The 60948-nt window shown below is 41.6% G+C and overlaps 1 protein-coding gene across 3 annotated transcripts; it reads right to left on the bottom strand.

Annotated features, from left to right (window-relative positions):
* Positions 1-14466: 14466 nt before the first annotated feature.
* Rbbp6 (RB binding protein 6, ubiquitin ligase) lies at positions 14467-46938 on the bottom strand. 3 transcript variants are annotated; one of them, XM_006980352.4, is made up of 18 exons: positions 46449-46938; positions 41150-41249; positions 38693-38729; positions 34267-34311; positions 32198-32286; positions 31985-32081; positions 31501-31640; positions 29602-29715; positions 28575-28747; positions 27143-27584; positions 25374-25470; positions 25168-25246; positions 25025-25079; positions 21891-21959; positions 19703-20065; positions 19316-19417; positions 16748-18502; positions 14467-16437 (listed from the first exon to the last, which is right to left on the bottom strand). In XM_006980352.4, the coding sequence occupies exons 1-18, from the start codon at positions 46612-46614 to the stop codon at positions 14877-14879; spliced, it is 5484 nt and encodes a 1827-aa protein (XP_006980414.2). In that variant the 5' UTR covers positions 46615-46938; the 3' UTR covers positions 14467-14876. The 3 variants fall into 3 exon arrangements, with proteins under 3 accessions (XP_006980414.2, XP_006980416.2, XP_006980417.2); XM_006980354.4 differs by lacking the exon at positions 29602-29715; XM_006980355.4 differs by lacking the exons at positions 19316-19417; positions 29602-29715.
* Positions 46939-60948: the final 14010 nt, after the last annotated feature.

Here is a 60948-nt window from a genome sequence, read left to right as displayed (position 1 = left end):
ATATGCATACATGCAGGCAAAACACCCATACACATAAAACATTTTTAAAAATAGATAAATCTTTTAAAAATTTAAGAACAAGGTTGGAGAATTTAAACTTCCTAATTTCAAAACACCTCATAAAGATACAGTGGTACTGGTATATAGGTAAATATATGTGAGCATATATACATATTATTTATGTCTATCCATGTGAAACAATGGAATAAAATTGAGAATCCAGACATACATCTTTAATTCAATTATTAGGCAGTTTTGGATAAGGTGCCAAGCTTCATCAGGGCAAATATTAATTCTTCAGTAGGTGATTCAGGGACATGAAACATCCCCCAAGCAAAAAAAAAAAAATTGAACAGGCCTGGAGAGATGGCTCAACAGTTAAGAGCACTTGCTTCTCTTCCAGAGGACCTGAGTTCAGTTCCCATCACCCACATGACAACTCACAACTCTATGCAACTCCAGTCCCAGGGGATCAGACACCCTCTTCTGACCTCTGCTGACACCTACACATACATGTAGGCAAAATACCCATACAGATATAATAAATAAATCTAAAACTAAACTTTTAAATTTGATCCCCATTTCATAGCTGTAAAAAAATTAATCCAAAATGCATTATGGACTTGGATGGGCAAGCTAAGTGTTGGGTGTTTTTGTCAGAAAATGTAGAGTAGAACTTCATGATCTTGGCTCAGTCAATGGAGTGTAATGTAAGACACCCAAAGCATAAGTGATCAGAGAGACAATAAACATATTGGACAGATATGTTTATCCAAATTAAAAACTTTTATGTGTTGAAAGATAACACATGGGAAGGCGAGCCAGAGAATGGAGAAAATCTTTGTAAACCAAGTATGTGAAAGGAGGCTTTCATCCTTACTATGCGGATATAGGTCAAATAGCATAAAGTCCAATAAAACTGGGAAGAAGCTTAGCGCAATGCCAAGTGCCTGTGATTCCAGGTACTCAGAGGCTGAAGCAGGAGATTTTGGGTCAAGAGTTCAAACCCAATTGAAACAACCCAGTGAAACTTCACCGAAAAATAAAACAAACAAATAAAACTGAGCATGATGGCTGAGGCAGGAGGATTGCCACATGTAGAAGTCTTTCCCTGTCCCACCAGCCAGCTCCCAAATCACAACACGGAGACTTCTTACTTAATTATGAAAGCTTGGCCGATAGCTTAGGCTTGTTTCTAACTAGCTCTTATAACTTAAATTAACTCATATCTTCTGATCTACATTCTTTTATGTTGCTTGGTTACCTTTATTTTGTAATGCCCATGCTGCTTGCTCTGTGTCCTCTGTGCCTGGCTGGCAACTCTGCCTTCTTCTTCCCAGCATTCTCTCTGTCCCCAAAATCATGCCTAGCTATTGGTCATTTAAATTTTTATTAAACCAATCACAGTGGCATATCTTCACACAATGTAAAGGAATATTCCACAACATCTATAATATCAAGGCTAATCTAGGCTCCGTGGCAAATTTAGACCAACATAGAGTATAAGAAGAAATCCTGTCTCAGAAACAAAACCAAATATACCAATCAAATAAACAATGCCTCCCTCTCAAGAAACCAAAGAGAAAATTACAGAACATTTCCTTCAAATAAGCAATAAGCACGGAAAACATGGTTTTGGTCTTCATTTGTTAGGAAGACACAAATCAAAACTAGGAGATACCACTTCCTCCACTAGGAGGGCTGTGTTTTAGGTGCCTTGTGCCAGCTGAAGAAGCCAGAAGATGAAGAACAAGGTGCTGATGAGAGTGAGATGAATAGAGGTGATTGACAGCCAGAATCTGAATGGTGAAGGGAAGCTGGGAAGAAGCTAAGTAGAGAGGTCATGTGAAGAGGTGGCTTGTAAGCTGGTGTTATTGGGGGAGATTTACAAAGCCCAGAGAAGTGAGCTGAGCTGGCAGAGACCCATGGTCGGGAGATAGATGAGCACATCAGACTGATTTGTAGCAGAATATTTTAAGGTGTGTTACTTTTGTTTAGCTCTGTGAAGCTGTGTTACTGTGCCTGTGTAAAACACCTGATGGTCTAATAAAGAACTAGCCAATAGCAGAGCAGGAGAAAGGATAGGTGGGGCTGGCAGGCAGAGAGAATATATAGAAGGAGAAATCTGGTGGGGGGAATGAAGGTCTAGGAGCCAGAGAAGGAGGAGGACTCCAGGGGCCAGCCACCCAGCTACACGGTGAGCCACGGAGAAAGAGTAAGATTTATAGAATTTAGAAGACGGGAAAAGCCCAGAGGCAAAAGGTAGTTGGAATAAGTTAAGGAAAGCTGGCAAGAAACTAACCAAGCTAAGGCCGGGCATTGATAATTAAGAATAAGCCTCTGTGTATGATTTATGTGGAAGCTGGGTGGTGGACCCTGCCCTCCCCCCCAAAAGAGCAAAAACTCCCAACAACACTGATTGTCTTAGTTAGGGTTCCTGTTGCTGTGAAGACTATGACCACAGCAACTCTATAAAGAAAACATTTAAGTGGGGCTGGCTTACAGTTTCAGAGGTTTAGTCCATTATCATAACAGAGAGACATGGCGGTGTGCAGGCAGACATGGTGCTAGAGAAGGAGCTGAGAGTTCTACATCTTGATCCACAGGCAGCAGAAGCAACTGTGTCACTGGGCATAGCTTGAGCATAGAAGATTCCAAAGCCTGGCCTCCTCCCACAGTAACACACTTCTTCCAACAAGGCCACACCTCCTAATAGTGCCATTCCCAATGGGGACCATTTTCTTTCAAACCACTACGCTGATGGAGCTGAGCATGAAATGTCTGAACTGCTGAGGAAAAGTCTTTAAAAGGAGACAAAGGGGCTGGAGACCTGGCTCCGCCATTAAGAGCACTGGCTGTTCTTGCAGAGGACTGGGTTCAGTTCTCAGTTCCCACACAGTAGCTCCAGTTCCAGGGTATCTGACGCCCTCTTCTGGTGCATCAGGCACCTTGAACTTGGTGCACACATATGTAAAACAAAAGGTAAATATGCCTTTAAAAAAAGACAACAAACATGGGGAAGAAATAAAGATTTGAAGTCAGAGACCAGTTTGGAATTGGCTGACAGAGTGGTAGCCAAATGAGAAAAAGATGACTGATAACCTGGAAGAATGCTGGACCAGACTCTGCGGTCCAGAACTCCCCTGTCCTGCCCTGGTCCTCCATCTGCTGCCGACTGCCTTGGAGGCCAGCCGCTGCAAGCTGACCTCTAAACTGCCCTTGGGTCTCTCCAGTTTGCTTCCTATTCACATTCATTCTAGAGCTCATCTAGGCCTGGAAGGTAGGGACCAATGGAGCCTAGACTGGATTTGGTTGTGTGCCAATAATGCAGAACTGTGTCCTCTGAGGGAATTCTAAGGGAGAATTCCTTGACCATCTTATAGCTGTGCAAAATTGGCATATATATGATCAAAATCATATGCATCATGGGAAGGGGCAGCACAGTGAGAAAAGGCTTACATAACCCAAACTTGTCAATCAAAATAGAGAGCCACCCACCCAAATTACATTCCTTAGCAGCCAGGCCCTCCTTCTCCTAAAACCCCATAACAGAAATTCCAGGCAATAACCTAGGGCCCTTGAGTACTCTATCATTGGTCTGGTCTGTTGTTCTCTTGACAGCATAGCTCATCTACACCATTGCTTTGCTGCGGAATAAGGCCTTCAGGTGACTTTGCAATCTGTGCCCCTCTTTCCCAGAACCTGGGAACATCCAGTCCAGACACTGACCACTAACTGGCAGGGGGTAACTCAACAAGCGAGAAAGAAGATCAGAACGCAGAGGAGCTGGCCTGGCACCAGCTCCGAGGCAAACTCTGGGGAGCTTCAACCAGAGCTGTGGCTTTGGTCTTGGCTGCACAATGGACTCTGTTGGGGAAGGTTGTAAAATGCCAAAGTGTAGAAGATATCCCAGATGTATTATGAAACTGAAAACTCTGGAGGCAGCACCCACCCAGTCTTCAGTATTTTGTAAACTTCTCCAACGATCTCAGTACGAGGTCCCCTTTTGGGCCTCACTGAACAGGACTGTGGACTTGGGGACTCTGCACAGCAGAGCAGGGTTCTGTAGTGAAGTCCAAGTCCACAAATAAAGCCCATTTGGCTCCCCAAATTCCCAGTATGTAGCTTTGTAACTGGTGGAGCAGACTCTGCTGTGAGCAAGAAAAATGCCCGGAAAACCTCCAATGACATGACCCATTGGGCAGCCCTACAACAGAACCCACTTGACCAACCCACAGCCACACACTTCTAATGCTAAGAGCGCTAAGAAAACCTTTTTAAAAACATACCATATCGCTAGGTGGCGGCGGCGGCGGCGGCGGCGGCGGCGGCGGCGGCGGCCCAGCACTCGGGAGGCAGAGGCAGGCGGATCTCTGTGAGTTCGAGGCCAGCCTGGTCTACAGAGTGAGTTCCAGGAAAGGTACAAAGCTACACAGAGAAACCCTGTCTCCGAAAAACAAAGCAAAACAACACAAAAATACCATATCCCCACACGTCCTATCACAGCCATGAAAAAGAACAGGGCAGAAAACTAAGCAGTAGGATCCTATGAAATTATGCTCTGTTGGAAGAATTAAAAGTTGGAAAACGTTGAAGAAACTTCCTAACAGGTGAGGGGGCTCAGTAAGTAAAAGCACCTGCCACCAAACCTGATGTCTGAGTGAGATCCCTGGGACCTACATGGGTGGAACGAGAGAACTGACTCCTGCAAATAGTCCTTTGACCACACATGCATTCTCTCTCTCTCTCTCTCTCTCTCTCTCTCTCTCTCTCTCTCTCTCTCTCTCTCTCTCTCTCTCTCTCTCTCTCTCACACACACACACACACACACACACACTAAATAAACAGATTTTTTTAAAAAGATGAAATTAAGAGAAAAGGATGAGAATATTAAAAGTTCAGTCCAGGAAATTAAAAATATAAGTAATTAGTCCAAGAAAAAATATGCAAAAACAAATGAAAAATATTATCCACAAATCATGTTTTTCTTTTTTCTTTTTTTTTTTTTTTTAGAGTCAAAAGACATGGCTTTCCAGATAGAAAAGGCTCACATGCAAACCGGCAAGGCACTTCTTGAACTTTACAAACCTACTTAGAAGATGGCTTCATGCCGGGCGGTGGTGGCGCCTTTAATCCCAGCACTCGGGAGGCAGAGGTAGGCGGATCTCTGTGAGTTCGAGGCCAGCCTGGGCTACCAAGTGAGTTCCAGGAAAAGGCGCAAAGCTACACAGAGAAACCCTGTCTCGAAAAACCAAAAAAAAAAAAAAAAGAAGAAGAAGAAGATGGCTTCACCTGGAGTGGGAGCAGCTGTGAGCACACCCAAAGGTAGGTGCGAAGGACAGAAGTCAGGAATGTGTTCCTCATAGCAAGCCCCAAACAAACAAAAAAACCGCCAAGACAGCAAAATTCAAAAGAAAGACTCCAAGTCTAAAAACAAAGCAAGAGCAGTGGGGTATGGTGGCCATGCCTTAACCCAGCACTCAGGAGGCAGAGGCAGGCAGAGCTGTGAGAGTTCGAGGCCAGCATGGTTTACAAGGTGAGTTCCAGGACAGCCAGAGCTACATAGTAAGAATTTGTCTTTAAAAAAAAAAAGTGGGGTGGGGGTGGCAAAACCAATGACCTAGTGCTTAGAAGGTAAATGTCATGAAGAATTGAAGACATTAATAGAGTGAACTAACACAGAAGGACAGAGGATGTTCACACATCTCAAAGGCCCCGCTCTCCATCCTCTGCAGAAAGAGCTGATCCGCCGACAGCACCATCATGAAAATGGACCAGTTAATGATGACATTCCACTGGCTCAGCTCTAGCATCGTGAGGATGATGAAATTCCCCTTGGAGATCAAGACATCAGATGCTTTATACAACTCAGAAATGAAAAGTCGGGCAGGAAAAAGTGCTTGCCGCCAAGCCTAATGATGGGAGTTTGATCCCTGAGACCCGCGTGGTGGAAGCTGTCCACAGGTTTCCCTCTCCACCCTAGACCCATGCATGTGCCAGTACACACCACGCACGCACGCGCGCACACACACACACACACACACACACACACACACACACACACACGCACGCACGCACGCCGCACACCACACACAAATAAAATGTAAAAACAAATGAACTTAGAATAAAAAGAAGTGCCACAAACATTCCTGTATAGAAATGGATTAGTTGTTGGGCGTTGGTGGCGCACGCTTTTAATCCCAGCACTTGGGAGGCAGAGGCAGGCGGATCTCTGTGAGTTCGAGGCCCTCCTGGACTACAGCGTGAGTTCCAGGAAAGGCTCAAAGCTACACAGAGAAACCCTGTCTTGGGGGGGCGGGGAATCTATTTTCAATTAAAAAAAAAAAAGCAAAACAAAAATACCTAAAAAAAAAAAAATTTTTTTTTTTTGATGAGAAGGTTCAGGGGGCCAGGGTGAATTCCCAGGAGCTGGTGGGATGGTAGCCTGTGAGGCAGCCTGTTTTTGCTCAACAGGAAGAAAAAGGCTCTAGCAGGAATAACCCAACTGGGAAGAGAAAAGTAAGACAGATGGAACCCTTGGTTCATTTTCATGTGCTGAGAGGAAGCCATATTTCTGGGATCTATTGCAAACCATTTTCTAAAATGAGAGATTTTATTAATTCCAGGAAAAATAAAATTTTATGAGGAACCTTATTATAGCAAATGACGCAGTTTTGAGGTGTTTTTTAAAAAATTTTATTTATTTATTTTTATTTTTATTTTTTTGGTTTTTCAAGACAGTGTTTCTCTGTGTAGTTTTGGTGCCTGTCCTGGATCTCACTCTGTAGACCAGGCTAGCCTCGAACTCACAGAGATCCGCCTGGCTCTGCCTCCCGACCACCAGGCTTGAGGTGTTTTATATTGTCTTGATTATTGTAGTGTTTAGAATGTGTGTGTGGGGAGGGGCGGGACTGCATGAATGCCAGGTCACATGGGAAGGTCAGGTGACAATTCTGTGGAGTCTATTCTGTCCCCTACCTTTATGTGAGTTCCAAGGATTGAATTCAGATCTTCAGGCTTTTGAGGCAAGCTTGATGATGCTAAGCCATCTCACTGGCTCTCAACTTTAGACATTTTACACGTAAACACTGTATAAGCCCATTCTGATTTAAGCTAGTGGTAAAATTTTACTTGAATGGGATTGGGGAGAGGTGCTCCAATGTGTTGGTTTGGGCCTTTGCAAATTCGAATTATGAAGATAGTGCAACTTTGTTTTTTCAAGACAGGGTTTCTCCATGTAACCAGGCCAACCTTGAACTCACAGCGATCTGCCCGTCTCTGCCTCCCAAGTGCTGGAGTTAAAGGCATGCGCCACCACCGCCTGGCCATAATGCATCTTTTACTGGCATTTTTGTTTTGCTGTCAGTGACATTTAAAAATCAAATGGCTTTTTGTACTTCTGTATAGCTTAGACTGTAATTTTAACAAACTGTAGACCGAGGAAACGTTGCTGTTTGGAAGCACCGTCCGCGGCTGCTTCTGCCCTCTAATGGCATAATTCATCTCAGGAGACACGTCTCTCTGTTGAGGAAAGTGCCTTAACGACCAACTTCAGTGTAAAAGATGAAGGACTTCGGGGCACAGCGGTGGGGTGTGTGCACACGAAAAGATCATATGTGCTCTGGGACGGAAGGGAGAACTGCTAGAGCATTTGTGAGAATTGAGATGCTCCTATAATTCGAAGACCGGAAGGAGAAAAAAAATAGCAAAAAAAAAAAAAAAAAAAAAAAAAAGGAGCAAACCAACAGAAACTGCATCTTGCACTACAAGCATCCAAAATATTATTAGGGTTGGGGGGGGGGTAAAGCAGTTTGCTTGTCCGGCATGCAGGAAGCCCTGGATTCCATCCCCTGGACTGTATAATCAGGGTGCTGCAGGTAGGAAGACCAGGAGTTTGTGGTTATCCTGGACTACCTAACCTGTTTGAGGCCAGCCTGGGATACCTGAGACAGAAAAAGACAGAGGGAAATGAAGTCCCTTATATTTAAAAAAAAAAATCACATCTAGATAGATATGAAGAGCCTAGGTAGGTATCCAGTTGACTAGCAGGTTTGAAAAGATACTTGAATTAGTAAAAATGAGATGATCCTGGGAATGGGAACACTGACCAACACCAAGGGTCATGTCATGAAAATCGAGATAAAAAATATTTGAAATTTGAAGATGTGAATTTTTTTTCAAAGTGTACTGAAAGAAAAACCTCTGCTTTTTATACACTTGCTTATGCTGATGCCCAACACAACCGAGCGTTACCGTTGGTGGTTTCACATTTAGCCCAATGCCCAGCTTTCTACCAGTTCCGACAACTTGTCCATCAGTTCTGGTGTGCCTGTACGTACCACAGTGCTGGGAAATCTATACCGCCTGGGTCTCTATAGCCATGGGATGAAACCTGTGACCCAGCTTCCTTCCCAAATTGAATCTTCCCTGGAGCCACAACCACTATAGCCCATGCCTCCTGCTTTCCTTGTGAAATTTTCATCATATTAAATGTGATTTTACAACTTTTTTTTTTTCATTTTCACATGTGCTATATAGTATGCATTTTTTTTTGGCTGTGTGTGAGCTCATATGTGGGGGTTATGTTTGCAACATATGTGTAAGGCCTATGGAGGCCTAAGGAAATGCCAGGGATTTTTGACTGGGTCTCTCAGGCAAACCTAGAGCTTGAAGATATGGCTCGTCTTGATAGTCAGTTTGCTCTGGGGATCTGCCTTCTGGGCCTGGAATGACAGGCTAGCCACCTCATCTACCTGGCATTTACATGGGTTCTTTTACAAGTGTGTGGCAAACACATTAACCACTGAACAATCTCCCCAGCCCTTAAAAATGATTTTAAAGAGATCGTTCCAGCCAGGGGTGTTGATAGACAACTGCCCTGCCAGGCTGCACAAAGCTGAGGCAGGAAGCCTGCCTGGAGTGGGTTCAAGGCCTGGTGAGACTACATAGCAAGACCCTGTCTCAGTAAGCTAGAAAAGAACATCCCTCACTTGCTCCATGCCTTCCTCTGTTGCTCCAGGCTATGGGTGCACAGTACACAATACTTCCCAAGGGTGGAGGGCTGCCTGAAGAGCTGCCAGTGCGAGGTGCCCTGGTTCTTCTGGTTCCCCTCTTCTCCCCATCCCAGCCTCCTTCCTGGTTCTCTACTGCATCAACCCTTCCCTGGTAACTTTTCTTACATTTGCTTTTCAGAAATGAAAAACAATCTACTAGCTTTATATGTTATTAAACCTTGGATAACATATGTAGACAATTAACAAATTTTACTAAGGTTTATAGAAAAGAGTATTTTATTCTGAATCCTAACTGTATGCCTAGTCTCATATTAGAATTAAAAAGAAGTCACTAAAAACTTTAAAATAAAATCTTAAATTGAAAAAGATTCATCCTTGGCTATGGCAACTTCAAGAAAATTACTAAAACAAAAATCACATTTTAAGGGAAAAGCTAAAATTCAAGCAAACTATGAAAAAGCCACATTTCAAAGGGAAAGCAAGATTCATGTTGTTTTTAATGAGATTGTTTACCTTCCATTAATGTTTTATGGAAAACCCAGGGCCTCCCTCTTGTAGCCCTGGCTGGCCTTGAACTTGTGGCACTCCTCCTACAACTGCCATAGCATTCTGGGATGACAAGCATGTGGCATCTGTGTAGCTTCATTGTTTTTTAAAAAAGTAAAGTGTTTTTTAAAAGGTAAAGTGTTCCACGAGCTGGGCACTGGTGGAACGCTCCTTTAATCCCAGTACTCAGGAGGCAGAGGCAGGAGGATCTCTGTGAGTTTGAGACCAGCCTGGTCTACAGAGTGAATTCCAGGACATCCAGGGCTACACAGAGAAACCCTGTCTTGAAATCACCCCCACACTCCCCGCAAAAAGGGAAATTAACAATTACTTTTTAGAAAATCATTAACTTGCTGCTAAAATGATCCCAAAGCCTGGTAACTAAGAGGCAGTTTGGGAGAATGGTAATGTGGCTTGGAAGGTAGACTGCTTGCCTAGCCTGAAGCCTCAAGTTTGATGTCCAGCACCATATAGACCAGTCCAGGTGGTGCGTGTTCATAACTGCAGGACTTAGGAAGCTGAGCCAAGAGGATTGGAAGTACAAGGTCACTCTTGGGCTCCACACTGAGCCAGAGGCAATCCTGGGATACCTGAGGCAGAGTCTCAATAAAAAGAATCAACAGCTTTGATAAACTGCTTATACTGTGCATGACTGCAGGAATTCACTTGAAATCGTTAGCAGTCCTGTTAATCTCAGTTCTGTATTTAGTGCTCCGTGTTATCATTCCCACAGCAGCTCCATGTTTTTGGTGTAGACGTTTTCATGTGTAAATGTGGGTATGTACACATGGAGCTCAGATGTCAACCTTGTCAGAACCCCTACTTCCACCTTGAGTATGCTAGGGTCCTTTGCTGTTCACCTCTCTGCAGGTCAGGAGAGCCAGCCTGGGAGCTGCTGGGGATCTTCTTGTCTCTGTCTCACATCTCACCATACAAGTGCTTCAGTTGCAGAAATGTGGTCCTGTGTCTGGTTTTTCTTGGGTTCTGTGGATCTGAATTCAGGGCCCCATATTTTACTTAAGCCATCTCTCTAGAAGCACCATTATACATTTTAAAACCAGTGGGCCAGTTGCTGGTAAGGATGTGAACCAGTGAACAACACAATCTTTATACATTGTTGGCAGGAAATAAGTTTGCACAGCCAATTATGGAAAACAATATGGAGGTTTCTCAAAAGACTAGAAATTACTCACTACTCAGAGGCAGGGGGTTGGAGGTGGGAAGATACCTTGAGCCAAGGAGTGCAGGTCCAAGCCAGGCAGTGTGGCAACTCCATCACAAAATTAGCCAGATGTAGTGACACACACCAGGAACATGAGCACTCAGGAAGCAGAAGTGGAAGGCTCTTCAGAAGTAGTGAATGAGAGCCAGCCTGGGCTACATAATGAGACCTTATTCTTAACAAACTTGCCCCTGTGATCCAACAAAACCCATTTGGTATATATATATATCCAAAGAAAATGAAATCAATTTATAAAAATAAAAAAATACCCTCTACTCCCTCTTCAACACTATTCACCAATAGCAAAAAAACGAAAACCCACCCCCTACCCCCCACAAAAGTCTAAGTGTCCATCAACTGAACATCAAATAAAGATGAAGGATTATACACAGTAGACTACTTTTCATTCCTAAAAAGAATGAAAACCTGGCATTTGTAATTTATGGGTGTCCTTAAACATTCTTTACAATTTTGACTACAGCTTCTCTGTGCATGTGAGTGAACACGCATGAGCAGAGGGTGACATATGGGGGTGAGAGGACAACTTGCTTGAGCTGGTTCTTTTTTATCATGTGGGTTCTGCCCACAGCCCCATCCATACGTGGATATAAAGGTTGATTCCATCTGTCAGCTCACACCTGCAGTTCCAGCACTTGGGAAGCTCATGCAGGAGTTTGAGGCCAGCCAGGCCTTCCTGGGTTAGAGTACAAGACCTTGGCTCAAACCAAAAAACAAGAAATAACAAAAAAAGTTGATTTTGCAGATAAAGTGTAGTGTGATGGTGTTCAGCAGAGGCTGAGGTGGCTATGGCAATGATGGTGGCTATCAAGTTATAGTTTGGCAGGAGCAAGTAGTTCTGGTGTACCATCACACAATACAGTGACTACATTGAACAACATTGTCCAATATATTTCATAAAGCTAGGATTTTGAATTCTTACACACACACACACACACACACACACACACACACACACACACACACAGACAAAGACAGCTGGGAAACTGGGACCAGGTGCAGGCACGTGCCTTTAACCCCAGTACTCAAAAGACAGAGGCAGAAGGATTACTACAAGTTCAAGGGCAGTCTGATGGCTGGAGCTATAGATCACTGGCAGAACATTTGCTTACCTAGGTTCAATCCTTAGTATGAAACAAACAAAACCAAACCAAACACCAACAAAACAGACCCACAAAATGAGAGTTCAAGGTTACATGGTAAGACTGGAAAAGACAAAAATTCCAAAGGGCAGGAGAGATGGCTCCATAGTCCTGAATTTGGTTCTCAGCATCCACTTGGAGCAGATCACAAAACCACCTAAGTCCAGCTCCAGAGGGATCTGGCACCCTCTTCTGGCCTCTATGGGCACTGCACTCACATGCATAAAGCCACACAAACAGTATTTAAAAAAAAGGAAAGGCAAGTTTATATGGTATAAGATGTAACATGGTCATTTTTGGGGACCAGCAAAACAAAATGGAGTTTTCCTGTTGTCTGATTCCTCCTCATAGCAAAGTACAAGTTGGGACCAGTCAGGTACTAGCATGAAAAGAAAAGGTTGCGGGAGGGGGGGGGGCACGACGGACCACATGTACTGTGAACAGCCAGAGGTATTTTTAGAGTCTATTTTTTATTTTTTTATTTTTTATTTTTTTTGGTTTTTTCGAGACAGGGTTTCTCTGTGTAGCTTTGCGCCTTTCCTGGGACTCACTTGGTAGCCCAGGCTGGCCTCGAACTCACAGAGATCCGCCTGGCTCTGCCTCCCGAGTGCTGGGATTAAAGGCGTGCGCCACCACCGCCCGGCGCCAGAGGTATTTTTAATGGTTAAGTTAAAGTATCTATCTGGCAGTGCCTAGAAAATAGTGATTAAAAAAACAAAATCAAAACCTTTTTATTGGCTGATATTTCGAGTTGTCCTCCAATCTCTACACCTCTACATTCACAGACAAAATAAAATCTCCATCACTGATGTGGAGATCAAAGGCCAACCCTGGGGTTGGACCCTCCCTTCCACTTTGAGTCAGTGTCTGTTGTCCGCTGCATAGTGACACAAGCTTCCAGACATGACCTCTACCTTCCATCTCATTGCAGAAGCACTGGAATTACAGATGCACACGGGACATCTGGCTTTACTTGGGTTCTAGGGATTCAAACTCAAGTCCTAGGCTATGGAAGCATCTAACCCATGTTAGCCATGTCTCCACCTTTGAGTGTTTCTGTCTAAGTTCATTTAAGGCTTTTAATTATGTTAAACATTGAGCGTACCAGCAGTTTCGGGGTTATATGGCCATGAGGGCAGGCACAGGTTCTGTGGATGCTGGCATATGAAAAGGTATAGGCCACAAGAAAATAACAGAAAAGACTAAGTTCAAACACCAACAGTTGACACTGGGACACTGCTCTTTATTGCAAAGGAACACCTCCTTCAGGTGATCAGTAGCCAGGAAACTGTCACAGAAGTGAGCTGCAACTAAAGAGAAGGTCAGCTAAGCTTAAAGAATGAGCCCAATGTGAGCAAGACTGGATAGTTCTGTGTACCAAATCTTCAGTGGATGTGGGAAATGGGATCTAGAGTTATAGATCTGATCAGCAGGAATTAAGAGTATAATCTATTGGATTGTCTCAGAGCAGAAGTGGCAGTATGCTGCATGTGGGCCGGAGTGGTCAGGACACCCTGCTCCTGACAGCAAGCATAAGCGGGAACAGACAGCTGTGCGACTGGCATCATGGCAGGGCAGAGCCATCACAGCACAACTATCTGGGCTCAAAGAGAGCATCTCCAGAATGAACTTGGCCTGGATGATGTTGACACCCTCAGCACTTGTGTTACTTCTCTTTAAACCAGTCTCAGGTGCTGGAAGATGGTACAGTGGTGGAAAGTGCCTGCTGCTCTTGCGCAGGATCAGAATTTGGTTCCCAGCATCCCCATCAGGCAGCTCACAACTACTTGTAACTCCAGCTGGAGGGCTCCAATGCCCTCTTCTGCCTCCATGGACAGACACATGGACACACAGACACACACACAGAAAAAAAGGAGTAGCACTTAGAATTTGAATTGGTACATGTTGCCTTCTACATCACACTCGAGTGTGTTGACTCAAAGCTGAGGACCAGCAATTATAAGGAGTACAATATACACGGCATACTCCAGGCTAATGTATCAAGGAACACAAGCTGGAAGCACCTTGCTGTACAAGTAAACAAACCTTCCTTTTGCTTCTACTACCAAAGTCCTTGGCTCCTTAGGACAGCAGACCAGCAGTTTCTTAACCACGAATTATGAAGTCATTACTGGGTTACTGAAGAGCAGTGAAGGAGAGACCCCTGCCAGGCTCACTACCACTTACTGTTGTCAGTGGGGCAGAGGACAGGCACAACCACTCGGCTTAAATGATTTGTTTCTTCAAGGAAGTTAGTATCAACCTAGCAGAATTCCAAGAAAAACCAATGGCTAGAAAAGAGGCCCAATTCCTCATCTCTAAGATTTAAGTACCCCACCCCCTTTCTAGAAACCCTACTTCTAACAGAATGACTGGAAACGAAGATCTTCTCCCAGCCCCTCTGAAGTACATTTTCAATGTTTAGAATTCTGTCTATTCAGCTGGACTTACAGGCTGGAAGGACGTTGGAAAGAGAGGAAATGAGATACTACTGTCTTTAAATAATGTACATCTTCAGCATGTGAAAAGTTGACTGAAAACTTTTATTGTAATCAAAAAGTGACATAACGGGGCTGTAATGAGTTCAGCAAATCATTCTGCTGATATTTTTGAACTGATACCAGCATTTGCCAGGCAATTAAAAAAATTCAAATGTGAAAATTTCACAGTACAGTAAACTCCACCCCAACTAATTAATGGTGGTTAAAAATAATAGGCCTTAGCAAAAGCTCTCATGTTCCATGGTCACAACTCACAATTCTGTACAAAAGTTCGTTATAAAGCTCTGATGTAAAAATGAAATAATCAAGCAGCAAATACTTTAAGTGCAGCACAGGTCTTCCATTCATTATTTACAAGGCTGGAATCTCTTTACATTATAACAGAGTTTAATACAGATGACTTAGTAATTAAGTCAATGAACACATCCGTCCTTCACACAGTGACAGATTTCGCTTTTTGGTCATCTTTCTCCTTCTCCTTGTCCTTGCTCTTCTTGGCTTTCTTCTTCTTGTGTTTGTGTTTCTGGCTCTTCTCGGCCTCCCCGTCCACACCCGCGTGCTTCTTATGCTTCTTGTGCTTTTTATGCTTCTTGTGCTTCTTCTTCTCTTTCTTCTTCTTCTTCTTCTTGCTGTCCTGGCTTCCTGCTGAGCTGGCACTGCTGCTGTGGCTTCGGGTCTGGCTACCGGAAGGGCTGTGACTTCTACTTGGACTAACACTGGGGCTGCTCTGACTCTGGCTCCTGTCTGCACCTGGCTGGCTGGCTGTGGCTACACTCAAGCTCTCCTTTGCTTTCTCTGCTGTTTTCTCTTTCAAGTCCTTGGAGACACTGGCGACAGCTTCCTCTTCCTTCACCGACACATTACTCTCACTGTCGCTCTCATTATAGTCTGGTTCAAAAGCAGCCTCGTCAGTCTCTCTAGTTAGATCAGAGGAAAGCCGAGAGGAATGACTCAGCTGGGGTTTGGGCTTGATGGTGCCCTTATCAATCTGTCCAGCAAGCAGCTCTTTCTCAACTGGAGGATCTGGTAGGTTAGGTACGTACGGCAACTTGCCACCACTGGACTCCTTCCCATTTCGAGCCTCAGCAGCATGCTTCTCCCGTTCCTTCCCAGAGTTTTTATCTAGAGATTTTGTCTCTTCACATGAGCGTTTGGTATCATAGGGGACTTTATGATCATGAGGCTTTTTGTCTCTTGGGGGGCTAGAATTGCTTTTTTTGGACTCTGTCCCCTTTTTAGGCAAATCTCTCTCCTCCCTTGGCTTACTTTTCTGTCCAGATGAAGAATCTTTACTCCGAGGAGGAGAGTCCTTTCTTCTTGCTAACTCACTTCTCTCATCTCTTCGCTTGGAACTGGAATACTCTCTGCTGTCATAGTCCATTTTCTTGTCTCTACCGGGAGTAAAGTCTTTAGTTGAGGAACCACGAACAGATTCATACTTATCTGAAGTCCTGGTCTCTTTGGAAGATTGAGACAGATTCTTAGAATTTCCCTGTTCACTCAGACGGTCCGTGGTGCTCTCCTTCTCTGGCTGGGTGCTGCTCTTCCTCTTGTCAAGGAGTTCCTTCTCTAGCCCTGAGTGGTCCCTGTCTTTGGTTCTCCCCTTCTCACTGGACGCAGAACCTTTGGAGCTTCTGACCTCGTGCTGCAGCATCTCGTGGCTCACCTCCTTGGGGAGCTTCTGAATCTTCTCCGACTGCTCACTCTCTTTCTCAGTGTACTTGACTGGAGCTGACGGCCTAGTAGTAACATTTTTTATAATACTGGATGGTTTCCCTACACTCTGTATAGGTTGTGTGGATTTAACATCTTCTTCTTCAGATTCGAAGTCATCTTTATCCCATTTGGACTGAGGAACCTGGATCATAATTATAACATCTTCAGCAGGAGCTGTATTATCATTATTATATTCCTCCATAGTTTTAATGACTGTTCTCTTTGTATCTGTCTTTTCTTCAGATTTCCGCACAGGACTGCCTCCAGTTGAGCTTGTACTGAAATGAATAAATATATTTTAATTAATGAAAAATTTACTAATGATAAAACTTTGATAAGTAAATTTTTAAAAAGCTAGCTTAAAATAGGATTATCTTTTTAACCTTAAAAAATGAAAATTATGCTCTAAGAAACATACACATGATCAAACTATAAAAACCAATGTGGTTCACCTCTCCCCACACCTTCACAATGCTGCAACTAGGCTAGTCTGTAGAGTTCCTACGATCCTGACTCAAGAACCTAAGCCTATGTAAGAGCAAAGGACATTTCCCCTGCCCCCTGCCCCCATGCGCCCCGCCCCCATACCTGGTGTAATCCACAAGCGTGGAGCTGGAGCCTTCAGTCCCAGCTACTTTCCGCTTGGCCTTTCCCTTCACTTTCTCCTGTTTAATTTTGCTAGACGTTGACTCCATTTTTTCAGAGGGTTCTTTTGTAGTAGATGGATTTTCTGCATTTCCAATTTTTTTCCCAGTTTCTCTGTTGAGTTTGATTTTTTTGGCTGGGGCAGTTGATGATACAATCTTGTCCTTTTCTGGGGTCCTTTCTAGCTTTTCACCATCACCTTCCATTTTGCGCTTTGGTGATGGTTTCACTATTTCAGCTCCTTCTACTTTAGAGATTTTCATGGACGAAGACTCAAAATCTTTATCTACGTTCTTTTCTTCAGTTTTTCTCTTCCTTTTTTCTCCCTTGCTATCAAGTAGTTTATTCTTCTCCGGCTTCTTGGCCTTTTCATCCTTGCTGGCTGGCTTTTCTGACTTGCTGTCTTTGGAACAGTCCTTCTTCCCCTTCTCCTCCTTGGCTGCCTTTGTCTCCTGGTGTTCTTTTGCAGATTTAGAGTGGGCTTTTCTGGGAGTCCCAGCCACCTTGTCATCCTTCTGAGACAGTGAGGAAGGTTTTACAGAGTCGGTCTTGGCAGCCTCCTCTTTGGCTTTTTTAAGTGGAGGTTCAGACCGAGGAGATTTTTCGCGCTCCCCATCTACCTTTTCCTGGGGTCCTTTAGAAGGTTTTATAATATTTTCTTTCTTGGCTGTAGCAGACCCATCACTTTTCCGTTTGGTCTTGTCACTTTTTACTTTTGGCTTATCTTTTTCTCTCTTGTCTTTCTCGGATACTGATTTGAAAGTGATAGATTCTGCATCCATCGGTTCATCCCTAACAGGTGTAGCATCATCTCTACTTGGGAGGACAAACAGTGCTTCTGTCTTAGTGTCATCAACACCTGATGACTCCCTGGATTTCCTGGACGTCTCTAACAGCTCAGAGCTCAGGAAGCTCTCACTCTCCTCCCCCTTTCTTCGTTTTCTGTGTTTCTTATGCTTGTTTCCTTTGTTGTCTCCCGGAATGTTCTCACTCTCCTTCTCTTTTGATTTTGTATTATCTTTCTGATTGTGACTATCTCTTGTTGAAAGCTTTTCTGGATAGTTGCCACCTAGATTTCTATTTCTATGACTTTGTCCAGCAGCATAGTCTTCTCTGCGCCCTCTTGTGAAGGGGGAATTTCTGATATTAAGAGGTAAGAGTCTCTCTGGAGAGAAGTCGTCTCTGGGAGCTGAGGGTCTAGGCTGCGCCCCCACAGCATACCCTTTGTAGTACTTCTCGTACCACTCTCGGTACTTCCTCTCCCACTCCCGGTAGCGCTCCTTCTCAAACGGGTCTCTAAAGTCGACACTCCGCCCGTAATAGGCTTTGATGTCATAAGGGGGTGGAACTTCTCTGTATCTATTAAAATACTCACGCTCTGTTTCTCCTTGAGGTACATTACGTTTAGTGGGAGACTGTCCCCTAAATGCTTGAGGAGACCTTGACCGTGAATGATAACGTCTATATGGAGGTGACCTTGACCTAGATCGGTGATATCCATGAGATCTGGACCGTGAACGGTAATTACGGCTTTTGCCTCTGCCTCTCCTGGGGTATGGGGGTGATCGTGAATAGGAGCGAGAGTGTGAGCGGCTGAAGGATCGAGAATAAGAGCGTGACCGTGTTGAGCCAGATCTTGACTTTGAGTAAGTGTATGAACTTCTTGAATATGATGAACCACTATAGGGAGATTTAGACCTAAAAACAAAAATACAGTTGATGGTTGAGAAATATATACAAAGTAAAAACAGACAGATTCTAGCATTCTTTTCTCGCGGTTTTATCTTTCTTTGCATCAAGTTTCATCTTAGATGATTAAAGAGGTACAATAACCTCTATTGGAATGGAATAAAGTACATAAATCACTTGTTACAAAACAAAAGGCAAGTCTTGACAATCAGAGTGGAGTGCATTAATGTACCGCGAGTTTTATGAGCTTCTTAACATTAAACAAATGCCAATTAAATTTAAATTTCCTGTCTCATTATTTAAGCTAGGAGTCTATTTTTATCTTACACTAGCCAATAGTCTAGCTTTAAAAAGAACCACATTTTAAATGTAAATCTAAAAAACAAACTTCCAGGGAACTTCTATAATTCAGTTTTTTTCTATCAATACAACGACGTGTACTCTACCACTGCTTTTTAATCACACAGGTTAATGTTCCAGCAAGGAGCTGTAGCCTTATGGCAAAGGTCCTCAGAATGCTCTCTGGCTAGTTCCCTATGTCTTTCCTTCTGTAAACATTTCCCCTTTTTTTCATATTATAAATAAACTTCAAGGGACAAGGACAATTTAGTCCCCATAAATGCTAGTTCTACACAATAGAATTTACACTGAGACATTATTTTAATGGACATATTGGGGAATAAGCTACATCTCCTCCATTCTGTAAAACTAGACCGAATCAGAAAAATCTCCTAAGTGCAGTGTTATTCATATCCATAGGTAATCCCTGGATATTCAAAGTCCCATTTGTAATTCTGTTGTGAAGGCTTGCAAAACACTAACCTGGAAAATGAGCGCCTACGCTCCTTTTGAATCTTTTTGTATTCCATCAATTCCTTAGCAAAATCATTTGTAAACTCATCTAGCTTGGACTTTTTCTTTTCCCTAGTAAAATAAAGTTAAAGAGTGAAAGTTAACAAAAACCATTTAAGAAAACTAACAAGACAAATGTAATTAGATCATGAATGAAATGAATGAAATTGCCATTAGTTTTCTACTTTAAAACTATAAATAACTAGGTATCCCTGAGGAAGTTGCTTGTATGGCTTTGTTTAAATTTTAGGTGAATTTTCTTTACTAACTGGAAACACTTGAAAGTGTTTCCCAAATACCTATTTAATGTTGTATCAGAAAATGAAGTGTATGGTAACTTCAAATGAAAAGACTCACTCTTCCTTCAGCCGCCGCTGCTCTCTATAGAACTCTTCCCTGGACAAAGGTGGTGCTTGCGTTGTAGGGATGGTGTTTGAATGAGCAGTCTGCACTCCTGATGATACCCAAGGTGTTGATATATTGGCAGGAGCTGGTGGAAACCCTGGAGGAGGGACACTATATCCTGCAGGTGGGGGCTGGCCAGGAGGAAACTGAGGAGAGAACTGTGGGGGAGGGACACCTGGAGGAAGAGGAAGCGTATGGGGAGGCGGCGGATACAAAGGAGGTGGAGGAACAGGCACAAAGACTGGAGTTGCTGGGAGTGACGGGCCTTGAGTCCTCTGGGATCTCTCGCTGTGGTGTCGCCCGCGGTTTATACTTCTGGAGAAATAAATTCCAAGGTATTATACCTTTAAATTAAATTCATCTGAGACAAATGAGGTTGTCTTTTTCTGTTCTTATTTTCTAGAGTACAAAAAAAAATATAATCAACTACTCTAGCATAAATGCAATTAAGATGTATTTGTATACATTAAATCTACAGGCCAGGTATGGTGATATGGTCTACAGTCCCAACTACTAGGGAGGCTAGACAATCACTTGAATCTGAGACCAGCTTGGGTAACATAGCAAGAACTTGCCCAGAACAAAGAGCTCTCAAGTGTATTTCAAAATCCTGAGTTCTCTGTAATAGTGCCAAGTGTTTTAGCCACTAAACTACCTCTCCAGCCCCAAGATTCTAATTTTTAAGGCCACTCAGCAGCTGACACGAAACATATTTTGAAGGAAGTGACAAGCTAACGTGGCTGTGACCTAGTTCTCCCCCAAATGCCTTTCTAGATCTAAAAACCACCATAACTTCCTTTTGGAGGAAGTGGGTGAAGACCAAACAAAATAGAATCACACTAATTCCAGTAATTGTAATCAAAACTGAAAATGTCAACATTTTTTCTTATTTATAAACAGAGGTAACAGTGCTAAAGTTTCTGAATTGTCTCAAAGAATCTGAGTGTGCTTTTGTTAAACTACTGCTTTTTGACACAATGAGGAAATGGTATGTAACAGCAGCAGGAGGAGTTTAGACAAATGTGCTCAGAACCATGAGTTAATACATATCACCTTCTTTTAATGCAACCTAGTCAAAACACAGCTAACTATCCTAAGATTAGCAATTCTGAACAGAGCACTAGAAGATCAGTAGCAGTCTTAACAGATCTGAAAGTCTTTGGACCCTGATTTAAATAACAACCACCATAGTAAAACCTATGGCTTCTTAACACTGTAGAGGTAAGAACCTTCAACAAATCTCCTGGCCTTTTCCTTTGGAAAAGAGAAGGTGAGGAAAGCCTGGGACAGAAAGAAGCACAATTCTTTTTCCCATCTGGGAGCTGAGCTGGGTAACTTTCCTAAGTGGTATTCTCCACGTACTGATAACAGACCAAGTAACCACTGGAAGAAACACAAAGGACAGAGTCTGAAGGCCACAGAGATGGCTCAGTGAGTGGGCAAGAGCGTTTGCACAAGTGCAAGGAGCTGAGCCCGAACACCCAGCACCCACCTAAAAAGCCATGTGTGGCCATGCATGCCTATGTTTAAGCCATGTTGGCAGAGGCAGACAGGAGGACAGGAGGGCTTGCTCCCTACCAGTCTAGCTCCAATCTCAGTGAGCTACCTTTTCTCAAAAGACGAAGGCAGGGAATAATAGAGCAGGGTACCTGACATTCTCCATGGGCCTCTGTAAGCATGTATGCTCACATACATACCACAGATGGAGACTTAAGTCATCATGCTAATTCATCTTCTCTATATTATGCTGTCCTATATTTCCTCCTTCCTCCCCAGACAGATCTTGTACTGTCATCCAGGCTGGCTTCCGACTCGCAATCTGCCTGCCTCAGCCTCCCAAATGCTAGGATTATAGGTGTGCACTACACTTAGCAATAAACAGTTTTTGTAAACGTTATCTTCAAATGAGATTTTATTCTGCATCTGCTGGGGACTGGGCCTAGGGCCTTACACAGGTCAGGCAAGCAGTCAGCACTGAACTCTAACCCCTAGTTCCCTGATTACTTAAGGACAACTGCTGAAGACTTACTAAGAGTAAGAAGGAGAACAAATGATGTCTCCTTCTCCTCAGCACTTCTGCGTTTTACTTCTTTACCCAGTGTGCCATGGGGTTATTTTCCAAGACTGTTAGCACGCTTACCTGTAACAACTTCTTTCCCCTCTTCTAATTTGCTGTGGTGGAGAAACCAGGTACCCAAGCTTGTTGGAACTGTGCAAGGTGTAGAAAGAGAAAAACAGAATTGAATATTTCTCCTTAGGTATAATATACAACCTATCAGCACACATACTTGAAATTATCTATTTTAACTGTTTTGAAAATGTTTTCCTAATGTGAGTGAACTCTTAAAAGTTGTTCCAGAAGCGATCTAAACAAATAATATTCTGTATTTTCATCAGCACTCTACAAACTTACTGTTTAGAAAGGGGCCCTTTAATTTGCAAGGCTCTATGTAGGTATTTTACATGCTTGAGTAGAATACTTTGAGTGCTACAAACGAAAAAATGGAGGCTGAGGAGAAACCTACATCTCACAGTTCTGTACCCAGTAAACGGATGCCAATTCAGGTGTGTCTGTCTCTAGATTTCATGTTCTGAGACACACTGATATATTCTGCTAATCTCTTATCAGTCTATTTTCTCTATAAAAAATATGGGTCAGCCAGGTGGTGGCGCACCCCTTTAATCTCAGCACTTGTGAGGCAGAGGCAGGTGAATTTCTGTGAGTTCGAGGCCAGCCTGGTCTATAAAGTGAGTTCCAGGACAGGCTCCAAAACTACACAGAGAAACCCTGTCTCAAAAAAAAAAAAAAAAAAATATATATATATGGCTTATCCATCAAATGAAAAGATCAAGATTTTAGGATATAAGTCCCATAAAAATATTTGCATAAATTAGAATATTAAATAAACTCATAAAAAAATTTAATTTTATGTGTATGAGTATTTTTCCTACATGCATATCTGCACCTAGTGGCTTTAGAAGTTTGAGAAGAGGACATTAGATCCTCTGTGGCTGAGTTACAGATGGATGGGAATTGAATCCAGGTCCACTGGAAGATCAAGTACTCTTAATCACTGAGCCATCTTTCCAGCTCAAATCTACTAATTTTTAATGCCATAAAGCACCCTCCAGACATCAATATCCTTTGCGTGTCAGGGCAGAAAAATCACATCTTGTAGATTTCAACAACTATTAACAAGTCAGGAAATAAAATAGGAACTCTGTGTGGTAGACATTAGTCTTACGATGTTTACTTACTACTTTCAATTTTGATCATACAAATAAACAGGAGAGAGTTGAACCTTTTAGAAAAATCAAAATCTAGAAAACTTGAATATGGGATCAACTTACTAATGTGAGGTCCTGACAAGACCCCTATGTTCTAAGGAAGAAAAGGATTTGTCAGTGTGTATTTTACTATTTTGCAAAAGAATTACAAGGTGAACTTTGAAATGGGTTTTAACTTCAAGAGCACACTTAATGTGAATTTTTTGAGACTTATGACAATTAAAAAAATCTGTAGACAAACCAGGTAGCCTGAAAATACCGAAAGAATTAAGAAAAGGGTATTATGGGGCTGGAGAGATGGCTCAGAGGTTAAGAGCACTGGCTGTTCTACTGTGGGATGGTCTGCACGTCAAATTGCTCTGATTGGTCGATAAATAAAACACTGATTGGCCAATGGCTAGGCAGGAAGTATGGGCAGGACTAACAGAGAAGAGAATTGAGAGAACAGGAAGGTGGAAGGAGTCACTGCCAGCCGCTGCCATGACAAGCAGCATGTGAAGATGCCAGTAAGCCACGAGCCATGTGGCAAGGTATAGATTTATGGAAATGAATTAATTTAAGCTATTAAGAACAGTTAGCAAGAAGCCTGCCACGGGGCTGGAGAGATGGCTCAGTGGTTAAGAGCACTGACTGGTCTTCCAGAGGTCCTGAGTTCAATTCCCAGCAACCACATGGTGGCTTACAACCATCTATAATGAGATCTGGTGCCCTCTTCTGGCCTGCAGGAACACATGCAGGCAGAACACTGTATAAATAATAAATAAATAAATCTTCAAAAAAAAAAAAAAAAAAAAAAAAAAAAAAAAAAAAAGCCTGCCACGGCCATACAGTTTGTAAGCAATATAAGTCTCTGTGTTTACTTGGTTGGGTCTGAGTGGCTGTGGGACTGGTGGGTGACAGAGATTTGTCCTGACTGTGGGCAAGGCAGGAAAACTCTAGCTACAATGTTCTTCCAGGTCCTGAATTCAATTCCCAGCAACCACATGGTGGCTCACAACCATCTGTAATGAGATCTGGCGCCCTCTTTTGGCATGCAGGCACACATGCAGACAGAACACTGTATATATAATAAATAAATAAATAAATCTTTAAAAAAAAAAGGGGTGTTATGAATGCATTAAATGTTGCTAAAAGTCTATTTTACTGTTTTTTTAAACCACAAAACATGTAACCTTATGAAGTTAAAATTTACTAAACTTATAGAGACTGTACACAGCACAATCCAGCCAAGAGAAGTCAAAGAATCAATAATAGATCAAAACTGGATAATTACTGTGCACACGGCGCCTCTGAGATTCCACTGTAAGCATTTACTTAAAGTGTTGGGCGGTGCTAATGATCTCCATGTGCAGTTTGCCCTTGCTAAATTGTGTATCATACATTTTTCACTACATATAGTACATATAAGGAGTCAATATGTTACTAGGGGAAGGTCAGTCAGTCAAGAGACTATGAGTAGGGGCTGGAGAGATGGCTTGGAGGTTAAAAGCCCTGGCTGCTCTTCCAGAGGTCCTGAGTTCAATTCCCAGCAACCACATGGTGGCTCACAACCATCTGTAATGTGAGCTGGTGCCCTCTTCTGGCATGCAGACAGAACACTGTATACATAATAAAAAAATAAATCTTAAAAAAGAGACTATGAGTAAAGTTTGGGGAGTCAAATGTGATGGGCTGTGGGCAAAGTTCCATAGCAGAATACTTCCCTAGCATGCTGAAGCCCTGGGTCCAATTCCCAGAGTCAGTCTCTCTCTCTCTCCTCTCTCTCTCTCTCTCTCTCTCTCTCTCTCTCTCTCTCTCTCTCTCTCTCTCTCTCTCTCTCTCCCTCTCCCTCAATCATATGAATGTCAATGTCTCAAGTTTCCAGGTTTAAGTGTCAAATACATTTATTCATTCAGATAATAATTGGACATATAATCTGTCTAATTTGTAGTCTCTATTTTTTAGTTCAAAGGCAAGGATCTGAAGACTATTTTGATATGTACTTACTGTTCCCAACCTGGTCGACCACCACCTGGACGAGCAGCATTTATTCTTACTGGACCTTATAAACAAAAAAGAATGAATGTTGAGATTCACTGTTAATTATTTCCTAAAGGGATAAGGGTCCAAATCAAAATAATGTTACTTACCAGTTGTGGGAATCAACTGTCCATGTAATAATGACTGTCCCAACAAAGATGGAGTTCCAAGGACAGGCACTTGGTAACCCTTTAGGAATAATCAAAGAACAGGAATAGTATTTAAGTTTTACAAGTCAAAGCAAAAATCAAAAATCAAAAAAAACAACAACAAAAAAACAACCCCTGTAAAAAATTCTAAAGCCAGCAAAATCTACCTTTTCCTCCATAAGAGCAGTAATTGCAATTGAGGAGGCTCCCTTAGAATGTTCTGATGCGAGGGCAGCAGCTGGTAATAATTTATTATCCGAATCCCTAGAAAACAACAGAACATAACCAAGCGTCACCAGGGTGGATGATAATGAGTAAAATGACAACAATCACTAATACTGCTCATCTACATGCTGAATGAAAATGAGTTAATGACAATTTCTGAAAAAGTTAAAGGACAGGCTGTAAAGTGCTCTTTATACATAATGTAAAAGTCTGGGCTAGTGAGATGCTTTAGCAGTATAGGTACTTGCATGCAGGCCTAACTGGAATTAGATCCTCAGAGGCTATAAGCTGGCACTAGAGAACCAAGTCCTTACAGCTGTTTTCCATCTCTACTCATGGCTGGGGCAGCCACACGCCTGCATGCCCACAGATACACATACACTTAAAAAAAAAAAAAAAAAAAGGAATTGCCTAAAGAAATGATACATATGATAGAAAAATCAGTGCAAAAATTTAAGACTTCAAAATAAGAAAGTCAAGCCGGGTGGTGGTGGTGGTGGTGCACGCCTGTAATCCCAGCACTCGGGAGGCAGAGGCAGGTGGATCTCTGTGAGTTCGAGGCCAACCTGGTCTACAGAGCTAGTCCAGTACAGGCTCCAAACCTACAGAGAAACCTTGTCTCGAAAAACCAAAAAAAAAAAAAAAAAAAAAAAAAAAAAAAAAAAAAAAAAAAAAAAAAAAAAAAAAGTCAAAGAGGGCACTTTATGATACGACAATTTTCTATGAGAATTCTCCATATTACCTTATTTTTTTTTTATGTTTTTTGAGACAGGGTTCTCTGTGTAGTTTTGGTGCCTGTCCTGGATCCTGCTGTGTAGACCAGGGTGGCCTTGAACTCACAGAGATCTGCCTGGCTCTGCCTCCCAGTGCTGGGATTAAAGGCGTGCGCCACCACCACCCAGCTTATTTCCTTTATTGATTAAATGAAGGCTAAACCAGAACAGTGGGATACCCTATTTATGTAAAGATTTCACCCTTTAGATTTTCCTTCAGTATGTTACGAAACAGGACCTGACATCCATGTTGCATGTGTTGGTAGACCACAGAGTCCTAGATTGCCTTCAGAAGGTTACATGTCATCACAACTTACTCTTTTTTTTCTTGTTTTTGGTCATTCAAGACAGTTTTTCTGTGGAGCCCTGGCTGTCCTGGAACTCACTTTGTAGACTAAGCTGGCCTCACACTCAGAAATCTACCTGCTGCTGCCTCCTGAGTGCTGGGACTGAAAGTGTGCATCATCACTATCAGGCTGCAATTTAGTTATTTCACTATGCTCACGGGTCCAAAAAAGAAGTTGTTACTTTAGGGGATGGAAAGATGGCTCAGTGGTTAAGAGCACCAGCTGTTCTAGAGACCCAGGTTGGATTCCCAGCACCCATACAACATATTCACAATTATCTTTAACTACATTCTAGGAGATCAAACACCCTCTTTTGCCACTGTAGAAATAGATATACACACAGGCAAAACACTCATACACATAAAATGGGTAGGTCAGTCTAATTAAAAATTAGAAAACAAACAAACAAACAAAAACAAAACCCACCCTTAATCCTAGCAACCAGGAGGCACCAGAGGCAAATCTCTGTGAATTTAGAGGCCAGCCGTGGGTCTACATAGTAAAACCTATCTCAAAAATGGTTAACTATAGCAAGGAAAAACTGCACCACTGCCCTTATCTGTCCTCAATAATAAAAAGATAAAGACTTACCGAAAAGGGCCATCTGACTTTTCCGAATGGACTGATATAGACACTGTTGCAGTTATATCAGGTACTGGAGCTGGGGCAGAGGATGAATTTCCAGGTACAGAAGGGGCCAAGGAAGACGGATTTGAAGTTAATGAAGATATAGAGGGAGTTGGGTGAGCTGAGGAAGAAGTCACTGGAATCATCAGAGGATCCTGCTGTCTTGATATTGGAGATCTCATCAGAGGCTGCAGGTTCCGCTGAATTAGTGGTCTTGGTGGTGGTATTGGGGGTGGCGGTGGAGGTAACTGTTTTCGTAGTCTTTTGGTATAGCCAGTTTCATTTTTGAAGTTATTAACAGCCTGTCGTAAAAACTTGTTGGCAATTAAAGCATCCGGAGAAACATCGTTCTGATGACATGTGGGGCACGTATGTTCATCTGATTCCAGGAGTGCTGTCCTAATACCTATGTATGATAAGATGGTAAGCATGAAGTGCTGTGGTAGGAACTTGGTGTTCACATAATGAATTAAAGATAGCCTATACCTCGCAGGGCTAAATCATGAGACTCTTGTCTAAAATACAAAAAACAAAAGAACAAAAAAAAAAAAAAGAAGAAGAAGAAGAAAAGCAACTTAGTGGAAGCCAGAAGAGGGAGTCTGATCCTCTGGAGCTTGAGTTACAGATGACTGTGAGCTGCCACATGGGTGCTGGGAACTGAAGCCAGGGTCCACTGGAACAGCAGGCAGTGCTCTTAACAGCCACCTCTCCAGTCCCAAATATGTTTCATTGAGACAAGATCTTACTGTGTAATCCAGGCTGGCCTTGAACTCAGTTATCCACCTGCCTCTACCTCCCAAGTGTTTGAATTAAAAGCATGTGCCACCACGCCTGGACCCAAAACAAATGTTTAAACAGACTGAAAATGCATTATTAAATACTCATCCTTATGTAGCTAGCAATAAAACAGAGCTAAGTCTAGAAAAGAGTACCAAACATTTTATATGCTTTTAGTGTCTTTGAAATGGCTTAACAAAAATTAGCATTAAAAAACAAAACAAAGTAAAACAAAAAACTAAATGGGGCTGGAAAGTGGCTCAGTGGTTAAGAGCACTTACTACTCTTACACAGGACTGGGGTTGTGTCTGTAACTTGAGTTCCAGGGTATCCAACACCCTCTTCTAGCCTCTCTGGTCACCAGGCACAAACACACATGACGGCAAAGCAATCACACACACAAGGAAAACCCAAGACTCTTATTTAAACTAAGAATAAAGGTCAGGGGGGATATTAGATTCAATGCCAGCTTAAGTTAAAAAACTAAGTAAACGAACAAAGGCCCAAACGACTGTTATTAAAAACAACCAACCACCCACCCAAACCACTCCACCCTGTAATTTACCAGCAAATACAAATATTCTGAAATAAGTATCTCTAAAGGGTCCCACTTTCTTACATTCATCACAGTAACTGTTTCCACAGCAGGGAATGACAACAGCATCAGTCATAATATCCTTGCAGATGAGGCACAAGAGCTCATCTGGGATAGGATCGTCTTCTTCTGAAGATGATGAGGGTTCCTCTGGTAAGAAGGGTGGTTTCTCTTTCTTCCCGATGGCATAGGCCTCTCTGTAAAAGACAGTTTCTGCATTTTAGGTTTGTCAGAAGGCAGAGTAGTCATGCTCTATGCTCAGCATACTGTATTATAACAAAACATGTAACTTCAGGACAATGACACTGAGTTTAGACAAACATATCTTCCAACATACAGGGGCAGTTATGCCTATCCTCAACAGACACAAATCAGAACTCCAAATAAGTAAACAAAAGTAAAGAAACACTTTAAAAGCAACTAAAAGGATCTTAGAATCCTTAACTCTTGGAACTAAAGGCCAGAGAGGTAAAACATGTTAAGATACCAGAATGTCCTATGTAAGTGTCAGACAAAGACAGAATTTGAACTTGAGAGATACCCTAAGTCACAATTTCCCTTTAACCAGGTGTTTCTTTTTTAAAAAAAAGTAACAAAAAAATCCCCTCCCACATTCCAGGACTCTGTCACATCCATGCAGACATCAACTGAATGCCACAGGATGGGAACTGTGCTATCTATAACCAGGCCATCAACCAGACTAGGTAACCAATGATCTCCTGTAACTACTTGAAAAGATTAATCTACCTGTCAATTAAACATGACTTAATGATCAGAATGCACTACACAAATATGAAAGAACATACTGTAAATTTTTTGTAGCTTTTTGTAGAAATGAATTTTTCAGGAATGGTAGGAGTTAACTACATCTAAAAACATAAAAAAGTTATTCTCAGACTTGCCTCACTGTTTCACAAGTCCCCACTTCTCTATACTCAGACAAAGTTGTAAACCACAGGAATTCTTAAGAGAAAACCTTTGTTTCATTTAGGACCAGGATGTGCTCATCTCAATGCTGAAATGAAAGTCTCAGCTGGATGGAGGAGGGTACCTTAGGTGTGTTATTTGTGTTGCAGCTGCTCCATAGACATCACCACGATTCCACAAATAAGTATCAATTTGCTTATGCCCCATTGTTCCCAATTTGTGAAAGAGGAGTCTCCCACTGCCCAAGAGAAAAGAAAAAAGGGAAAAAACAAAAAAGGGGGAGGGGAAGAGAACAGGATAGAAAAAGAAACAGAAGAAGAGTCTGAGTTGCTTATCAGTGGTGTTAGTGGAGAGGGTGAATGTTTTATTTAAATATTAGGGCTCCCATCTCTCCCCATTATGGGCTGTGCGTCTGACATAAATGAGCTTTTCTCCCCCAGGACTCAAAAGCAATGAATTATTAGTTAGGGCTCACAGGTGATGTTAACTTTTTCAACAACTTTTACATAATACAGATGAAGCAGTCTGCTCTTAAATTGACTGCAAAAAAATCAATTCCAATTGAAAATTGTTGCATAGCATTTATGAAATGTCTCTGGATTAGCTACAGCGTAACAACAGACTGCATAAGATGATCACAAACTCAGGATGGTGGCTGATGAAAGCAGAGGGGTGAAGCAGGGCATGTGCGCAGGGCTGGAGTGGAGGGAACATCAGTTCTCTGCAGCAAACCATCTGTCCACTAACGTGCACATCCCTGAATGGACATCCTCTCAGTACCAATCCCACCTGCTCACTACACTATTTCAACATGCGTGTAGGAAGCTGGGGAAACTCATCTGTCCCTGAGAACATAGTCACCTGGCATCTAAACTGGTGTTAATCAAAGGGTGTTCTAGGATCTCAACTTCAAAATCTTTTGGAAGGCTAGCTTAAACATACAGAATCAGGATCTTACCACAGCTTCTAAATAAAAACTAGAGGTTCGGGGCAGAGAATCTGGAATCACAGTCTAGAGGAACACTTACAACATACCTATGTGTGTTTATACTATAGGAGATAGCAAAAGAAGATAGCTAAGTATACAATAAGAGCAGATCTAGACTAAGCTGAATCAGACCACTAGACAGTGTTTGTTCTAGCTTATAAGGGCCTACAAAATGGGTCAGCAGGTGTACTGCTTGCCAGGCTTCCACGGTAAGTTGCAAGGAGAGAAGCAACTCCACAAAGTTGTACTGACCTCCACATGTGCACAATCATACACATACACACACTCACACACACACACACACACACACACACACACGGCCACATACGGAGGTGTACATCTGTAATACCAACAGGAGGAAGCTTGAAGTGTGAGCACAAGTGTGAGACAAGCTTGAACTACAAAGTCTTGCCTCAAACAAACAAACAAACTGAAAAACAAACAAAAATAAAACCCACCACCACCAACAAAAAAAAAAAACCCAAAACACACTGAGACATTTTACAGAGCTGGCTGGGCTGAACTGAACTAATAATGGTTGGTAAAACGAGCCCTACTTTAGTCTGAAGATGATGTCATCTATCTGAAGCTAGCCAAGAATCCTCAGTATTTCACTTATGCCCAGCATTTAAGTTTTCCTTGGCATCTTGCTGCACTTTCATTCTTAAACATTTGCTTCTCAAAATGATCACATCTGTTTTACTCACTTAGGGAACGGAAATAGCATATGTAAGATAATGTGGGAGCATATATGTGAATGAGGAAGAAAGGAATGACAGAAAGAAAAAATTAGAAGACTACAAGGGAAGTGGCACTCACTAATGACAAAAATCCCCAAATTCATTTAAAATTTGCATAAATGGAGCAGACTGCAGCCTCTCAGAATTAACACAGAAATGTCACACGTGGAAATGAACAATTCTGGAATGGAAACTTCCCAAGGAATCCAAGTAGCCAAATTACAAGCCCAAGACTGAAACACTATACCCTGGGACTGCCTGGTCCCCACAGGTCACACCTAACCTGCATACTTACGCATCTATAGTTGGTATTGCATATTTTCCAGTGTTCGTAAGCATTGCACCTTTCATGTTAGGATCTTTCACTTCCATCATAAAACTTCTAGGAATTCCAGTGCTCTTTTTGATTCTAGGGCCAGATTCAAAGTTCTTATCCTATTTGGAGGAAGGGAGGAAAGAAAGACAAAACAGTCTTCTTTAGTAAATGCCTACACACTTCATACAGTGTTCATCACTGACTTGTGATGCTTCACAAACAGGAACTCAATTTAGTTCTCAGAATTTGCTATGTGAACTAATCACCACTACTTCAGAGAAAACAAGACTTAGAGACAAGCAACATGCTCTACCCAACAAGACAGCCAAGACCTGGGACCTGGCAACCTAGACTCCAGATGCTGTGTTCATCTGCCATTTACATGGAGATTTTTACCATGGCAAATACGGTTAAGAAATAATTCTAAGAAAAACTAGATCTACCAGTTTCTACATGAACTTACCCCATTTGTTGGGCAATTCTTAATATAATGACCAGGTTTACCACAACGAAAACAGGTATAAGATGGAGGTGGTGGACCTAGAGGTTTCTTCATGTAACTGAAAAAGAAAAAGAATTAATATGTACACAGAAATTTAAGAAAAACAATGCTTCTAATTGCAGGGGCAAACACACCCCAAAATTCCTATTAGCATAACAGTATTTATGAACTTACTTGATTGGGTCGTATTCATGGCCAGATTGCGACATCATTGCTTTAATTTTATCTTCCTCAGAAGCATTGGCTTCAGCCAGATTGGCAGTCTGTTTAACAGGTAATTATTTGACACACACATTAGAAACACATTAAGACCACACAGCAAAGACAACACACTCGTCCTACACAGAGCAACATCCAAATGAGCTGTGCTTTCCATGGCTACCAGGAGAAGCACTGGGAACTCTTACAGTACTCTATGTCTAGGGGAGCTTGGGAGGCTGAGGAAGTCTTTCTGGCAGCACTCAGACCTTAGACCTTGTCTGTACCTTACATTAGGATCTATACACAACTGTTCGAGGAACTCAAAGCCAGGTGAGATAAAATTAAAAGAGAAACACTTGATGTTGTCAAATCTTTAAAACATTTCAAGTGTCCCAGCATTGAGATTGTAGTTTACATTTAGAACTTGGAAGGCAGGGGTGGGTAAATGACAGCATTACTACACACTACAAGTCACAAAGCTCTTTGGCTAGTGGTGTCAGTTTCTAATTAGTTCAAAGGTATGCTTTTAAAATTTAAAGTCCACATAAATTTTATGAACTTAACAAATCTAACAGTCTAGATATAAACAGGGTCTAAGGGAGTGACTTTATAATAACCTGGATCTTCAAGCACCTACCACTCACATCAATCACTCAGAGTTTTATCTTTACATTCATCCACAAAACAAGCAACCAGTTTTAACACTTTATTGTAATTTTATATACAAAGAATGCTTAACATTAACAGAGCTTGAAACAACAGTAACATTTACAGAAAACTGATTACAGATGTTTAACAACTAATTTGTTTGAACCCAAACATTATTTTACAAATATATTAAAAAAAAAAAAAAAATCCCCAAACCTCCAAAACTTTCCAATTCCTCCCAGCCAAGTAACAATGGTAGAAATAGACCAGAACTCAAATTGGGTTCTTACAGTACATAAGATAAACAGAATATACTATAACCTGTCAAAGATGTGAACTCTATGCTAAACCACTTTGCATTAGAAAATGATATAATACGATGGTTCATCCACTTTGCTTAGGATCATTAATTTTAGTGTTTTGTTTTCTCAGGACTAGAGCTTAAGTAGCAATTCGTTAACAGGACATCTTTTAAGGATACACCCTAGGAAAAGGACACAGCCCACAACGAAGCCAAGGACAAAATAGGGACAGCACTATCAAATATGCCTTTTCATCTTCACTTCTGTTAGCTGTTAAATTAGACTTTACATTTCTGAGAGCAGGGAGAAGACTTTTGGGAAGCTGAGCAGCGCCCTTCTGAGCCCTCAAGCCTACCTGCTCTGTTCTAAAGACACAATCTGCAATCTAAAATATTGTCTAAAAAAAAAAAATCCATCACTAATGCTTTTCCAAATAGAAGATACACATTGTTGAGAATAAATGCAAGCAACCTTGTCAAACAACATGGTATACACAGTGATTTCAGGAGTTAACAATTTGGCCCTCTGCCAAAAACATACACACTCATATTCCTACAAACAGCTTTTTAAGTATACACTTACACAATTCATGTAGTCTGTGTTCAAACAAATTAGGTTGTTTAAAATTTTTCTAATTCAGACAGACTACAAGTCTAAAGCATAAGGAAACAACTGTATCACATTTAAAATAATGACCTTGGTGGGATCAATTCAAAATTTCAAGAATTAACCACACAATTGTCCATGTAAAGGAAATCTTCTGTTTTGGCTATTTTAAAGAAGTCCACATAATTCACAGCCAAAACTAGGAAATTCCTCCAGAATTGTGTTAGTTTCCAGTGTCTAATTAAAATTGTGTGAGGGGGAAAAACAGTTAAGTGTAGCTTCCTGTGTTTCTTCAGTCTTGAAGACGAACATTATGCGGGGGTGCTGACCAAGTTACTCCCCTATCTTCTCAGACAGCAACTACTCTTTCCAGGGCAGTAATAGTATGTACAACATTCACAAATCCATCCTCCCCCACCCACCTTAAACAGTACTGCTTCATATTTTTAAAATGTTAGACTTATAGTGTCAAGAATATATATATACCTTTGTAAGCTGGGCCAGAGAAATAGATGCAGAAGAGTCATCAATCTGTTCACAAAAAATTAAACACACATTCAAGTTCCACACTGAAAACATCTGAAAGTGATTATTAGCCCCTAAAGTCACTTAATGTTAAATATTGGGCATTTTCTTACTTTTCTAAAGAATGTTTTGTTTAAAGCCTGAAAATATGTTCAAGCTATTTTATCTTTTGTTTCGTTTCATACCCAGTTCTAAAGGCTATGATGTATGGGAGGACTTCCTGCAGTGAAAAATCAGAGGGTAGAAAATTCCTCTACTGAGGAGTGGTGACTCAATACTACAGTGTGAGTCCATGTCTCTCAATGGTCTCTAAAATTGATAATGCTCACAACAATGTACACTGCAAGAGAGAACTAAAAATAAATAAATAAATAAATAAATCTATTTCCCCCAATGCCATTAAACAACATTATAAAAACAAGCAGCTCTTTAGGCCTCAGATAATTGCTGTAAACATAACAGCTCCCAGGCAATTCCTATCTCCTCTCATCAAGAAACCACAGGTTTCCTTATCAAAGCAGTTTCTAAGCCATGTCACCCCAACCCTCCCCTCAAAAATAAAAAAAATAAAAAAAGAGAAAGGGGGGGGGAAATAAACACAAAAGTTAACCTGGGAAAGAGTCAGAGAGCTGTCCTACACAGTGATGGACTTGAGCATTTGGAGAAAAGTCAATTTAACCAAAAGGGCAAGGATGTAAGAAGGCTTTAAGAATGTATTATACAATATTAACCTTTTTAAAGTTTTCTTCACTTGATCCCATTAAATGATATAGTTTTAAAAAGATGTTTATCTGTATGTACACAAAGGTGTTTTTTAGTAATCAGCTTCTCAAGATTTCCCTAAAACTCCTTAGATTCCTATTCAGTGTTATACTTCTTGTATGATACTGGTCAGGATTCTTTGGAATGGACAGACTTTAAGCAGGATATCTAGCTCAAAGAAAATGTCTTCAAATATCCTTCTAAAAGTATTGAAAACACAAAACTGAAATGTAACAGGCTTCAATATGAAGTCACCAATGTCCACTATAGAAAAAATTTGATAAATACAAGAATTATATTTGCTAAATTGAAGATACATTTTAGCTAGCCATGGTGGCACCTGCCTATGATGCTGAGGCAGGAGGACCACAAGTTTCAGAGTTGGGCTCACAGTGGGTTGACACAGCATGACCTCTGTGGCAAGAATCTGTTGCATAAAAATAAATCTTACAAATACCTTCAGTTTAGTCTGATGGGTACTGTTACTGAGATGTTTACTTAGACAAATGGCTTTGTTCCACACGTAAGCACGGCAGAGTTCATCACGTGCTAACCCCACATTTCTAAAGCATAACCACTAATGCATAAGCAAGAGCTCTCCTGCTTAGCTCTTAAGAATTTTACTTAAGGACTAATCTCAAGAAGCAGAAGAAAGAAATTAGGAAAAATATATAAATATTCTTATCCAGAAGAAAGCCTAACCCACTCAGGTTTATTTTTAAAAGAGCTACATTTTAAATCACCAGAAATTACTGTAACATAGGTGACAAAGGTCTGACTAAATTGTTGCTAACCCGATCAAATCCACTCTGTAACTAATGCTATCATTGTTTTGCTTTCTTCTACTTCTTTTTATCATGGACTTCTTGAGTTCAAAGTGGTTTCCCAAAAATTACATTTTAATTATGGTTTTTCCCAAATATATCTCTATTCTATCTAAGAGGTCAAAGATACCAAAAATTTAGAAAGAAAGGCACCCAATTTTACATTATAGCAGGGCATTAAGAGATGAGAAAAAATGTCCACAAAGAACGGCTGAAAAATTATGAGGAATTTATATTTCCTAAACCATCAAAAAAGAAAAATAAAGTGACTTTTCGGTAAAGTTCTGTTAAATGTGCCAAATTTAAAAATGATGTGTACTATAGACATCACTAAGATTAGCCCTCCTTTGTATTAAGGGCCTTGCTTCTGGAGCAGGTACTGGACATCGTTTTAGGTCAATTACACTTGAATGAAAGTGAAAGAACCTACAATGTAATCCCAATGTTTAGTTAGCAGAACATCTAGCTTTGGGGTACCAGATCAACATGAAAGGACGACTAAAGGCTTTGGGGAATAAACAGTCATCTTTGACCAGACTTGGCTTAAATTACCAAAAATACACTGGTATGTGGTGGTCCACACTTGTTATACCAGCACTTGAGAAGCTGAAGCAGGAGGACTGCCATGAGTTCAAGGCTGGCCTGGGCTACATAGCAAATACCAGACCAGCTAGAGTTGTTACACAGCAAGACTTGATGTCTTCAAAAAGAAAACAAAAAACCAAATTGCTTATGATGTCATAAGTCTGCAATCTTAGCACAGAGCAGGTGAGGCAAAACTCAAGCACTCACAGGCAACCTCCCACGCAGAGGGTAGCCTGAGCTATGAGATCCTGTCTCAAAATACAAAACCAAAATGTACAGGGACAGACTTTTCATAATCAGAATTTTTAAATTTTGCCCAGGGTCTCTATTTTGCTTGTTAATGTGTATAGCCAAACCATCCTTATTCCTAAGTTATGAATAGTAATTAGTCAATGAACACGTTTCCGTGATTCTAAATGTCAACAAAGCATCCAAGCAAATAAAAGATAGAGACAACAGATTATGTTATGTCTCTATTTCACTTAATTCTACCTAAAAATTAAAACTGTTTAAAACATTAAAAGAAAGAGATCTGAATAAGCTTATAATAAATTTCTTATAAATGTAATACAGACATGCCAGGGAACACACAAGGCTAAAAGAATGTTAACTTTATTTATGAACATGTGATTTGTGCTTATACACATGCTAATAAACAAAAAGGAAATAATTGTCTTCAAGAAATAAAACTTCATCTGAATTAATTTAAATACTATATAAAAATAGTTTATACAAATGTGTTACATTTACTACTACAGTCACCGGGACAGTTTTTCTAATTTGTGCTAGCATTTGGATACACAAAAATCAGTTTTAAACCAATCACCAGCAAAACAGAAACTTGGACAGTTTTACAGCATTATGCTTTAAAAAACAAAAAACCCAAAAACAAAAAACCCCAAAAAACAAACAAAAAAACCCTGAAAAAACCCACCCATATATCCAAATGTGGGAGAAAACCCCCAAACACTGACTTTTTATCTTTGAATCACTGTATTTAGACAGCAACTAAAGGCCATACACTTTAGAGAACAAGTTCAAAGTTGATATATTCTACTTATCATGGTTAAGATCCAACGATCCAAGGTTAGTGAAATGCCTCATACACAAATATCAGTAGTACTTAAAAAGAAAATGAAACAGCAAGCAATACCCCTGATTTCTAAACGAAAATTTCAATACTGTGTTTTCATGTACAAGTATTCAGCCTGAGCAGTCAAATGTTTAGAGAACCATCAAGTTACAGAACCAAATTAAGATAGCCCTGTGTTCTGAAGCACCTGTCCCACAATTTAGAAGTGATCTTTTACTTAAAAGCTCAAAGCCAAAATAGTGTCACACTATGGGTTAACTATAATGTAAAAAGATGTTACCCTAGTTAATCAGTTGCTTTTGATAAGATACAGCTTCCAATAATCTGTAACTAATGCAGCACTTTAATATCTTATGAAAAAGGGAAACATTCCAATTTGAATAGACTAGCTTGTGTATGAACTGTATAAAACCATTAAAATCACTGGCATGTTTCTGCACTCTTGGTGGTGGAGATGCAATTTCCGTCTGCACTGTATGGAACAAGGGTACACAAAGGACAGGAGCTCACAGGTGCCAAATAAAGCAAGACTGACTAATAAAGCTGCATCAAAAGCCTCTCAAAAGCTCTTTTCTAGGATGTATTTGAACTTGGAGAAAGGATCAAACAATAATATAATTTCTACATGTTGCTAATCCATTTTTGAAAGCCATCAATCAGGCAGGAAAAAAACTCTAATAAACTAAGTGAAACAACGTGAAAAGGGCAAAATATACACTCCAAACAATTTTTTTTATTGCAAGAAACAAAAAGCACAAAACAGCCTGTACATACATACAAAATACTAACTATAGACAGACAGATGTAGAACATGTTATCATGTTCTTCAGAGTTAAACCTACACCATCTAAAAAGGATCATACATTACTGTACACCAGTGTCATACAGGGAGAATGCTATCATATTTAATATGAAACAGTGTAAAGGGCACCAATTACCCATTTCTACAAAGTAACTACAAATTATGCCACATATATCCATATTCAACTGAACTGTCATCAAAATACAATTTATTTACAGTGTGCGCTATGGTCAGTTGGGTATTCTAAATGATTTACTTCACTGAAACATTATAAAGGTAAAAACAATTGTGTAGAAAAAGGGTGATTGTGTTTTTACATACTGCTTTTGTAGTTCCCATCACTGGTTCAGTTCGACTTCTAAAAAATAAAACAGAAACAGAAACTAACATTAGCTATTTATGAATTTCATGTATATACCTATGTGTGTATTTTTAGTCTCATTTAGCCTAGGCCACTATACAGTCAAGGCCAGATCCTGTTGCCTCTTCCTCCCCATGTGCCAGATTAATATGTGTGCATCACCACGTGTGACTGCTAATAAATCTTAATACATATCTCTAATCTCATATCTTTAGGAATATAATTTTCTTTTGATACAAATCAATTTCTGATATAATGAGCAAGAACTTTGATTACTATTTGCCACTGCCAAAGGTTTAAAATACATTCATGTTTCTAAAAAAATTTCTTATTGAGGCGTTCTGAAAGGTACTATATTTATAAACGTTGTGATTTACTTATAATGGAACTAAGTATTCCTTCCTTTTTTGCTAAATCTAGATATAAATTTCTACATATCCAATTTCTTAAACAGACCACTGTTGGTAATATTATGACAGACCTCTATCTGCTGTGCTCAAAAATTAGCTTTCAAATCCAGATAGACAAGGTGATGATTATAATTTTGAAAGTATTTAAAAGCCAAGCAGTGGTGGTACACACCTTTAATTCCACCATTAAGGAGGTAGAGGCAGGCAGATCTCTGAGTTCCAGGCTAGCCTGGTCTACAAGTGAGTTCCAGTTATAGAAAGACTGTGTTTTCAAAAACCAAACAAACATTTGAAAACAATAGCCAATTAATTATTAAACAAAATTTAAGGTCTCTGGAGATACAACATAATCTGAAAATATTTTATAAAATCCATTTTATGCTTTTATATAATTGGACAAATTGTTGCTAGAACATATAAGCAAACCCAAAAGTTCTTTAGTTTAGACAGACTAGAGGACCAGAACTGAGGTCCTAAGTAACAGGCTTTTAAATGCCTCAAGTTTGCTGTAGAGAACACTAGACAGCACCTAAAATGAATTTTTAAGTTCTTATGTAATTCTGAACTACTGACAAAAATAACTTGAACTTTCTAGCATTTGCTCAAACTGAGAAGCATTTTATGAGGCAAATATTATAAACAAAAATCCTACATATAAATTAATAAGCAATTTATATGAAGCAACTTAAGATGGTCATGAACTTCAAATATCCTTTTCTTAAGAGTTTCTGAATATCAAAAAAAAATTCTAGAGATGAAATATATGATATTTATTTTATTTATTTTTTGTTTATGTGTCTGTTTTTTTGAGACAAAGTCTCTTTATCATATAGCTACATAGCCCCGGGTGTCCTGGTACTTGCTATATATACCAGATTGGCCTATGTAGATCCACTTGTTTCTGCCTCCGAAGTGCTGGGATTAAAGGCATGTGCTACCACATCCTGCTTGATACAAGTCTTTAAAAAGCACACAGTAAGTGTAATTTCATGCTAAAACATAAAAATAATTCTACCCTACTCATGTATTACAGTTCTGCTATCAATATAAAACTTCTCAGATGACCATGCCCAGTGAAGACCTGTAATTTCAGCTTCTCAGGGGCTGACAGCAGGGTATCAAGTTCAAGGCCATTAGGTCTACAGGGTCAGTTCCACCACCAGCCTGAACAACTTAATAGGATCCTGTCTTAAAATACTAAAAGGAAGAGGTCTATGAATGTGGATCAGTGATCGAGTTCTTGCCTAACATGAGCAAAGGATTAGGTTTAATCCTCAACACTGCATAAATAATAAAGAAAAATTGTTAATGATAAAGTTTTGTCTCTTTAATAAATAGAAGCTCTAAATTATTTTTGAGGATTGTCATAATTTTATTTTAATAACAGGTATTCATTCTAGGCCAAGAACTATTTAATTCCTAATATAGCTCTATAAGTTAGAGGGACAATTATCACTAGGTAGTTATGGGGGACTAGATATAGGATCCTTACTCCCACCCACTGTGGATACCAAAAGGATGCGTAAATCATTTATAGAAAACAGCATTCACTTTCATATAAATGATGCAATAAATACTCTGTACCTTAAATCATGTCCAGAAAATGTGACTTAAGCACTTCTGACTGTTACTCTGCACTCACTGCAGACACAGAAGAGGTGATAAAAGTCCTGAGAAGTGAGCCAGCTGCACTCATAACCCTGCTACAGGGAAATCCTGAGGCAGAGGCAATAATTTATCCAAAATGAGGCAGTAAATGAAGTCAAATGAGCCTGACTCTAGTTTCTATGGCCTTCAAACTAAAGCCTCTTATTGATAAAAAGTTTATATTGGCATTACTTAATATTCATGATGCTGCCAGGGGGAAAATTAGGAAAAAAAGGCAACCAAAAAACTCCTACTACAGCTTTTATGATTAGAATGGTAAAATTTTAATGTTAGTAAAATGTTTTGAAAACTTAAAAAAAGCCTATTTTGATAAACGCATGAGCTTTTATAAATACTCACATAACATATGTCTTGCTTGTGGACTTAACACCTCCAATAGGAATTCTTCTGACAATTACAGATGAATTTTTAGGAATTAGTGCATTATCGTCAGTATATTCTGTAAACAAAGATCCAAATTTCTATTTAGGGATTTGACTAAATACTCAGGATTAAGAAAACTTCAACCAAACATGAGTTTTAAGGTGAGCTTACAGTACAAGAACTCCAAAATCCATGTTCTTTGTATTTAGGTTCCTAGTATTGTTAGAAGAAACATCCCAGTCCTAAGTGGGCTCCTTCAATTGATACAATATAGCTAGTCAGGTCCTAGGCTCTAGGAACTCCACTTTGGAAAACAGTCTCCCAGCTCATTTAACCAAGAAAGGCTTAACATGCCAACTATAGGCTATTTGAAACGAGAGTGTACCTTCCTAGTCTATAAGCACGAGCTTCTCATGTAGCATATTACTAGAAAAGACAGGCTTGTTTTTAGAGACAGGGTTTCTCTGTGTAGCTTTGGAGCCTGTCCTGGATCTCACTCTGTAGCCCAGGCTAGCCTTGAACTCAGAAATCCGCCTGCCTCTGCCTCCTGAGTGCTGGGATTAAAGGCGTGTACCACCACTGCCAGATCATATTGGTTTTTAAAATAAAGACTGGAGAGTGGGTATTATTTTTGATAGAATGTTGTTTTAAAGCCCTTCTGAAGAACTTGTGTTTGCAAATGAAAAGCCAGCCAGCCACACACTCAAAACCTAAATGAATAGCATTTACTCAGAGGGGGAACAATGTGAGGAAAAATAAATGACACAGAGACGACTGAAATGTTGAAGAAAATTAAAGAATTACATTAAATAAGGTAGGAAAGTATAAACCATATACTGATTTATACTTTGTTTCCAGGTAAAAAAGAGAAATCACTGGTGCATTTTCTGAGAAGCAATGACAATTTATGTCATAAAAAGACTTGTTCTAGCATCTACATGGGAGACAAACTGAACAGAAACAGTTTGTCGTAAGTAAGAAGACGGCCTCTCTGGTGATAGCCAGCATTAGACACTCACGGACCCAGTATTGCAAAAATGGAGGAAGAACAGGCATGAATTCTAGGTTTCTTGCTTTTTAGCAAACAGACGTCACTTTTTAAGAAGACTGAGAGGAGAAATGAGTGCCATTTTTCTACTCTATAATTACAATAGTTGTGTAAGAATGAAATTAAGGGGGCCTTAAGTGTAATAAGAGTTTAAGTGTAGTAAGAGTTTAAGGAAGGAAGGAAGGAGTAAAATTATCAAGTTAAACACACACATACACAATTTAAGAGATGCAAAAATCTCCCTCAATCCCACAAAACAAGACCAGGGTTCATTTTTCTTTTTCTTTGTTTTGTTTTTTGAGACAGGGTTTCTTTGTGTAACTATGTTTCCTAGCTATTCTGAAACTCATAGAACAGGCTGGCCTGGAACTCAGAGATCTACTTGCTTCTGCCTCCTCAGTGCTGGGATTAAAGACTTGTGTTACCACGGCTGGGCCAGGGTTCACTTGCTTCACTTAAGGTACCTAACACAAATTTAATATTCCTTTTCTACAGTAAACTGCCCAACCAAGAGTTCTTTAGTGTTTTCAGTTGTTGACTATGTCTCACAGGCATCCAATCAAGAGTGATGCAATTTCCTAAATGTAGGCATGTATGTAAGGCTATCATTATCTTGGACAGTCCCCAAATTCCAAGAAAGATGAGTAAGAAAAATCAGAAGCAGGAAATTGGGGGATTTTTAATAAGTTTAACAATTCTAGAACCCAAGTGTCAAACATTTAGCTGTCTCTTTACATCTTACAAACCTTAAGTGTATTCACAAAACCTTTAAAAAAAACAACTTATTAGTGAGGTGGGGTGGTGACAAGCCTACATTTCCAGCACTAAGGAGTCTGAGGCAAGGGGATTGCCACTGAGTTCAAGGCTAATCTTCCATACAAAATCTCATATATAAACAAAGACAACTGAATTTGATCAACACAGTGCTGTATTATAGTACTAAAGCCAGGTGCTCCAATACCCTCAAATACAGGGTTCTAGCTGTCCAATTAAGGATTTGCATTTATGATGGTTTCCTAAGCCCAAGAGAGTCTGAAACTTAACTCCTTAAAAAGCAGTTCCCTTAGATTCAAAAGGCTCAGGGGATGGAGATTTAGTTCAGTGGTAGAGCATTTGCCTCAGCTCTCTGAGAAAAAAAGGCTTACCAGTATGAATTTTATCCAAAAACAGAAAAGTCATGGATGGATTGAAAAAGATGAATGTAAGGAATGGACAGCCAGAATAAGGATAAAAACAAATAAGAAAATCCCTCATATTCATCTTCCAAATCAATCAAGTTCATTTAGTATGAAGGTTACCAGGTGAATGGGAGGATCAGTATAAAAACAAAAGTTTTCTCCAAAGATCATTTGGAATTCATTGTAAAATAACAGTCTAGAAACACGCAGGCTTAAGTCCTAAACAAAACTTTGACACAAACATTTTAGTTTTACCAAAGGTTTATGGTCCTTGATACCTGACAGATTTCCAGAACTAAGGAATGTTTTACAGAAACAATGAAGATCAGTAATTTAAACTTACTAAAAATCATCCACTTTAATCTTTCTTCTTGAGAAGGTCTAAAATCCGGGTACTCGCTAAGAAACTCTTAGTAAGCATTTATTTTGCAACCTTTAATTCACTAGATGGTTCTAAACCAAGTAGAATTCTCACTCAACTGCCTTGTCAAGCTGGGTCCATGTCTGTACCCTATCAGCATGCCTGGTGCGTGGTGCCTGGTGCCTTTGGAGCCAGAGGGCTTCAGATCTCAGAACTGAAGTTCCGAGTTTTGAGTTTTGAATTACCATGTGGGCCCTGGCAACAGAAGTGGGTTCCTCTGCAAGGGCAGTAAGCACTCTTGACAGCCAGAACCATCTCTCCAGCTCTGTAAGTTTCTGTTCCACTATTAACCCTCCCCCCGAATCTGAGTGAGTGCATAAAACAAAGAAAGCTCCCACAACTCTTTCTTAACGACCCTAACATCAAACTTTCTCCAGTTAAGGGCAGAATAAGAAGAAAACATGCTGTGGGGCAAATAACTTCCCTGCATTTCAGGTTGTGGATTATATGTCCTAAACTAGAAAAAAATACAAAGTCACAAAATGTCAATTTGTGGACAAGAATTCTTAAATCACAACTTACTCGTCTAAAAGCTGCCTTTAACTGTTGGTTGGTAGCAAGATGGATAAAGCCTAGTTTTAAGTGATTCAACCCTACTATACTGTAATAAAAATAAAACCTATATAGATGATAATTGTAAGTGGCTAATATCCCTAATTTCATCTTTCCTCTCATTCATAAAGATGCATTTATATAGCAATGCAGCCAATAATTCTTTTTTTTTTTTTTTGGTTTTTCGAGACAGGGTTTCTCTGCGTAGCTTTGCGCCTTTCCTGGAGCTCACTTGGTAGCCCAGGCTGGCCTCGAACTCACAGAGATCCGCCTGGCTCTGCCTCCCCAGGGCTGGGATTAAAGGCGTGCACCACCACAGCCCGGCTAATAATTCTTAAAAAGCCATGTGTTTGGTAAAGCAGACTTCAATACTTTGGCTGCTTTGGTGGACTTCTTAGCTGTTTATTGCCATGAACACCTTTCCTCTTCCAAAGTAGAGAGAAATTACAGAAAAATACAATTACCCAAAGGGAAGGAAGTAGACAATATTCTTTTGGCATTATAATAATGCATGTCTGCATTACAAATGAAAAACTGATATTCTACATGACAAGATTTGGTCTACCTAACAACTACAGGCTAATAAGATGAGACCATCCCCCAAACCTTTAACTAAAAAAACCCATGCCACACCTTATATCAAATTTAGCTTGGTGGAGCACACCTTTAATCCCAGCACTCAGGAGGCAGAGGCAAGTTGATTCCTGTGAGCCAGAGGAAAGCTTGATCTATGTGCAGAAGTCCAGGCCAATGAGGGTTACATAGTAAGACCATGTCACAAACAAAACAACCCCACTTTCTTATCAGTAAATGTCAGAAGTCTGATCTACTAAAACCACCCATCTGCATTACTATTCTGAGAAAAAGAAACCAAAACAAGTTCAGAGTCAGAAGATACATCCACCATTCAAGTCCCAATATTATTTTTTTTGCAGGGGTGGTGTCATACCCCTTTAATTCCAGCACTAAGGAGGCAGAGGTAAGTTCAAGGTGGTACACACCTTTGATCTCAGCACTAGGGAGGCAGAGGCAGGCAGATCTGAGCTGAGACCAGCCTGGTAAACAGAGTCAGTTCCAGGACAGCCAAGGCTGTTACACAGAGAAACCCTGTCTCAAAAAGAAATAAAAACAAGTCCTAGTACTATTTTTAAAATGAAGAACTCAAGGATTATAACCAGTGGCATACTTGTATTCACACATGGTAGCACTCCACTATTTTTCAGAAACCTAATTACATATATATACACGTGTGTGTGTGTGTGTGTGTGTGTGTGTGTGTGTGTGTATAATATACACACCCACACCAACCCAGGGCCTTGCACTATGAAGCTTTCCAGAATTGCTAAGAGTTAATGTGACGAACTAAGAGTTTACCTACTTCTGGGTGTGGTCTAACACCTGCATTCTCCACACTTGGGACACTCAGGCAGAGGGATTGTTGGGGTTGGAACTTAGTCTGGGCTACAGAATTCAACTTTTGAGTAAGTATCAATAATTGTGACATTACATCACAGAGTGGTCACATCGAACATTTAATATTCCAAAAACGATTCCAACACTGATTAAATTCTCAAAAATACCCCCTTTCTACAAGCAACCCCATATAAATAAAAAAAAAAAAAAAAGGGGGGCATGCAATGTGCTGTTAACTTCAAGTCAGTGTTAGGTTAGCAAACAAGTTACATCTACTGCTGCTTTAACAAATGAGAAAAAAAACTTCGTCTCCTGACGAAAAAAACAAGTTAGAGAATGTCACAAGGCAAAAACCCAACAGACTTGGATAACAACCCTTTCTCTTCTCAATCCCTCCCCACTGGTAAAATTCAATATAGTAAAGGGAGGGGAGCACATCTGAGAAAAACCAGATTAAACACGTTTTTGGATTAGCCCGCTACAGATGACCCCAGCATTCCGAAGGCAAACAGGCCAGTTAAACTCCAAGGTCGGGTGCTGCAATCCTTATCTATCAATGAAATGCTGTGTATTACAACGAATAGGAACGGAAGTAAGGCTTAACAAGCAACTTACAATGCCCACCTCGACCCAGTAAGTATCTGCGGCCCATGTGCCTCTTACCTTCTTTCGTCTGCGCGTTGGTGATCTGCAGATCGCTATCGGCAGCTTTCAGCTTTTCTCTCCCCATAATCTGCTTCTTTAAGTCGCAGAGGGAGATATGGAGCCCATCAAAGGTGACGGTGTCATAGTTGAGTTTAGAGGAAAATTTATAGTGCACACAGGACATTGTGGCAAAGGATTCCTAAGGTTCAGCGAGGAGACGTGGACACTCTCAATATATGTATATTTATAAACTTAAGAGCAAAATATGTACACACACAAAACACTCAAAAGACAACGAAGGACCCTAAGGCCTCAAATTAAATACCCCCCAACCACAAGCGGGGGTTCGTGAGAACAATAATCCGGAACCCCCCCGTACTCAGAATCGCTTCATGTGGGAGGAGCAGGACGGGAAAAGGGGCAATCGAGGATCCGCCAACCGGCACAATGTCACCCGGCTGGGTCCCCCTCGCTCATGCTAAGGGCCGGCAGGAGACAGGGCAGGCGGTGCAGTCAGTAGCGGTCAGTCCACACGTTAGAGTCCGAATGACCCCGCGGGGTCAGGGGTCCATAGCGGCCGCACCTCCCGGCAGGTCTCTCTCCGTGGATGGGGGTGACCCAGGCCCCGGGAGAAGGTTGCGGGGAGAGGGCCTAGGCCCGGAGTCCACGAGCGGCCTCTCGCCTCCTCCCGGCTTCCGGACGACCGGCGTCGGCGTCCCCAGGCCCAGGCCCCCACCGCACACACACCCTGGCGCCTGCTCCCCGGAGGCCACGAGCGGCCCGCGGCCTAGGCCGAGATCGCGCGATCGGCGGAGAGGCCTTCCAGCGGCCGCCCGGTTCGGCTCCGCCTCCCCCCCGCCGCCGCGCCGCCGCGCCGCCTCCTGACACAAAGCCGGTGCGGGGCCCAGCTAGGCCGCGAGGCCCCTTCCTCACCACCCCGGGCCCCGGCCGACGGCTTCGTAGGCCCCGGGGACACTGCCGAGGCTGCCCGACTCTTCCTCTTGCTGCTCCTCGCGCTGCTCCCGCTCCTGTCGCCTCTGAGCCCACGACCGCGTCGGGAAGCCCGGAAACGGTCGGGCGGCGGCGAGGGCTTCGCTGGATTGCCTCTTTCCTTTTTTTTTTTTTGTTTTGTTCTTGCCCCCCCCCCAGGCCGCTCTCCGGCCCGCACCCTGCGCCGGCGACACCTCCGCGCCAGGAACTATGGCGGACGCGGCCTGGCTTCGGGCGAGCGCCCCCACTCCGGGGTCTCTTAAGCAGAGACAGCACGGGCGGCGCACGCGAGGCGGGGCTTGGGCGTGCGCCGATAGGCGGGCCGGGGGCGGGGCCGTGGCGTCACAAAGCGCACCGGCCCGCCCACGTGACCTCGCGCTTTGTGACTCGGAGCGTGGAACCAGAAGCGACGCGGAGAACGGGAGAAACTATGCGCGTCGGGAGCGGGAGGGGGAGGCGGACGGTCCCAACTGGGCCAGCCTGGAAGGGGCGCTCCAGGCAGCCGCGGCGCAAACTGCTGAGGGGGCGTACCCAGGGGTGAGCAGCTGATTCCACCGATCGCGAGTCTTGTCACTGGGATGGCTGCTGCGCCAGCGCATGCCAACTCCCCTCCCAACAGCCTGCCTACCCTGAACTAATCAAACGCGGCTCGGGGTGGGGACGGTAGACCATCATCATCACCAAAAGCATCTAAGAGAGGTGTCCGGCTCTTACCGTGTGCGAGGCACCGCGCTGACCGCTGACGTTGGCAGTTCGGGGGGGGGTCCCAGTTGTCTGGGTCTGAAGTTAGCCCTGGGGCTTTGATATAAGGCCTGTCTTCCAAGACGCTGTCAGAGAGAGAATAAAGGATTTGCTGGGTAGCCGTGGATTAAATCCATGAATATATTTCCATATTTAAGACCACGCCTGGCACATTTGTGCCTCAATAGAGGTGGCAAATTAACAACAGCAAAAATTATCTCCAGTGTGTTTGCCTAAAGCCCACAGCGGTGTACTTTTTGAGTTTTCAAAGAAGGCAGTGATTGCCCCGGTGCAGGGTCCTAATCCCGTTTTTTTTTTTTTTTTTTTTTTTTTGGTTTTTCGAGACAGGGTTTCTCTGTGTAGCTTTGCGCCTTTCCTGGAGCTCACTTGGTAGCCCAGGCTGGCCTCGAACTCACAGAGATCCGCCTGGCTCTGCCTCCCGAGTGCTGGGATTAAAGGCGTGCGCCACCAACGCCCGGCCTAATCCCGTTTTTAATAACAGGCGCCAGGAACTTTGGCTAAAAGTCCCCTGGAAGGGTTGGCATTCTTTTTCTCGTGTGGCATGAGGACGCATTGCATCTATAAATTCATAAACAATAAAATTACTCTAAAACCGTAACAATTACTATAATTTACATTGTCTGATGCCCAGCTTCTCTGAATTTTACAGGCTAGGCTCGGAGAAGTTGCGCAACTGAGAACAAAATCATACATCCAAAGAGGTGGCCGAGTTTCCAAAAACTTCCTAAATACCTATGTCCTGAATTCTGGCAGAATTTGGTTTAAATCAATCATCTTGTCAGAGAACCCCTCCTAAGGCCATCTAATTTAATTAAGATAGTTACCAGTGTTGGTCTCCGTTTATCGCAATCATCAGTTTAGTCTCAGTCATTAACTTGTTTTCTTCTTAGCAGTTATCAGTAGCTGACAAGTTCTATACCTGTTTGTTCTTTTAGGTTCATTATTATTATCATTATTATTATGAATTTTTTTACTTGTTTATCCTTGTCTCACTGTAGCCAAGACTGCTTTGTACTCACAATTTTCTTGCCTCAGGCCCCTGAATGCCAGGGTTGTGATTTGTTTATTCGTTCATTTATTTATTTTTGGTTTTTTCAAGACAGGGTTTCTCTGTGTAGTTTTGGTTCCTGTCCTGGATCTCTCTCTGTAGACCAGGGTGGCCTCGAACTCAGAGATCCGCCTGGCTGGCTCTGCCTCCCATTGCTGAAATTAAAGGCATGCATGTGCCACTGCTGCCCAGCACAGTTTATTTTTTTGTTCATTGGTCTTTCCCATTCTCTCAGATAAGAAAATGGATTTTGCCCCGATTTTCGCCACATTCCCCAGTCTTGAAAGAGTATCCGGATACTGTACATACTCTGTGAATAGACTTTCGAATAATTAGATACATTTTGATTTCTCTATAGGAAGACTGTGGCAATATGATGTTAGGGAACCATCAAGGATAACCCCAGAGACAGAAGCACAGCTTAAATAAGTCACTTACAGATTAAATTTTATAAGTAATAAGCTTCTCCCTCCTTTACCTTTCTTTGATAATTCAAAGTTTCTTGCTATACGGTCCACTTCAGGGTGGCTTTTTCTTAAAAACTTGGGTGAATGTCGGGTATGGTGGTACCTATGTACTTCAGAGGCAGAGGCAGGCAGTTCTCTGTGACTTCCAGCCCAGCCTAGTCTACATAGTGTCTTCTAGGCTAACCAGAGCTACATAGTGAGACTTTGTTTCAAAAAAAAAAAAAAAAATGGGCCAAAAGGAAGAGCCTGGGTTTCATCTTTGGTAAGGGAGAGGGGAGTAAGTGTCTATGGTTGTAGCAAGAATTACAACTCTTGAAAGAAAAACTAAGAATGACAGTAAGTCATCCCGATGGTCACTCAGCCTAGATGGCACATCTCAAGCCATCTCTACTCTAGAGTTAATTCCTTTACCAAATCCAGCAGCTGATCCATGAGCCATGACTTAGGGTGTTGGAATCTTATCAGAGGAGGAATTTTTTAATTTATTTATTGTTATTTTATGTGCATTGGTGTTTTGCCTGCATGTATGTCTGTGTGGGGGTGTCAGATCTTGGAGTTACAGACAGTTGTGAGCTGCCATGTGGGCACTGGGAATTGAACCTGGGTCCTTTGGAAGAGCAGCCAGTGCTTTTGACCACTGAGCCCTCTCTCCAGCCCCCCGAGGAGGAGTCTGTGTTTCTGGGAAGCTTGCGGTCAGTAGGATATGCTGCAGCTGATCTCCTCTTCCTCGGAGACTTAGCTTCCTGGGTTTACAGATGCGCTGAGTGGGAAGCATAGAGCTGCCACATACATTTCCTCTTTTTATATACATTTCTTGTTTTGTTTTTACCATTTTGCTTTAGTGTGATGTATTTGTTACAACTGAGGAACTGCCATCAATGTACTATTATTAGCGAACGTCCGTAATTTACATCCCCCCGTTACTCTGTGTTGTGCAGTCTATGGTTTTGTTTGTTTTGCATAGAGGATCACACCCAGGGCCTCCTGAATGCCAACTTGGCTCTGTTCCACTGAGCCTCATCACCAGCCCCCACTCTGTGGCTTGACAAGTATATGGCTGACATAGTTCACCTTCACAGCCCCAAAGTCCCCCTACTCTACCTCTTTCGTCTGTCCTTCCCACCACCCTCAAACTCTTGCAGCTACTGATCTTTTTACTGGTTTCATAGTCTGGCCTTTTCTAAAATGTCACATAGTGAGAACCACATAGATTGCTTACACGTAAGGCCTTTGGGTCTCTTCCCAGCAAGACAGAAAACACGTTTTGTTACAATTTTTTCAGACTTTGTTTTTGAGACAGGGTCCTGTAGCTAGAGTTTTCCTGCCTTGCCCATAGTCAGGATAAATCCCTATCACCTGCCAGTCCCACAGCTGCTCAGACCTGCCTCTGACTCCCAAGTGCTGGGATTAGGAACAAAAAAATTAATGTTTGAACAACTAATAAATGGGACCTCAAGGAACTGAGAAGCTTTTGTAGGGCAAAAGACACGGTCAACAAGACAGAGGCAGGTGGATCTCTGAGTTCGAGGCCAGCCTGGTCTACAGAGCAAGTTCCAGGACTAAACAGAGAAACCCTGTCTCAAGCCCCCAATCCCCTAAAATAAGGTTTGTTATATTGGTGTGACTATGATTTCAGAGTGTATACAGATGTCAAACTAATCAAAACATCGAATAGAAAAGTACAATGTATCCCAATGATCTTGAAAAAATTTTGAGATAATAAATAAATATTCTTCCCTGGCCTAATGCCATTGTGATATAGCCTAACACTTTTTAGTTTTTCTTTCAGATTTGGTTTTTTGTTCATTAATTGATGAAACAGGATCACATCATATAACCCACACAGGCCTCAAACTTTTATGCTCCTGCTTCAGCCTCCTGAGTGCTAGGCTTACTGACCTGTGGCATCACACCTGTGGCATCACACCTGTGCCAATCACACCTGTGCCAATCACACCTGTGCCATTACACCTGTGCCATCACACCTGTGCCAATCACACCTGTGCCCTCACACCTGTGCCCTCACACCTGTGCCAGTCACACCTGTGCCCTCACACCTGTGCCAGTCACACCTGTGCCCTCACACCTGTGCCAATCACACCTGTGCCATTACACCTGTGCCATCACACCTGTGCCAATCACACCTGTGCCCTCACACCTGTGCCAATCACACCTGTGCCAGTCACACCTGTGCCCTCACACCTGTGCCCTCACACCTGTGCCAATTACACCTGTGCCCTCACACCTGTGCCCTCACACCTGTGCCAATCACACCTGTGCCATTACACCTGTACCATCACACCTGTGCCAATCACACCTGTGCCCTCACACCTGTGCCAATCACACCTGTGCCATTACACCTGTACCATCACACCTGTGCCAATCACACTTGTGCCCTCACACCTGTGCCCTCACACCTGTGCCAATCACACCTGTGCCCTCACACCTGTACCAATCACACCTGTGCCAATCACACCTGTGCCCTCACACCTGTGCCAATCACACCTGTGCCATTACACCTGTGCCATCACACCTGTGCCAATCACACCTGTGCCCTCACACCTGTGCCCTCACACCTGTGTCAATCACACCTGTGCCATCACACCTGTACCATCACACATGTGTCATCACACCTGTGCCAATCACACCTGTGTGGTGGTATTCTAATTGTACTGAAATGTGATTTTGATTGTATGTTAATAAATAAAGTTGCCTGGGGGTCAGAGCTATTAGAGCCATAGACAGAGTGTGGCGGTGGTGGCACACACCTTTAATCCCATAGATCTCTGTGTGTTCAGGGATACAGCCAGCATTGGAGACATATGCCTTTAAGACCTAGGGGGCTGTACATTCAGACAGTGACGAGGCAGTCACATGTTTGGGTTTACAACCAATGAGAAGGCAGAACAATAATACTATAAAAAAGATGTACAGACAGGATATAGCTCTTTTTCGGGAAGCTGGGACAGCAGAAGGAAGGGTGAGATTTTAGCTCTGAGTTCTGACCTCTTGGCTTTCTCTTTTACATTGTTTCTGTGTTTCTTATTTAATAAGATGGTTGGTTACATCTACACACCTGTGCCAATCACACCTGTGCCATCAATCTGTACCATCACACCTGTGGCATCACACCTGTGGCATCACACCTGTGGCATCACACCTGTGCCAATCACACCTGTGCTATCAATCTGTACCATCACACCTGTGCCATTACACCTGTGGCATAACACTTGTGCTATCACACTTGTGCCATCACACCTGTGCCATCACACCTATGCCATCACACCTATGCCAATCACATCTGTGATGACTAACTGAATTTATGACACAAAATTTTGTTTTCTTTTTAAAATATTTTTTGCATTTACTTGTTTATTTACTGAGTGTGTGTGTGTGTGTGTGTGTGTGTGTGTGTGTGTGTGTGTGTTGGGAGGTGTTTGCATGGCTCAGCACTAATGTGGAGGTCAGAGGACAATGTATAGGACCTGGTTCTCACTTTCCACCATGTAGGTCCTGGGTATCAAACCCAGATTGCCAGGGGTAGCAACAGGTTCCTGTACATGCTGAGCCATCTCAATGGCCTTAGATTTGGGTTTTCTAAGTGTTTATATTTTGTGATGATTCATATCAGATAAGATGATGTTCATTTTTAGATTTCTAGAAAGACTACTCAGTTTGGGGCTTCCTGTGTAATCCATTGGTGGACTGCTTGGGTAGTATGCAAAAGTCCTGGGTCTGATTCCCATCCAGCACCTAAGAAATTGGGCATGGTATCAAATACATGTAAATCCCACTGGGGATGTGGAATCCAAGAAGATCAGCAGTTCAAGGGCATTCATTGTATTAGTTAGGGTTCTCTAGAGCAGCAGAACTTACAGAATGAATCACTCATATATATATATATATAATATGAAATATGCAAAGAGTATTTATAGAATGACTTACAGGTTATGGTCCAGCTAATCCAAGTAAGTCCAAGAATTCAGAAGTTGCTCAGTCCACAAAGCTCAATGTCTCAACCAGTCTTCAGTAGACGCAGGAATACTGAAGTAGGCTTTAATTCTTCAAAGGAATGGACTTGCTAGCAAGGAAAGAGCAAGCAGGCAAAGAGCAAAAGCTTCCTTCTTCCACATCCTTATATATATAGGCTTTGAGCAGAAGGCGTGGCACAGATTAAAGGTGGGTCTTCCAACCTCAAGATCCGGATTAGAAGCAGATCTTCATCTATTTTTTTTTCTAGACAGGATTTTTCTGTGTAGCTCTGGCTGTTCTGGAACTCACACTGTAGATCAGGCTGGCCTTGAACTCACAGAGATCTACCTGCCTCTGCCTCCCAATCTTTAATCTGCTGGATTAAAGGTGTGATTTTAATGATTAAATTATTTAATGATTAAATGGATTAAATGAGATTTTAAAAAATGGCTGATGAACCATCTTCTAAGTCCAACCTGTTTATAAGAAAGGTGTGAATGAGAATGGACCTGAATATTCTTCCCAAGGCCAATCCAGGACCCAGCTGCCAATCTTGCGAAACCCAACAACTTGGAGGTGCTGGTGAGATTGCCCTACTGATCAACCTGCTCAGCTGAGATCAATTCAGGAGAGGTTTTAGAAGCCAACAGTCTGCAGTCTGAGGAAACAAGCTCAGCTGAGGAGTTGATGAGCGAGCAAAAACGTGACCTGAGAATGCCCAGCCACCAAACCAGATCACCAGAAATTCATGGAAACTGAATAATGCCCACCTGAAGCACCAATGGGTCAAGGAAGAAATGAAGAAAGAAACCAAAGATTTCCTAGAATTCAACAAAAATGAAAGTACAGCATATACCCAAATATGGTGATATTTTATTTGTGCTGAAATGTGATTTTATTTGTATGTTAATAAATAAAGTTGCCTGGGGGTCAGAGCTAAAAGCAAGCTATTTAGCAGAAGTCCCTAGGTGGTGGAACACACCCTTAATTCAATCACTTGGCAGGCAGAGTCTCTGTGTGTTCAAGGACACAGCCAAGCGGTGACCTGAACCTTTAATCTCAGTACGAACCATAGAGACCTGGAGGTCTGTATAGACAGGCAGTGATGAGGAAATCATGAGGTTGAGTTTAAAGCCAATGAGAAGGTAGAACAGAAAGGCAATAAAAAGACAGGTCACAGGAGAAGGTCTCTCTCTCTCTCAGGGGAAGGACGGCAGCGACTGGTAAGCTAAAGGCTTCGCTAGTGCTCTGATCTTTTAGGCTTTTAATTCTGCTTGGCTCCGTGTTTCTTATTTAATAAGACCATTTAGAATTTCATCTACACTCAAACTTATGGGACACAATGAAAGCAGTGCTAAGAGGGAACTTCATAGCACTAAATGCACACATAAAGAAGTGGGAGAAATCTTATACCAATGACTTACAGCACAACTGAAAGCTCTAGAACAAAAAGAAACAAACTCACTCAGGAGGAATAGATACCAGGAAATAATCAAATTGAGGGCTGAAATCAATGAAATAGAAACCAAGAGAGCAATACAAAGAATCAATGAAACAAAGAGTTTGTTCTTTGAAAAAAACCAACAAGGTAGACAAACCCCTAGCCAAATTAACCAAAAGGCAAAGAGAGAGCACCCAAATTAACAAAATCAGAAACAAAAAGGGAGACAGTACAACAGACAATGAGGAAATCCAGAGAATTATCAGGTCGTATTTCAAAAACTTGTATTCCACAAAATTGGAAAATCTGAAAGAAATGGACAATTTTCTGGATAGAAACCACATACCAAAGTTAAATCAAGACCAGACAAACTATTTTATTTTATTTTATTTTTGTTTTTTCAAGACAGTATTTCTCTGTGTAGCTTTGTGCCTTTTCCTGGAACTCGCTTTGGAGACCAGGCTGGCCTCGAACTCACAAAGATTCGCCTGCTTCTGCCTCCCGAGTGCTGGGATTAAAGGCATGCGCCACCACCGCCTAGCTCAGATAAACTATTTAAATAGACCAATAATCCCTAAAGAAATAGAAACAGTCATTAAAAGTCTCCCAACCAAATGGGGGGTGGGCTGGGGGTAAGGGGAGGGTATGGGAGGGGGGAGAATAGGGGAACCCATGGCTGATATGTAGAACTGAATGGTATTGTAAAAAATAAAAATAAAAAAAAAAAGTCTCCCAACCAAAAAAAGTCCAGGCCCAGATGGTTTCAGTGCAGAATTCTACCAGAATTTCAAAGAGGAGCTAATTCCAATACTCGTCAAATTGTTCCACACAATAGAAACAGAAGGAACATTACTAAACTCTTTTTATGAGGCTACAGTTACCCTGATACCCAAACCACACAAAGATGCAACAAAGAAAGAGAATTACAGACCAATCTCCCTCATGAACATTGATACAAAAATATCCAACAAAATATTGGCAAACTGAATCCAAGAACACATCAAAGAAATTATCCACCATGACCGAGTAGGTTTCATCCCAGGGATGCAAGCATGGTTCAACATACAAAATCTGTCAATGTAATATACCATATAAACAAACTGAAAGAAAAAAAAAACACATGATCAAATCATTAGATGCTGAAAAAGCCTTTGACAAAATCCAACACTCTTTCCTGATAAAAGTCTTAGAGAGATAAGGAATATAAGGAACATACCTAAACATAATAAAGGCAATTTAGAGCAAGCTGACAGCCAACATTAAATTAAACAGAGAGAAACTCAAAGTGATTCCATTAAAATCGGGAACAAGACAAGGCTGTCCACTCTTCCCATATTTATTCAATATAGTACTTCAAGTTCTATCTAGAGCAATAAAACAACAAAAGGAGATCAAAGGGATACAAATTGGAAAGGAAGAAGTCAAACTTTCACTATTTGCAGATGACATGATAGTATACATAAGTGACCCCAAAAATTCTATCGGGGAACTCCTACAGCTGATAAACTCCTTCAAGTAAAGGGCAGGATACAAGATTAACTCAAAAAAGTCAGTAGCCCTCCTATACACAAATGATAAAAGGGCTGAGAAAGAAGTCAGAGAAACATCACCCTTTACAATAGCCACAAATAATATAAAATACCTTGGGTAACACTAACTAAACAAGTGAAGGACCTGTATGATAAGAACTTTAAGTCTCTAAAGAAAGAAATTGAAGAAGGTATCAGAAAATGGAAAGATTTCCGATGCTCATGGATAGGCAGGATTAACATAGTAAAAATGAAATCTTACCAAAAGCAATCTACAGATTCAATGCAATCACCATCAAAATCCCAACACAATTCTTCACAGACTTAGAACAATACTCAACTTCATATGGACAAACAAAAAAACACAGGATAGCGAAAAGAATCCTCTATAATAAAGCAACCTCTAGAAGCATCACCATCCCTGACCTCAAGCTCTACTGTAGAGTTATAGTAATAAAAACAGCCTGGTACTGGCATAAAAACCAACATACGGACCAATGGAATTGAACTGAAGACCCTGAGATTAATCCACACACATATGAACACCTGATTTTTGACAAAGAAGCCAAAACTATACAATAAAAAGAAAGTATCTTCAACAAATGGTGCTGGCATAACTGGATGTCAACATGTAAAAGATTATAAACACATTCATATCTGTCACCATGTACAAAACTCAATTCCAAGTGGATCAAAGACCTCAACATAAATCCAGTTACACTGAACTTGATAGAAGAGAAATTAGGAAGTACTACTCTTGAACGCATTGGCACAGGAGATCACTTCCTAAATATAACACCAGTAGCACAGACACTCAGAGCAACAATTAATAAATGGGACCTCAAGGAACTGAGAAGCTTTTGTAGGTCAAAAGACACAGTCAACAAGACAAAAAGACAGCCTACAGAATGGAAAAAGATCTTCACCAATCCCACATTGGACAGAGGACTGATCTCCAAAGTATATAAAGAACTCAAAAAACTAGACATCAAAATACTGAACAATCCAATTAAAAAAAATGGGCTAAAGAGCTAAACAGAGAATTCTCAAAAGAAGAATTTCTTTTTTTTTTTTTTTTTTTTTTTTTTTTTTTTTATGGTTTTTCGAGACAGGGTTTCTCTTGTGTAGCTTTGCGCCTTTCCTGGAGCTCACTTGGTAGCCCAGGCTGGCCTCGAACTCACAGAGATCCGCCTGGCTCTGCCTCCCGAGTGCTGGGATTAAAGGCGTGCGCCACCAACGCCCGGCTTCAAAAGAAGAATTTCAAACGGCTGAAAGACATTTCAGGAAATGCTCAACATCCTTAGTCATCAGAGAAATGAAAATCAAAACGACTCTGAGATTCCACCTTACACCTGTCAAATGGCTATGATCAAAAACACTAATGACAGTCTATGTTGGAGAGGATGCAGAGCAAAGGTAACACTCCTCCACTGTTGGTGGGAATGCAAACATGTAAAACCACTGTGGAAATCAGTATGGCAGTTTCTCAGAAAGTTGGGAATTGATCTACCTCAAGACTCAGCCATACCACTCTTGGGCATATACCCAAGGAATGCTCAATCATACCACAAAGATACATGCTCAACTATGTTCATAGCAGCATTATTCGTAATAGCCAGAACCTGGAAACAACCTAGATGCCTGTCAACTGAAGAATGGATTAAGAAAATGTGGTACATATACACAATGGAGTACTACTCAGTAGAGAAAAACAATGACAGCATGAAATTTGCAGGCAAATGGATGGAACTAGAAAATATCATCCTGAGTGAGGTAACCCAGACTCAGAAGGACAAACATAGTATGTATTCACTCATAAGTGGATACTAGATATAAAGCAAAGAACAAGCAGACCCAGGGAGGCTACCTAGCAGGGGGGACCCTAGGATGACTGTGGCTTATAATGAGTTTTGGTTTTACTTAATCACTGGATAAGCTTCAGTGAAACATCTCACTATTAGGCTAAGAATTTGTACTGTATCAAGCTGATGATAGAAAAAAATTAAAAAAAGAAAGATGTGAACATACAAACCTGTAACCCCTGCATTTGGGAGGTAGAGGCAGAAGGATCAGAACTTCAAATTCAGCCCAGACTTTTAGACACCCTGTCTAAAAAAAAAAATTAATCAATGGGAAAAAAAGTATTGCTTTGTCTGCCTTATCTCTGCCATCATTCCCTTGTCCAGCTGCAGACTTGCACAATACACCAATATATTCTCCTGTTCAAGGACAGAATTCTGTGGATAAGAGAAATAACTTGAGGTTGGAGAGATGGCTCAGCAGTTAGAGCACTTGCTATTCCTGCAGAGAACCGGAGTTCAGTTTCCAGCATTCACATGGCAGGTTACAAACCTCAGTGACTCCAGTTCCAGGGGTCTTGATTCACTCTTCTGTCCTCCATAGACACCAGGTACAGATGTAGTTCACAGTCATACATGCAGATAAAACATACACATAAATTAAATAAATTTAAAACTGAAAAAAGCAGAAAAAAACTTGGGTCTAGAGATGGCTTAGAGATTAAAAATGCTCAATGCTGTTCCAAAGGACCCAACTTTGGTTTCCAGCACCAGGTCAGGTGGCTCACAACCACCTTAGACTCCAGCCTCATGAGAACCTGACCTGTATTTGCACTTACTTGCAATCATATGCGCGTGCACACACACAAACAACAACAACAACAACAACAATAAAACAGTTCATCCTCTCTGAAAGGACCAAGCAGATGCTATAACAGGCTGCTCAGTCTTGTCTCAGAGATCAGGTCTCAATTTCAGTTTCCGGAGACTGAGCAAGCAGGTTCTGGGAGGGCCATAAACAAAAGACATAGTCCTTGCAGTAGCTCCCTTTCTGCACGTACTCTGACTGCTAAAAGTTCAGCCAGATGTTTACTGTCTGGGGCCCCTCACCAACTTAGAGTTATGTGCATGACGTGCTAGGGCAGCCAGCCCCCATGGTGGCTCAAGGACAAAGCCCGGGACTTGTGCTGGACAGCCCCCAAAGTGATAATTGTAACTACCAACCAGTAAATTCAAAGGTTACATACCCTCACCCAAGTAAAAGAGAACAGAGATAAAAATAAACCAATCCAAGTTGCACCCGTGCAAACCCCCCTTCCCCCCCTGAAGGGCTTGTGATTTTTGCCTTTAAATAGCCAGCCACACAAAGAAAGAGGAACTCCTCCCTGCCTCACTGTATTGGGTGTAGGAATGAGTCCCCTGTCTAGACTTGTATCTGCAGAATAAACCTTGCTGTTGCATTCTGGACATCCAAGGTCTTTGGTGGTCTCTTTGGGGGGGTCACAATCTGGGCATAACACTCTCTTGTTTTTGTTTGTTTGTTTGTTTGTTTTGCTTTTCAAGACAGGTTTCAATTTGTAACAACTCTGGCTATCCTGGGACTCTCTTTGTAGACCAGGGTAGCCTGGAACTCACAGAGATCTGCCTGCCTCTCCAGTGTTGGGACTAAAGGCGTGCGCCAACATGCTCGACTCTAAAACAATTTTTTTTTGTTTTGTTTTGAGACAGGGTTTCTCTGTGTAGCTTTGTGCCTTTCCTGGATCTCGCTCTGTAGACCAGGCTGGCCTGGAACTCACAAAGACCCACCTGCCTCTGCCTCCCGAGTGCTGGGATTAAAGGTGTGCTCCACCAACGTCCTGCTTTCTAAAAACAGTTCTGAATAAAGGAAAAATAATTATGCCATCACATGTTTTTTGTTAGTATCTAAGCCTCTGTTGTTAAGTAGCTTCAGACCCCCCCAATCCTCAACCACACACACAGCTACTGCTGTGGCATTTAGGCACAATCCTCTCCTGAAGTCACACCCACAGCGCATCTCGCTTTTCTCTTCTTCACTGGACAAACTCGCTATCTTTGCTGTCCTCTACTTCTGGTGTCTTTTCTGTGCTGGCCTTGATGGGAGCTCCTCCTTACTGAGCCTGTGTTTCAAGCTGCCCGTGACAGTGTGAAGAGGTAGTTTTCAAAAGTTGATGTGAGTGAGCCATTGTTGCTTCACCAATCCTCTATTAATCCAACTCTCATTCCACTGGTGTACAAAGTTTCATAGCCTGGGGCTGGAGAGATGGCTCAGCAGTTAAGCACATCTGCTGCTCTTGCAGAGGACCTGGGTTTGGTTCCCAGCACCCACGTGGCAGCTCAAAGCATCTGTAATTACAGTTCCAAGGGATCTTCATGCTCTCCTTTGGCCTTGGGCACCAGATACATGTGTGATGTACATACCTACATACATACATGCATGCATGCAGGCTGGACACTTACATACATGAGAGCAAAAATAATCTAAAACACAA

This window comes from Peromyscus maniculatus, chromosome 1 (assembly GCF_049852395.1).
Source record: "Peromyscus maniculatus bairdii isolate BWxNUB_F1_BW_parent chromosome 1, HU_Pman_BW_mat_3.1, whole genome shotgun sequence".
NCBI lineage: Eukaryota > Metazoa > Chordata > Mammalia > Rodentia > Cricetidae > Peromyscus > Peromyscus maniculatus.
Note: the sequence above shows the minus strand (reverse complement) of the source record. Positions and strands in the feature narration are given on the sequence as shown.

Bases quoted from the DNA above. Each gene is read 5' to 3' on its own strand.
- Rbbp6 (XM_006980352.4), bottom strand. From the start codon at position 46,614: ATGTCCTGTGTGCACTATAAATTTTCCTCTAAACTCAACTATGACACC. The intron at 25,247-25,373 runs GTAGATTTTGCT...TTATTCCTAAAG, and splicing joins CTGCTCTTATGGAGGAAAAG to GGTTACCAAGTGCCTGTCCT. The intron at 18,503-19,315 runs GTTAGTGTTTTG...TTTTGTTTTTAG, and splicing joins CGTAGGCGCTCATTTTCCAG to GTCTAAATCTCCCTATAGTG.